Genomic DNA, 72,089 nt, shown 5'->3' on the forward strand with positions numbered 1-72,089 from the left:
CTGTTGACCGAACCAAGCTGAGCTGAGCTAGCCACTGGTTCAGTCGAGCCAAGTTGTCCCAAGCTCGACTTAATTAGACTCGTGTATAACTCCATGTCATTGTGAATAATCAATGGATTCATACACCAGTGAATGCGTTGTTTGGCTCACTTATCAACGTGTAAAATAAGTTTTCACGGGCTCATTCGGGACCATTCTCACAGACCGGGATTACGTACTCAGTAAACTCTATGGGACCACTGTGATTGATGTCTCCAATCCATGCCGTCTATCCATTTTATCAGCTCATTCCAGGGCATGAACACAAAAGTAAAGCATATCCAATGCTTAAGTGGACCCCACCAATGGAAACAGCGTGAATTGAATGCTAACGGTTTAAAACTTCTTAGGGCCCACAGAAGACCCCAGGAAGTTTTGGATCAATCTGATATTTGTATTTTGCTTTCATCCATGTCTGTGTGACTTCTGAACAGGTTGGATGACAGATAAAAATCACCACTGTTTCCCGTAGTGTGGTCCACTTTAGCTTTTGATATGCCTCAATTTTGCTCTCGTGTCCTAAAATGAGATGGAAAAACAGATGGACGGTGTGGATAAGACACAAACATCCACGGTGGGGCCATGGAGTTTACTCAGTACGGGATGGCGTTGTGAATTACTCAGTACTTAATCAACGTCATATTCTAACCGTCTACGTTTGTGTCGCGGGGTTGAGGGAAATCTTTCCGGGAAGTAGATTGTTTGAGATATTCACAACACACATGCCAATGTGGCCCCCCTGAAAGGTCCGTCCATCAATATATTAGCTCATTGTAAGCATGCCATGTCCCAGGAAATTCCTGACCGTTCAACAGGTGGGCCGTGCGTCCATGTTGGACGTGTATCGTTGGCCCTTTTACTTAGCCATCCATTTCTTTTTCCTACAAATTTTCCTGACAGATGATTGAACCAGTTCAATCATTTGAGTCAAGGAATTTTCACGGTGAGTCCAACCCGATGAACGGTCCGGATTTAAAATACGAGTGCCATAAGTAGCATATGTGCCGTGAAGATTTTCCTCGATCCCCTTCGCTTGAATCTCCCTTTTCTGTTGCAGTGTCTCTCATTTCTGCCCGACGAGTACTGCGGCCGGCAGGCCCCACTTTTGTGACGGTCTACGATATTGCATGAGGTGCAGGGGATATGTGTGTGACCACCACGGGTTCCTGCAGCGCTGTGGGGCCCACCGTGATATATGTTGAAAATCAGTGGTTTAAAAATAATAAAAAATGAAAATTCAAAATTTCGGGATTTTCCCGCCAAAATACTTTTTTGAATTTTTAAATTAAAAAGTGCGGTGTGTGTGCTTTGTCCCACATCGGAAATGCAAAGAATAGTTTTGTGGTTTATATGAGATGTTGAGAAGGGTATTCTTACTTGGAGCTTTTTGGAGGAGATGAAACACGGGTTGCGTGTTCCAGTGCGCACTGGAACACACGCACATGCGCTCGGGTTGGAGCACAGGCGAGGGCGTGGGCAGTGTGGCTGTAGTGGCACTAGATGGCGCACTTCGCTCCCTCGCGACCTTACGCGAACCGGCGCGAGACGGTGCGACCTTGGTGCGATAGGTCTGGTCAGAGCCTTAGGGCGGTGTGGATCTGAAATGTTGGAAATGAGCCTGGGTTTTATAGGTGCCTGAGAACGGTCGGATCTTAAATCAGAAACATCCAGCTGTTTCTTAAACGGATGGCTACCTTAAAAGCCACAACGGTCCGAAAACGGACGGGCCAGGATGATCCAACGGTCAGATCTACAGATCTAATGACAAGAAACGTTTGAGATTAATGGACAACGACCAGAAATGTTTTTCAAACGTTCTAGACCATTGAATACCACACAGCAACGAGTCTAAACCTAAGGCCTATATAAACTGGACCATTCCAGTCCGATTTCATCATCTCAATACACCATCTCTCCTATCAAATCAGATAAATATTGTTATCATCTCCATCGTCTAAGTCTGCCAGAATAAATTTACTGCGTTAAATTGTTCCATAGTGGACCTATCGTGATTGTTGCACGCTGGATCCAGATAAGACTTGTCTTATCCTGGAAGCAATTCGCCTATAACCCATCAGCAGTTGATAAGGGAGCGAATCACACTTTAAGGACAGCGTATTTTATACGTGATTCAGCCTAGTAATAATTTTTATTTTTCCTATTTTTTATTTTCGGTGTATCCAAAAGAAATTTTCTAACAATATATGTGTTATATCCCCTCCGCCCATTCCTTCACAAGCTTATTTTAGGAAACGATCCCAAACATGACTCAGATCCAAAGCTCAACTGCACCCACATGGAAACAGTGGGGATAAAGACGCCCACCGTTGAGATCTACCTAGGGCCACAGTGATTTTATATGCCATCTAAACCGTTTATAAAGTGACTCCAGCCCGGATGAAGCGAAAACGCAAATATTAGCTTCATCTATGCCTTCTCTCGTCCCTAACAAGCTTTTAATGATGAGCGTTCAATCAACCCTATTTCCTATGGTGTGGTCCACTTGAGCTTTTGATTTTCCTTATGTTCGGATAATGGTCTTAAGATAATCTGGAGAAAGAATGGACGGAGTGGATATAACATACATCATGCTGGGCCACACATAGCTTAGGGCTGTAGGAATCCCCCTACAGCCCCCGAATAATTCTTGGTATTCGCTTTGCATCCGACCGACTACTCAGAATCCAGCGTGCGGGCCCACTCACTGGGCCCCACATAAGGAGTGGTCTGATGATAGTAATCATCCACAGTGGAATATTTGCTAAGAAGTTCACAGTAGAAAAATTAGATCGAATGGATGATTTTAATCATTACCATCTGTAGTTGAATACGTGACAGTTTAAAGATTTTTTTTTCAATGGCTTAAAATCAAATGTAGAAATCAAAGGTCAAAATAATCAATGAAGAGTTATTATATTACTATAGTTTATAGAAATTAATGAAAATGAAATGAACGGTTTAAATTCTCGGAAATATCAGTAGGTGGGCCCCAGTGGGTGGCGCCACACACTAGATCCCGTGTATTCTGGTAGAGGCAAAACGAACAATAATTCCTTTGAATATCTCTCAAAATATCATTTCCGAGAAATTGCTCGTATCAGATGCACGTGTTCTCCTTCCCGTGGCACGTTTTCCTTGTGGCACAGGAAAAGGTTAAAAGTGTCATTTGGATGCTGGGCTGGGCTTGGTTGGTGGGCCACAAGATATTGTAAATGTACGATTGGTGGGCCGCGTGGGAATGCCGGCCTGTGGATCTGCTGTCATTTAATTCTCCTTTATCCGATTGCAAGGAGCGATGAGATCGGATTCAAGCCCAATTGGATTTTTGCATGGTGGGGCCCACCTTGGATGGCTACCCGTAGGTATCCGATGGAGTAGACCCCGTTTTATCGTGTCCATTAAAAATGGGTCTGATCTGATTCAGATCTAGTCCATCAATTGGACCTGGTTAAAATCAAGACGGGCCGCGTCTCGATCGAGCTATCATTAATAGTAATCTTTTATATATTAAATATTTATTAATTATTCTAACAAAGAGATGGGATTTTTCTAATCCATGCCCATGTAAAGAGAGCCCACTTACACACCATTCATGTATCAAAGTGGCACATGTGTGTACAATCTAATCCATCTATCAAATGGGTCCGTTCATGTAAATGCTATTGTTTATTGTTGATGCAGTTTTTCGATAGACTCTTCTTGGTTAGCCCTTCGGGGCCTGCACAGAGGAAAGTAATAGATAAAGGAGACTCTGACTTGTACAGGAGACCCTCCGATGCCTAAGTCAGTACCTTGGGTCTTTTGTAGGATGGAATCTTAAGGAAAAGAATCATCAGTCAAATATTAGAATGAGTATGTGTACCTTACATTGGCTGGGGATACCTCTATTTATAAGAAAAGAAAGACCATGCCATAAGGAGTCTTTTCCTGATATGTCATTCTGCACAGGTATACAGATTCGTTCAGGATCCTCTCGAGATTACCATCATCTAACGTTCTCAGGATCTTATTTGATCTCTCGAGGATCTTGAGAGAGATCTTCGAGTTGTTGGAGAGATTCTTGAACCGTTGATCCAAGAAAAAGTTGGGTGATAGAGGTGTTGGATATAGTAGGCGCAAGTAATATTGAGTTTTTCATCAGATTGTCATTTACGTTGTTTTAGGAGTTGTACCGAGCTATAATTGAGCTACGGCCGAGCTATGGGCGAGCTATGACAGAGCTATAGTTGAGATATGGCCGAGTTATAACCAACCTGTAAGTTAGGTCGGCAATGAGCCATTTGAGTGTCCTTACAGTAACATCCTTTTTAAGTGACCTTACAATTGCATCGGCTTCCTTAAAGATCGATTTGTTTTCGGCAATAGATGCCCTTTAAGGCTTGGATCCCATTGAATCCATGCTAGTTTGTAAAGTTGGTCCATTCCATAAATTGACTTATCAACTCATTTATTTTTTTCTCAGCATTTATCTCTAGCCCAACTGAAACCTAGTTAAAAAGATCTTCAAATCCAGTGGAATCTAAGTGTGGATGATCAAGAATGATAATACGAAGGAATAGAAGATGGACTCGAGAAGATCTGACTTGATTACTGGTTTACTGGTGCTGTAGGACTCGACCCGTTAACAACCCTTTCCATGGTGGGGCCCACCAAGATGGTGATCTACCATAGTCAAGGTTGGGTTAGCCCCATTCCCAGGGTGTGGGTCCCATGAGTTCTGAGCTACGCTTCAGGCCCAATAAAAATCATCTGGGCTTACAGTGGGTCTTGCTTGAAGGCCTGAAAGGAGATCTTGGCTCGACTTGAAAATTATAGGACCCGAATGTGGCTCTTCTAGTCGGATCTAGATCGGAGTCAAATGCCCGACCCAATTGCGCACCGGTTCCCTAATTTGCCGTCCGGGTACGGCCGGGACTTGGATCCGTATACGGTTCTGAACAAGTTCTAGTCGGGTCCACAGTGGACCCGACCCAATAGAACAATCTAATAAAAGTACGGAGAAGGAGAAAGTGAGGAGATATTCCTTCTGTGGACTACGTGCTTCTAAATATCGGGAGCGGGATCAGGTGTTACCCGGGCGACACCTTGGTGGGTGTTACTCCTTCAGTGGGGCCCACCTTAATTATTTATATTGTATCCACTCCGTCCATCCCTTTTAAAGGAACATTTTAGCTTGTTTTATTAAAAAATAAATATATTAAAATATCATGTGGACCACACCAAAGGAAAAAGTCTTGATGGAAACTTCCTAGGCCCACATTAATGATCATATTAATGTATAATTTCAATCCAACCCGTTTATGAGATCAATAATACCTGGATAAAAGAAAAAAATATAAATATTATGTTTTTTAAAAACATTTGTGGACCAAAAAAAGCTTTAAATGGTCATTCACCACTGTTTCCAGTGATGTAGTTCACATAAGATTTATATCTTATTAATTTTTGGTATAAGGTTTTAAATTCATATGTATAAACGTATGGACGTCGTGGATATGCAAAATATTGTCAATGTGGGCCCCATACGGTAAGGGAAACAGCAGCTAAGGTGTTACCCGAGTAGCACCTAATCCGCTCCCATAAATATCTCCTTCATGGGAAATTGATACTCTGGCAGACGACGATAATCCGTAAACATGTATTAAAAGCAATTATATGTGACATAGATAAAACCCTAAGTAAACCGTCAAAATAGTGGACCACAGTTCATCTAATGGTGAATTTGTTGTTTCCAACTCATCGTAAAAAATCAATAGGACGATCAAAACAGAAAATCATTGACCGGGAAAATTCAAAATGCTAATAGATGAAAGGATAAGATCATCCTATCGATATGATTTCTGGGTTGGGACATTAAGTTATATTTTCCTGATTTAGACGGTCATGATTTGAATTAAATGTACGGAAAATTCTTCCTTTTCAAAGTGCATGTGCACAAATCATTATAATCCGCCAGAGTATCAAACAACTTCTAATTCCAATATAAATCACGTTCTTTCTTCTACAAATCTCATCCAGCACCTCCCATGTAAAAGGATGATGAAGAAAATGAGGGAAGATGGCCCACCATCAAAGGCCCACCAATGCGCCACCGGTGAAATGAACGGTTCAGATCCGACCTCATCATGCCCGGTCGGGTTGCGACTATTAATACAAAGTTCGGGGCGGGAATCCAACGTCATCAACAAGTCCGTGTCCATACTGACCAAATCTGTGCATCCTAACCGTCGAATTCCATCATCTTTTCCAGAATCAAGCTTCCTTAAGGCATGTCAGCTATGCAAGAAGGAACTCACCCCTCTCGACGATGTGTACATGTACAGGTAAAGCTGAAAGAGAGACTACAGATTATAGTAAGCTCGTGTCTTCAGGTCCAACAAGTGGGCCATCTTTAAGTGATCTGGACCGTTGATTGGGCCTGATTTTTTAAGACTCATGCATTAAATAAAAAACGCCCCAGATTCGAAGGTCCTGGGTATGAAATATTTTGGATTCTTTTTTGGTTGAATGTGAATGGTTGTTTTTTTTTAAATTTTTTTTAAATTTAATTTATTTTTATTAACCCGTCCACCTATTAAACGGCTAGGATTCCTCCAATCTTGGGGATTTTTGGTGCACTGGTATTTTTCGTTGCTATATGTGTTGGGAGACCGTATCAGCTACAGTCAGCTAAAAGCCAACTTAGCATTCAGCTCTTCTTTTTTCTGCCGACGTCTCACATTTGTAGAACATCTGATCCGTGCAAAAGTTGCATCCAACTACGAATATCATATCTTTAAACACTAGGATGAACTATTTATTTAGTGGGCCACAAAAGTACGTTGAGTTGGACTATCGGCCATTCGCTTATTTCGATGGTGTGTTCTACCTGATGAGTGAAACGATATGATTTTTGTGTCAGGCGATCTTTGTAGTGGGACCCACATTTTTCATTGCTAGGATGTCCGGAAGATGTTACACATTGGAAGGAAAGCAGCAGGTGATTAGTTTTATCTATGTTTTAATAGAGAGCTTTGCTAAGCGTACACGCGGGTAATAATGCTCATGCGCACGCTACATGTGCCAGCATGGGACATAGATGCGTGATCCAATCCATTCATCAGATCGATCACCTTGTAAAGTACTTACATGTCATTAAATCCAAGCCATCCATCACCTTGATCCTGAAAATCAGTATGATTCAACACTCGTGTGGCCCACCTCGCAAAATTATAGCTGAAATCTCTCAATTCACGTTGTATGACCCACTTAAGTTTTTAAATGCTGTAATTTTGGGTAATTCATTCATCCTGATGAGGCAAATCATATGGTGGGCCACACCATATGGAACAGTTTGGATGGTGACTCCTACCATAGAAACCTTTCCAGAGCCACTGTGTTTTTGTTTTTGTTTTTTTTTTTCCATCCAACCCGTTCATCAGGTGGGCCCCACAACTGCGGCAAGGCGTCCCGAAAATCAGCCTGATCCAAAACTCAGGTGGACCACATAGAGTGGATTTAGAGGTTTAGGTGTGATTTTACATTGTGCTTTTGGCTTGGCCCACCTGAGTTTTGGGTCATGCTGATTTTTGTTACTTACCGTGAAAACGTGGTGGTGCAACTGATGGATGGAGTAGATGTTACTTATAAATCAAGGTGGGCCCCACCGAGCTTGGCCTTTGCACACACTTGTACAACGGGTGTTATAGAGGGATTCGGTCCCTAATGGACGGTCCAGATCGACAACTGGACTTTGCAAGTCTCCAAAAACTTGAAACTATTATCTCTGTGTTGTTGCAGGGGTGATCAGGGATTCTGCAGTGTGAAGTGTAGATGCAGGCAGATTTTCATAGATGAGATGAGAGAGATGGAGGCTTCTGCGAGGGGCCCACCGGCCCCACCTCTACGTAGCAATCGAGGCCGTCGAATGCCCAAATCCAATCGCTGTGGAGGAATCCTAGCCGTGGGTTAATACGAATTTTCCACACGAGAGATGCTCCCAAGCAACCCATCTATGCAAACTTCCAAATGTGGCCCTGTCTTTCACATGTGTAAGGCATCTGAGTCATGCAAGGGGTATATCCACACCGTCAAAATATGAGTGGACAGCCAATGGTTTGATAGAAAATGTAAGGTCTGGCCCATTATTGAGCAGATCAGCATAATCTTCATGATGTGGCTACGGCTCAGATGTCCTGCCACATCTTTATATCATGTATGATAAGAAAATAAATAGAAGGAAATTATGTATATTTCATCTATACACGTGGCATCTACCTGAGATCCAACGGTTAAAATTTTCGTAGCAACCTCTTCTTTTGTGGACCACCTATGAGATGGTTAGGATAACCTAAAGTGTTGCTCCACAGATTGATCATTTGTCTATGGAATGATCTAGTGGACCTCCCAAGTTGATCTTTATCCCTATCATGATTACTGCTGACAGTTCAGATTACTCATCTAGTGGGCCACCAAGATTGATCATCTGCCCATGATAATTACCACCAAGGATTCAGATTATCCAGCCAGTGGGCCTTCAGATTGATTGTTTGCCATGATTTCCAACGATTTAGATTAACCATCTGGTGGGCCTTCGTGACTGATTATTTGTCCATGGATTTATTTTCTCTCTTCCCTCGCATGGAGACCGAGGGATCCGTCTATATCCTAAGTTGCTATGTTGGTCTAAGGAAAATTTAAGAGAGCTTGGGAAGTTGTATGCTAATGTTATGGTCATTTGTATATAGAAATAATAAAATTTCAGTGGTCCAATAATATTAATCTAGCATTGATTAAATGAGATTTTTCCCTAACTACCTTTACGATGGAGAGGGAGGTGTTAGCTATTGGACCCGTATGTGGGCCCTCCTTCCCCAAACCGCCTTATCTTCTTTTTCATATATAAACTCAACTCTTTCTTATCCACTGGGTCCTTACTCTTGCTCAGGTGGTAGACTCTCAGGAGTTTCTGGTTAGGGTTTCGAGTACCCTAGGTGGTGAAATTCCACTAGCACGAGTGTGTAGGGTGTGTGTGCGTGTGTTAAAAAAAAATAAACTCTTTCTTATCCATGGTAATTGTTTATAAAAGTGATGAAGAGAAAATATAAACTGAAGAGAAAAACAATAACGATAATAAGAAGAGAGGAGGTTGGCTGGACTTATAGGTTGAGGAAGTGAAGAGACTCATTCCTCTCAAATGAGTAGTTGATTTAAAAGGACTGCTGATTCTTACTTAGATTCTTCACTTCGGTACTCTATTAATTTCGATTGTTGAGTGACTGTTATTGTGCATTTGGTGTGTCCAACCTTTCAATATTTATCATCATAAATGTTACATTTGCCACTACTAATTTTAAACTTTTTATTTTCCATATTTCATTTTTACTATCTAATTCAAGTACTTGACAAATATAAAAGGAAATGATTAGCCTAAGATGATATAAGTTAGATAAGTGTATTCAAGACATGACCTGAATATCTAATGTATGGACTGAAAGCCCAAAGCTTGTATAATGATGTGTTGAACAATCTGAAATAATCTTTAGTCCTCTAAATCTTACATATCTAGGTAACGTATGGACTGAAAGTCCAAAACTTGTATAATGATGTGTTGAACAATCTGAAATAATCTTTAGCCCTCTAAATCTTACATTTTATATATATATATATATATATATATATATATATATATATATATATATATATAAAACACTCCATTTCTTGGAGGAGTGTTTTATCCAATCTTGCACGATAAAAGACAAGGAGACCCTCTCTAAAAGATGGTTACAGGGTCCATGTAATCCATTTTAAAAGAAATGGTACAAACAATGTGAGTGGACAATTGACGTGACGTTACATAAACTCATGACTTGATGTGATGGGATTTGATAAGATAAGATTACATGTAGACGTAAGATTTATGGTTGTGCAAGACATGTTTGAAAGTTATTTGGGCAGTTATATACTGTTTCAAGACAATCTTGGATAATATCAGCTAGCCTTATGTGGCCAAATGAAATCCAACTAACTACAATTATTAAGAATTGCTGACAGCAGAGATGGAGACCATACAAATTTGCTTAGGCTAATTCATACTTGAGGTGGCCTACCAATCTCCAAAGTGATATGTAGCTTCATCACCAAGGATATCCCCAGTTACCCCTTCCTAGATTCTCCTCAGGCTCAAGATTAGAGCTGTACACAAGTAGCCTAAGCTCGGTAACTTCCACGACTTGGATCGAAAAAGCTTGACTCGACTTGGATTGAAATGTTGTTCAAACCGAGTCGAGCCATATTTTGGACGCTCGGAGTATTTTGAGTCGAGTTCGAGCTCGACTCGGTATTAAGCTCGACTCCACTCCACTTGACTTTAAGTTAGTATATAAATGATTTTTAAAAAACCCTATCCAATCGCCCAACCCTACCCAGTATGCCCAAACTAGCAACCCTACCCGTTCTCCTTTCCTTTCGCCCAAATTGTCCCATTTCTCCCTTCAAATCACCCAAATTGGTTGTCCGTCCAGCTACATTTCCTTCTTCCAGTGACTGTCCGGCGACATTTCTTTCTTCCAATGTCTGTTCGGACGAGCATTTCCTTCTTCCATCTTCTGTCTGGACGAGCTCCGCCCAATACTCTCCTCCTCGCGACATTCCCTCTTCCAGCGTCTGTCCAGACGAGCTTCTCTTCGAAAGTGAGTCATATCCTCCACTCTCTCCATTTTTTCCAGCCGTCCGAGTAGCGGAACTCATCTGACCAGCAACCACTGGCCGGGCTCGAACTCAACCGAGCCAAGCACGAGCTACTATTCCAAGCTCGAAGGCTGAACCAAGCCGAGCATGAGCTGAGACTCGAGCATTTCGAGTTGAGCACGAGTTGGGCAAAGCTCGACTTGGCTCGTGCACACCTCTAGTTAAGATGGCCTCCTGAATCTACCATCAGAGATATCTCTCCAATAGCATGGCTTCGTGGGACCCACCCCAATGTTCGTGTTTTATCTATATTTTATACATGTTTTTGTAACACCCTAGGTTTTCAGGGGCCATGTAGGAACCCGGCTTCCAAATTCTCGGGTGTCGCTTATATCCTAATTATGGTGATTTGTACATAAATCAGTTTAAATGAGCAATAAAGGAATCGGTTGGAACATAAACCATAACCACAACTAATCTACTGAAATAAATGCGACTAAGAAATACAAGTCTACAAGAATATCAAATGGGTCGCACAAGACGTCACCCAAAAAATCTATAAAATAAATATCTAAAAGAAATGGTGCACTAGATCCACAACTCAACAACCTATAAACAACCCGCACAGTCTACGGTGATCCACCCATAAGTTGGAAGTAGGAAAGCTCTTCTTCCCTATCCATGCTCACCTCGCTCGGCTCGTCGAGCTCCGCTTCACCTGTCACGCCCCAAACTCGGAAACCGGACTCACAGAATTTTCGATCACCGAATCCGGCGCCGACAGCCTCCGTAGAACCCCATTCTCGGCTCCTAGTGCCCATTCGTTAAGTTCCGATCCTGGGATGCTACGAGGAGGATTTTCAACATTTGTTTGATTCGTAATAAGCATAACCAAAGGTATAACCCACAAACAACAACTAAAAACTCCATCACATTTTTACTATGATAAAAAACTTTAAAAGTAAAATGAGCATAAAAGGAAATATAATGATAATAAACAAAAAGCTCCAAGATGATCTGCAAAACACTCCTGCATCAGCGCTGCTGCGCTCCAACGTCACTTGCACGCAACGGTCGTGCATAAGCTTATGGAAAGCTTAGAGGGCGGTGAAAGTGTATGCACAAGGTAGTAGTTATACAGTATCAGAGTAATACGGAATATGCTGATAAATCCATGAATGCTATTAGCCGTACCAAGGCCATGCGGTATAAGGCATGAATGATGTCGGCCGTATCAAGGCTATGCGGTGCGAAATGCAACTCAAGCATGCGAATCCTCATCTAAGTCCACATATCAATATAGCTCAACTCTGGAATATCACCGGGGTCTAGTACACTCCAAGCCAGATTGCCGCCCCATCGCGCACAATAGGGTGAGTGAAAAAGACCTCACTATCCGCCTGCTAATATCGGGCTCTGCTCGTCAATAGTGGACCCATTCCTCGAGCTGGTCAGACTCAGCCTAGCTTTGCCCCCTCCTCTCGGGTGGGTAAGGCCGCACCCTCTTTCAACCGACCACGACATAGTGGAAAGCGCAACCGTCTGGTAATCGGCACTCAGCGCTCATGCACCCACTCGGTCTAGACGTTGGAGCAACTTCTTGGTACCATAAGGGTTTAGGGACTTTCACCCATGGATATCTATAGCACCCCATGTAGAACAAGATTCCGGTATCCAATCCTGCCAACCACGATACGCCTGTGGAGGCTACGACCCTGATGTCGCTAGGACGTACAGTACCATATCACACAATGCGAATGCATGAATCACACTATCCAATCATGCAGCAATCCTGCGCATATTGTGCACTTATGTAGGGCAACACTGCTCATTCGGGAGCCCCTAAACAATCTGCCCAAAGGCATATGCTATGATCAGTCACTTCTCATATCAAGCATACATATGATGCGTATGATCATGAATCATGGACTATACTAAACATGTTATATGGTGATGGATGCTATTCATAACGAAGATGGGCCTAGACGGCCTACAAGTATAGGCCTAATAATGGGCCCTAGGGAGAATTATAATGCGGACATTTAACCAACATTATTTTTGCAATGTGGACGTTAAACCAACATTTGCCCCCAAGGCACGGCCATCATAAACATTATTACACAAACCATGGTAAAGTCACACATTGTAATGGACTTGTGTACATCCAATTGGGCCTCGACCCATGGGCCTTAATTACATCAAATGGGCCTCATAACATGGGCTTCATATATATCAAAGTGGGCCTCAACGGATGGGCCATAACTACATCAAGATAGGCCTAATCATATGGGCCGAGTCGGATGGGCCGAATCAAATGGGCCTCAGGCATATCAAATCGGGCCCACCCTCATATATTTATATATTTGAAATCCGACCCATTCACAAGTTAACATAGAGATAGCAGAAATGAAAACAATTATCAACTAAATTGGAAACTACTGCTGCCCTTAGAAGTTAAATGGTAGATGTCACGGTCCACTATTTAAATGGTGGGGTCCACTTGAACTTTAGATCTGATTCATCCTTTTTGCCCATGCTATAAAATGGTATCCCAAAATGTTTGGATGGTATGGATACAGCGTGTGCATCATGGTGAGCCCCACCGTTCAATCAATGAATGGTGTAAAATACATACATCAATGTGGAGCCTGTGGGCTTCCTGTCGTCCAAGGGACAACTATATACCTGTTACACGTGTTGTAGTTGCACTAGAAAGGTAGGGGTGGGTCCCACGTAGGGCCCACAAGTATGTATATATTATATAGTATAATATAATATAATATATACTATATAAAATATAAAATATCCACGTCCAGGCCCTGGACGGCCTGGACTGCTACATACTATATGCAATATATATAATATAATATATACTATATATATAATTATAATTATATATATATATATATAAATCTTGATCGTCCAAGCCCTGGACGGCCTGGCCAGCACACACATCAGGTGTAGCCCCACATGGGGCCCACCGTAATATTTATTTTCCATCCAAACCGCTGAGTGAGAACCCAAAAAAGGTTTAGCGGCAGCCACTCAATCCCACTGTTTCCTCACGTGTGGGCCACCTGAACTGTGGATGGAGCTGAGATTTGGAGGGGGCCCACTACTAGGAGTGGCCCACCTCATGAACGGGTTGGATGACAAATAAACATCAAGGTGGGGCCCACGGCTGGGGCCATGGGTCCGCGTGCTCGTCCGCCAGCCCGTCCATCAGCACAGGCAACGCCTGCTGCCTTTTCTGAGCTGCTGCTGATGTATATTTTTTTTATTTTTTTATTTTTTTTGTATTCTGGTCTTCCTGTGGTTTTTCACAGGTGGGGTCCACATCCAGAAGATCGAACCCAGCCATTGGATTCCATATCTCAAGACAGGCTATATGAGTCCAATATTGAGTATTTTTCGGTATATAAAAATATCAGGGAAGATTTCAACAGTGAAAACCACCATTTGCTATGGTATGGCTCGCCAGGACCTCAGGTTGACACCATTTTTCGGTTCAACGCCTAAAATGAGGTTGGGAAAGGAATGGACGGCGTGGATTGAAGACATACATCAAGATGAGGCTAAAATAAGTGGGCCACCCCATAAGCTTGGAAACAAGCTAACATTTGTGTCTTCCCTTTTTGTCCTGCGTCTAGGGACGCTGGACGGTTTGGCCGTGCACAAGCATTGAGGTGGGCCACCAAATGATGTATGGTGTGGGTACAACAGATTTAAAGTGGGCCCCTCTTATAAATGGCTTGGATAAAATACCTGCCTCATGGTGGGGTCTATTCAAGTGAGCCACACAACCATATCATGATCTCATAAAAGTAAATGAAATAGAGAGGGAGAGAGAGGGATAGAGAGTGGGACACGCGTGATGGAGGGACCCCGACACTATGGGCCCTCCCTTGCAACCAATCATATATCAAGTGGGTCTCATTACACATGGGCCCATTAAATCAAAATCCAACGGTGGAGATCCCTTCTCCACTAAAATAGACGATTTAGATGACCCTAGGTATACAAGAAAAATAAACATCATAATGGGGTCCATGGAGAATGGCCCCATCATGGAATGATCATGATGATCAAAGTGGGCCATCGGCCACATCTTAGGGTCCCAAGTGAGATCCAAACCATTGGTCGGTTGGCCTCACTTGGCCCATCTTAAAAACATTAAAACTACTCTATCAAAGCACCCATCGCTTGATCTTCTTGCTCCATTGGCTTCATTAGCTCCTTAGCTTCGATTCCAACGGAGGAGATGAGGTTTGGATGGTTGAGATGGGAGATGAAGGGGTAGGAAAGTGGGCCACCTTTGTTGCTTGAGAAAGCTTGAAGAGGCTCATATGTATGGTGCTCTCTTGCTTGGGAAAGTGAATTGAAAAATGAAGGAGAAAGAGAATTGTAAAGGGAGAGAGAGTGATGGGTGATGGAGTGATGGATGTGGTGAGTGATGGGTGTATGGGACTTTTTGAATTTTGTGGCAAATGGTGTAAGAAAAGTATAGGCTTTGTAAGAACTTTTTTTACTTTTGTGGTTGCTTGGGAATGGGTGAAAGGTGATGTGTACTTGACATGTTGAGATTGATGGATTGATGGATTGGTGTGACAAATCGTAGAGATTCTCTCAGAATTCGCACACGCGGTGTTTTCCTCGCACCGAACGCTGGCCCACATCTCCTAACCAAGGTATCACCTTGGCGCACGAGTTGCGGCATTGAAATCGCGGCGACGGCGCGGTCGCTATGGTTCAAGTTTCAGGTTGAGTCGACTCGGGTTGACGGCGTGTGAATCAAGGTCGCGCGCAAATACCGGTTAAAGGTCGAAGGTTGCTGAAATTTGACCAGGAAGACCGCAAAAGTCTATGGAACAGTACGGTCTATGATACGGGGCTTACATCACCTGCATCTAGTAAATGGTCTGGTTAGTGTTTTAAAATACCGTCTTAGAGTGGGAGTGAGTAGCTAACTCAGTGGGTGTCATCAACCATAAGTTACATCAAATATCAATTCCATAATGAATTTAATGAAAAAATACACATTTATAAATCACTAATTAGTTTTTGTTAACGCGTACGCATGAGTTGTGTATGATGTATGACCTCACCTACAATACTCCCTCAAGCGACTTCGTCTCACAGTCGTGCATGACCAACACTCTCTCATTGCGACCTCAACTGTCGAGTCGTCAAATCTTAACTAATGCGATAAATGAATAATGTTAGCCGAGTATTTACTTAATTCTGTTCATCCAACAGGTTGGAAAAACTGGTACACCTCGATGATATCAATGCATTCATCCATTTGTGAGGCTCGAATCCTCAACGGGTGAGGCCAGGACCCCGCAATCCTTGATCCCATCGGGGTCCCTACCCCCGATTGCAAGCACGTGGGGAGTGCTGGAAAGCGGGATCACTCGCGGTCGCTATGAGGAGGCTCGTCATGCCACATAGGCTGACAGCTCGAACATAGTGTCTCATTCCACCATACCCGGCTCATAAGACTTGGATCAGTTTCCAGCTATTGTCAGTAGGTGAGGGGTGTTTCAGGTTTTAAACAGGCATGAGCAAATATGGTTAACAAGCATGGTTGGTCAGTCGGTGGACTAGACTACCTAAGTTCAGGCGAACATGTAACGCACGACATCGGGTGTAAGCAACCCATGTACTCCTACTACTATCGCCCATTCGTGTCCGCCCAAATTAGTCATTTTGGTCACAGGGCGGTCCACCCTCAAATTCTCAGTTCCTGACCAACCTAGAGAATGGGTTGTATTCAATATCACTTTTAAGCAGCTAAAGATTCATCTTCAAGTACATATGGAATTATGCGTACAATACATTAAGCATAAAATTTTAAGATATTAAGATGAATGCTACTACTCTTAACAGCATAAGTTAATCATGTGTGCGTGTGGTGCCGAATTTTCTAAGAGGCAAATGATAATACATCACTCATAGTACAAAAATCCAACAAGAAATAAGGCAATCATACATGCAACAAAGAAGATCAAGCAAAAATCTAATGTGAAATAAACATGCAACACTAATTTCATCCCCAAACAAATTGAAGACCAATCAAACATCAATTTATCATCGCATGCGTGTTGGGTAGACCTAGCATGTAGGTTCCTAGCTAAATTTTCTCTAAATTATTCAATGCATATCAATCTAACATCTACAATAATTCAATTTATCGTAAAATTGGTACTTGGCCACCTGAGGATAATGGTCCGCACCTATAGGTCGCCGAGGGCTTGCGGAATCGTCTTAGGGGTGTTGGACTCGCGGGAGGGTTTGTCAAGGTGCTGAGTCAAATACACCCGCATGTTAGGATACATGTAGGGGCCTAGCTTACAAAACGCATATATAGAGAAGAATGGTGATTACCTGGGAATCTTGCTCTTGTGATGGTGGATGCAAGGTTCCTATGGTCAGGGATTTGGGCAAAGCACCCGTGCGTGTTGATCTTTTTAAGGAATGACCCTTGACAGAGCACCGGTGTTAATCTTTTTAGGGAATGACCCTCGGTAGAGCACCGATGTTGATCCTTTTAGGGAATGACCCTCGGCAGAGCACCTGGTGAATAAACTTTTAGGAAAAATACCCAGGGTAGAGCACCCATGTGTGTTGATGTTTTAGGAAATCGCCTAGGGCAGAGTACCCATGCTGATCCTTTCGGGAATGACCTTGGACAAAGCACCTGTATCGTGCCGATCTTTTCGGGAATGACCTTGTGCAAAGCACCCCATAAAAATAACATAATGGTCCTTTCAGAGAAGAGCACTCATAATATAATTAAAAGCATTTAATAATAATTAAATGAATTTATTCCACATGCATATTAGAAATCAAATAAATGCATTCTACATCACGTAAAACCAAAATCAAATGATTTAAATCAGCAATAAATAATTAATGAAATGAAAGTATATAATATTGTAGGCTTTTCAATCAGGAAAATCACCTACTTGGTGCATTGAGTGGAAGTTGAATGACATTGTTTGGACGTTGCAGATTAGAAATGGATCCAATGGACAATCAAGATTTTCCGATTTATAGGTTGGCTTGAAAACGAAAAGAGAAAGGAGGAAAAATCGGTGAGGTTTCAATCTACGTGGATTGCATTGTGGAAGCTTTCCAAATCTCTTACTGCAACGGAAGCTAGGTGGGTCCAACGAGATGTTTGTGAGAAATCCATTCCGTCCAGCTACTTTGCCAGGTCGTAATAATACATGATTCTAAAGGTAATACAGATTTGGAATTTAGGTGGGCCATAAGACTGGAAACAGTGGGGTTGAACGTTTGCCGTTAAAATCTTTTTGGGTTGATGGTGAGCGGTCTGGATTGTTTGGTGGATTCCGCCGATGAAGAATGGTAGAAGAAGAAAGAGGAGCGTTTGAATGGGAGAGGAAATTGGAGACTCTCTCCTGGTTCGACGGTAACGTGTGCCGCCATGCACGGCATGTTGCTCTAAATTTTATTTTTTTAATTTAATTTAATTTATATTATTTTGAGATACGTTGGCAAGTGGCCCCACACTAGATATCCGTGATGAATCCACACCGTTCATCTGATCCATAAGATTATGTTAGGATATGGGTCCAAAAATGAGACAATCCAAAACTTAGGTGGGCTTCATGGTGAAAAATATGTGGGTATAGATTTGTCCACCGTTGAAACTTACTAGGTTCACTGTATGGACGGTTTACATCAAAGGCAGGACAATTGAACCCTTGATGACATTTGGAGGGCTAGGTATGTTGAAGGACTAATACAGATGGGTTTGTGTGTGTGTGTGTATATATATATATATATGAATGGTTTGATTTAATGAACGGTTGGACCACATTGATTCAAGGTTGGATGTGAAGGGCTAGTTGGTCGATTTAAGTGAAAAGACCAATGATGATGGAAGGTTTACATTAAATGATGGGCAGTTTGCATGTGCTAATGAATGGACGGTTGGATTGTATTTAGATGGTCTTGGTAGCGTCTCATCTGGTCATGCACGTCTACATAACTTCCATTTTGCTGATATCATCATCCAAAGAAATACCAGTGATCTGTATTTCACGTTCCCACTCCTCCTAATTCCCAGTTACGTGCTCAACATCTCCCCTGTACCAGTGATTTGTACACGCTGCTCCTAACCAGTGGATGTGCGAAGGATATGGTGAAATGGGTGGATGGCTAAGATAGATGGGTTTGAATGGATGGCCTCGATGAATTGGATGAATGAGTTTGATGGAAGGATGTTATGTATGTCATATGATGATTGGTTGGATTAAATTATTGGGTGAAAGGCTGAATGGATGGTCATAATTAAATTAGACAGATGGACTGCTAAAATTTCAATGAATGACTTTTGCATGATGGTATTGTGCACATGTATGCTCACATCTGGGGTGGTACATGATAGGTAGTTGAGTGTATGAAGGATGACCATATGAGGCTGTACATGGCCCATTGGTTGTATAGTGTGATGAATATGTTGTTGATCCAGTGAGTATACCTTATTACTAATCTAATGCAAATGCTTTTGGCTAATCTAATGTGAATAGCTTTTACATGTCAAGCTTGGTATTTGATGCAAGGTTGGGATGGACAGATGTACAGCTTAGGTTGGGTGGGCATAACATGACCTTTGATGGACAGCTTGGATCATGATGGGTGCATATTTGAGAGTTGATTATTATTATTATTTTGTTTAAATGGTCCAGTGGTTGGGCAATTTGAATGGATGACTGCTAAATTGTGAGAGCCAATTTCATGGGCTAGATTGATAGTTTTAAGTAATTGGGACAGGATGAATAATTTGAATAGCTTATTCAAATTTACCCACATGAGTTGATGGTTTTGCCACTTATTAGTGGTTGTGACTTGACACATGTGAATTAATGGTCTTGCAGGGTGACTTCAGAGCTCAAAGAAAAGGTCATATGTGCATGGGTGTACACACACACACACACATGAAATCTAACTGTTCAAATTTGGCTAATTTAAAATATGAGCTAATGGTTGTTTTCGATTTTTATTTTATTTTTTAACAACAATCCAATTGTTAAGATCAATTTAATCTCAGTGCACAATCAATAGCTATTGTTAGCTAGATTTTGAATTAGTTAGTAATTAAACATATGGCCTTAAGTATAAATGTTGAGAAAGTACACTAAAAATAAACTTATATATATGTATTCTATGAAAATTATGTAATTATTAATGACGTTAATTAATAGTTCGCACTAAATAAAACGATCACACATATCAACGGTCATAATTTGCATGAGTTGATAGATGCATTTATGCATGGATGCGTGGATGTATGGATACATCTATATGTACATGCTTCAATGAAGACAAATGTACATACATGTATGTGCACGCATGTGTACCAAAATCCTAAGTAGTTATATATATTGCCATATAAATTTTTAATGATAAATATGAATCTTTTATTTTTTTTGAATATTTGTTTTTGATGCAGCCTACTCATGCCAAAATATAAATAAACTAATAAAACAGATGAACAGTATGATAAATATATGCATGCCACTGACAAAATCGTGTCCCACGATATCTCCAGTGACGGGTGCTGCAGGCAATTTGTTTTCATGGATCATGGACCAAATTTGATAAATTACTGATAACCTGTCTCTACGATGGTGAGAAGTCTCTCGAACAGAAAGCCACGTACGGAGACATTCTGATTTGAATACAGTGATTGTTTGCCACCCTTTTAAAAATGCTTTGACTCGTCAACTGCTGACATGTTATTCAGGTTAGTCAATCGGAACCGACTATGTATTAGCAGCTCTTTAGGAGAGTATTAGCTGAGACCCGGCCACACCCAATGTATGCATTATGTATCCATGTAGTACATCTGTTTTCTGGCATCAATGTAAGTTATTATCCTTAAAATGAAGCAGATACAATTACCATGTGGACCGTACCAAAAATAGACGAATAGCTGGCATGGATACTTAAGGGGCCTTTTGCACACGGTATTAGATGAGATTAGGTGCTATAGAATTGCATTTGGTTATATGCAAATTTCATCGAACGTTAGGAGAGGATGAAAATGGTTGGGATTAAGTAGAATGGAATTGCATTTGGTCTATGTTGAATTTCATGGATTTCAATATCCATTACACATATAGACCCTATGTTAATGCATACATTTATCTATACCATTCATTCATATACATCATTTATGCATGACATTTTAGTTACATATGTGTACAAGTGAGCAACATCAACATCCATTGTAAATTTAGTTCGTTGATTATATTTTCATATCTAGCTAAACAAAATTTTTCTTAATCCCGTGTTTTTTGTGACAAGAATTTTATTTCAAATGCGGGGTTGGATGCCAAAAATATCATGTCATGCCAATCATTTTGCAATATAGATGTTAATCCCATCTAATACAATTCAATAACATTTTAATCCACGGACCAAACAGGACCTTGATACATACATCAAAGTGTATGTACCCCACTGTGAGGGCCGCACCGTGGCTCACCTAATACGCTCTAACTCTCTCTAGATGGTTCAGATGCGAAGAAAGGAGCGGATCATTTGATGTTCACCATCAGATTTCCATATTCAATTTGGACCATTGGTTTTATTTTTAGCCGTTCATTTGATGGTTAGGAGAGACCCAGCACAATCTGTGGCCCATAGAAAGTGTGATGCACAATCTTTACTGCAGGGATTTAGGTACATGCATATGGCCCATTGGACGGTGGATCGTCCCCAAATCACCACGCCAAGAAAAAGGTACGCAAACTATCACGGTAGTCTAAGCCCAGGAAGGTAGACGCATCAGGACAGACACGTGCTGCACACGGTCCTGAGATCCTACGTCATCAAACAATTATGCCGTTCTGGCATAGACACGTGTCTGCAGTTGCTATCCACGTGGGAGTGAGCTTCTATATCGGCTACCAACGCGGAGGACCGGAATCCATACAACAACTGGTTTACCCAGAGGGTAATCACCCAACATCTTTGGGCCCACTACGCTCTATACGTGAAATCCAGTCCGTCCATCAGTTTATAAACCTTATTTTAACCGCACAAAAAATATATCTTCGTGGAAAATTTTCAGATGGGGCACACCATTGGAACAGTGTAAAATTGCATCTAAAACCTTTAATTTCAGGCCTTGCGTCCCGCCTGAGTTTTCGATCATCCAGTTTTTGGTATCTTCCTTTTATCCCGTTTATGCAAACCTTATGAATGGGTTTGATGGAATATAAACACACAAACCTACGGTTAACATCCATTACCCAATTTTCCCTTTGTCATGGCACACCTGAGATGAATATCTGGTTTATTTTGGTCACAGGATCTATCAGCAACTAACTCACCTGATGGACGGAGTAGATCTCACATGTACAACATGGGGCCCGGAATATCCTACGTGTTTTACGCGGTGCCAAAATAGGGTAGCGGAGGAGTACGGTCCGAGGGAGGCAGCGAAGAGCCGCAATGTCTACTCGCGAGAGTCGGCAAACTAATTCCAGTATTCCCACGCGCTAATCTGGCGAAATCGGATTCGGTACTGACCCCTCCAGTACCAAGGTCTCGGTACTGGTCGGTTCTGTTGGGCCACCATGATGTATGTGTTTTATCCATTCCGTCCATCCATTTTTCCAGATCATTTTAGGGAATAATCCAGAAATTGATGCCGATTAAAATCTCAGATGAACCACAATAGTGGAAACTGGTGATTGAACGCCACCATTAAAAACTTTGTAGGGCCCACTGTAATGTTTATTTTCTGTCCAACATATTTTTGATCAGGTCACATAGACAAGGATGGAGGAAAAATAAAAATATCAATTTGATCCAAAACTTTTGTGGCCCTAAGAAATTTTTAATGGTGAGTGTTAAATCACCACTTTTCCCGTTTTGTGTTCCACCTTAGATTTGAGCTGATAAGATAGATGGATAGCTTGGATAAAACACATACATCGTCGTGGGTCCACAGCACCGAGCAGTACCAACCTTGGTACTATTATTTTACTTAGCATTCTTTCTCTCTGGTCCATCCCACTCAATGGCTGGATGGTCTGTGGACAAAAAATGAGTTGCTTTGATCAGTCTATCTCAACCATCCATTCTGCTTTTAAATTCTGAGTTGATTTTGAGCATAACCAACAACATCGATTCAAGTCAAATTTACTATAATGACTCAGAATTTTGGTACACGTGCGTACACATACATGTATGTACAATTGCCTTCATTGGAGTATACACACATAGACCCATGCATACATCCACGCACCCATGCACACATGCATGTAACGGCTCATGTAAATTGTGACCGTTGATGTGTGATCGTTTTGCTTGGTGTGAACTATTAATTAATGTCATTAATGATTACATGATTTTGGTAGAATATATATAAGTTTATTTATAATGCACTCTCTTAACTCATATACTTAAGACCACGTGTTTAATTATTAACTAATCCAAATTTAACTAACATCAACTATTAACTGTACACTGAGATTAATCTAATCTTAACCACTAGATTATTGTTAAAAAATAAAATAAAAATCGAGAACAACCCTTTATTTTTGTGGGAACCAACCCCACCGTCCGCTTGTGTGTGGCTCACCTGAGTTTCGGATCAGCCTCATTTTTTGCCTTATATCTTCTCTTGGCCAGGTCGAGATGATGGACGGAGTAGATTTAAATTATTGTTAGTGGGACCCACCATATCTTAAAAAATAATAAAAATAATAAAAATAATAAAAAAGTTGTATCTTCCGCACGACTAAACCACTTTCTCCACTTTCCTTCCTTTTTGTGCGGTAATGGCCGCCGAACCTCCCACTAAATGAAACCGTCGCATAATTCTCACTCCTCCATTCTATTATGCATTCATTTATAAAAAGAAAAGAAAAAGAGAAAAAATGGAAAGAATCAATCAAATTTAAAAAAAAATTGAGTGAAAGAGAAAAAGAGCTCTGTAATTCAAGAGAGAGAGATTAAAGCGGGACCGGATCATCAGATTTTAAGGTAGGTGATCTTAATATGAAATTTATCATTTTCAGTTATTATTATATTTATTTAATCCAAATTTTCGTAGAAATATTATTTTTAGTAAAATTTTTTTTTTTATGTAGGGAATCTATTTATTTAGGAATTTCTAATTTATTTTTTTTTAAATATTTAATACTGAAATAATTTATATATAAATAAAATAAAATAAATTTACAGAATAAAATAAATAGTTTATTTAAGATTATTTTATTAATTTTTAAATGTTTTGCTAAGAAAAAAATTTATTAAATTAAATTTCAAATAAATTATAATATCCTACAATATTTTACAGTACAAACAGAATATATAATTAATTATGTAAAGTATTGATGATTCATTATGTAGAATTGTGGATATAAGTGATGTAAGATTGATAAGTATATATAAGTAAATATGATTATGAAAATAAAATAAAAATATATAATAATAATAACAAATTATAAATTATATAATTGTAATATGTAATCAGTATTAATATGATATATAATAATATATATAATAAAATATAATAAAATAAAAAAGTTTATAAGATCATTAAGGTATAGTAAAATATAAATATTATGTTTCATAATAATATAATTGTAGGTTAAAAAAAAAAAATGACAAAATATATAACATAATTAAAGTAAACATATTTAAGATAACATTATATTACATAATTAATACATAAGTATTTAATATTATTTATATGATTATGTTATAAGTAACAAAATAGAAAAGTTTTATTTGATAATATATAAAAGTTGTAATAAATATAATTTATTATTTAAAAAAATTATGTAAATGATGATATTAACAATTTAACATAAAAGTAATATAATAATTATATTAAATGTATCAAACAAAAGTAAATTTATTAATTTAGATAGTTAATTATAAAACAAGGTTAATCATACTGACATAATGTTGTAACAAATAATTTATATAATAATAATAGTATCCAAAGTCTAAATTAATATCTTCATTAACCTTATTCAATTTAGATTTAAAAATAATAATAATAATAAAATTCTGAATTTAGATTTAAATAATTAGATAAATAATAATAATAATAATAATAAATTTTAAATTATCAAATAATAATTTAATTACATTATTAATGTTATATTATAGAAATCAGTGTGATAATTTTTGTTCTGTAAAGATTAAAATCCAAATTTTAATTCTAAAATTTGAAGAGTTAATTAAATTAAATTTAAATAAATTTAAGTTTAAGAAAATTTTCAAAATTTTGGAATTGAAACTAAATTGATTAGATTTCTATATTTTGGAATTCTAGTGATTAATGTATATTTAAAACTTTATTAAATTAAAATTTTAATAAAGTATAATATTAGATTTTTAACTTAAAAAAAAAAAAAATCTTTTCCTTGTAGTTCAAAATTTTTGTTTAAATTAAAATTTAAATAATTTATCGATTAAACCTAAATATACATTCTCAATGAATTATCAAAGAGAAATTAAAATTTGTTATAAAATAATCAAGTTATTTCAATATATATGTGCGTGTATGTGTATTTGTTAAGTTTATGTGATAAAGAAAATAAAAATTTTAATTTTATAATTTAGTGAATAAAAATAATAAATATTTTTATGCTAATATTTAATATTATTTAAGTGAAAAAAATTAATTTAATTAAAGTTAGAATTTAAATAAAATTTCTTGTACATTACAAACCATTCATTAAATAGACCACTTAGGTGTTATTTTCTTTTGGTAGATGGTGTCCTGAAACTCAACTTCTCACGCATCTAGCGAGTGTAGACAGCAAGTTAATGCTATGTGCTGTGTCAGTGGGAGAAACTCGTTGAGAGCGTAAGCGTGGGTCAGGTTTAGCATGCGACGCTAAATAGGTCGTGGGCGTATGGTTTAGTCCAGAAATCGACGGTCCAAATATCAGGTGGGTGATTCTCCTCCATTTATAAACTTTCTGATTTTATGTATTTTAGAATATTTATTTATTTATTTGACATAATAACTTCAAATTAATATTGTCAAATTCTTTTATACCTAATATCTACTTTTCTAAATTTTAGCATATACTAAATCTGATTAACTTGTAGAGTTAGATTTTAATCTAACTTTTATTTCTGAAATTTGGTGTTAAGATTTATACCTTAAATCTGTGTTAAAGTAATTGATTTAAATTAATTGGTTTAAAATAATATTAATAATTTGATTCTAAATTTTGATTTTCTTTTTTAAAAAAAGGACAAAGAAAATAGCTTGATGTTTCAGTAAATTTCAGGAATTGAATTTTTACGGCATCGAATTTCTGCACATTTGTATAGAACTTACATTGTCGTATCGGGATTTAAATAATTAAATTATTTCGCTACTGATTTTGGAATAATTCATGACATGCATTTATCTCTACTAATTACGGAATTATGGAAAAAGAAAAAAAAATGAGGAATGATTGTGGTATTAGCAAGTAGGGCAATCGTGTCCATTGGGTGAAAGACCCTAAAGCCAGCAAGTAGGGTAATCATGTCCCTTGGGTGAGAGACCCTAAAGTTAACAAGTAGGGCAATCGTGTCCCTTGGGTGAAAGACCCTAGAACCCGTTGGATCCTTCGGAGTCTCCTTTGTGTACGGTGTATGAGTATAATTGTGTGTGCGAACATACGTCAGAGGTACAACTGGAGCAGTAGTTTGACTAGCTAGCGTATAAATGAATCCCTCACCATGAGGTACCGGTGTGTGGGCATTAATGCAACATGGCCATACACCTAGGTACAGTGTTGTAAGATGTGATGATTATTTAATTTTATTATTGAATTCATGATAGTGTGGCATTCAGTACGTCTTATGATTCCAACATCGCATTCATGTCATATGAAATATTTAATATTTTGATTCATGTTTTGGAATTTGAGAAAGTACTTTTATTATTTATTCGTTTGATATAAATGTAGAAATTTCATATTTGGTTGGATAAGATCCCACGAGCGGTTGTGCTCATACCCAAAATAACAGTGTTTCAGGTCTTGGAGTTTAGTCGAGGCGAAGCAGAATGAGGATCTAACCATCGGCTTAGTGGTAGCCATATCTGTATTTGTATTTTAAAAAAATAATAATAATAAATTGTATAGTAGGAACTAAGAAGTGAGTTTAGGCTGCAATAGTTAAAGGTTGTATTTGATGAATGTTGTTTATTGTAATGAGATTAATTAAGTGTAGTGGTGAATGTTTAATATTAAATCATGTCCTGAGATTCGGAGTTGGGTCTAGCCAACTCGGGTACCGAATTTCGGGGCGTGACATTTACTGTAGGACCTACTGATGATTTGAGTAGACATGAGCTAAGTTTGGCTTAATTCGTTGGTGCTCTCTTTAACCTCGCTCTCAATTTTATCGTTAGATTTTGGCTTATCCATGCTACCGTTAAGCTTGAGCTTGCCCTTCAACGTATTATTGGAGTTTTCAATCTCAATCTAACTTCAACATGACCTAATTTGATCCCAATATGTTTCAACTTACAAATCATATTTTAAAATTCCTGAATTTTAATTTTTGGATTTAATTTTTTTAATTTTCAAATATTTATATTAAAAAATTTTAAATATTTGATTTAAAAGCCCATTGCTCCTGAGAGAGAGAGAGAGAGAGAGAGAGAGAGAGAGAGAGAGAGATAAAATGAATCTGATGGGTTCAGGCCATACGGTTGAGATGTTGAGTCGATATTGGGGAAGTGAACGTGTGCGAAGGAAAAGAAGAAAGATTGAGAGTGGAGCTAGGGAAAGAAAAAAAAAAGAAGAAGAGGAGCTCGAGTAAATGTAATTGGTTGGATTTGTAAAGACAAATACATAAGACTGAACAAATTGAGCATGACTTTTGAGTTATATATATATGGCCGAGCGCATGGGAACTTCCCATGACGTCAAGTTGTGTGGGCCCCACTGTGATTTGTGTTGGACATCTACCCCATCTGTCAGATGCATCTTTCCATGGTGGGCCTAGGGCTTAAAAATCAAGTCAATCGTAAATTTGCGTGGGCCACACCACATACAAAAGTTGAAAGGGGTTACCCTCCATTAAAACATTCATAATCATTCGTTGGGCCCACTAAGATGTGGTTCACAAATCCAGCCCATCCATTATGTGTGTCCCACTTAGATGAGTGGAGGAACCAAGTTTCAAATGCATCCAAATTTCAGGTGGGCCCCACCAAGTTCTTTTATATGTTTTAGGCATGTCTTCACATGATTTTAGATGGTATGGCCCACCTGAGTTCCATATATTACTGATTGTTAGGATATCCCATAATTCAAAAGAAACCCATGAAATGTACGGTGTTGATGTTTGACACGCATTACAATAGGCCCATACAACTTGATCTCATGGGAAGCTCTCATGAGCTCGACCTAATAGAACCTTTTCCATATATATATATATATATATATATATATATATATATATATATATATATATATATATATATATATATATATATATATATACACACTAAACGGTCGAGCGTAAAAAAGTTCGTATGTAATACCTACGAACTTTTTTGAGAACCCATCATACGTGATGTAGATCCAAAATCTAAACCGTTCATGTGAAGCAGCACGAGAACCCATCATACGTGATGTAGATCCAAAATCTGAACTGTTCATGTGAAGCAGCACCTCGTAAAACCTCCCAGGACCAAGTTTTAGTTTGATCTAAAACTTTGATGGGCCATGAAAAATGAAAACAGTTTCCTCCCTTGATTTTCATTTCTCTTTGCTATGGCCCACCAGAATTTTATATCGGGGTGAAATTTTGCCACATAGGGTTTCATGGGATTCTGCATCACATGGACCGTTCAGATTAGACACCCATTACACGTGTGCAAAGGTGCGCAGGGGAGCATGACTCTATATATATATATATATATATATATATATATATATGAGCTGAGATAAGCTCAAGCTAATCAAGCCATCAGGATCAATTTGGGCAAGTTTTTCGAGCCAGCTTAACTTGTACTGTACCATGGATATGTCATAGAACCAAAACCATTGATCAATCTCGGAATCTGATTCATGTAATTCTGTTTAAAACCATCACCTGTTTTCCTCTCAGCCTGTTTAAGACCATCACCTGTTTTCCTCTCAGCCGTTCATTAACTGTCCCCTCAATCGTCCAATTACAAATCCGAGCTGGCTCGATCTTATGGCATATGATCCATCTAAATTCGGTTCACGATTTGAACGGCCCAATTTGATTTACTTCTATGCAGTCTATAATTTACGCGCACATGTGTATCAACCGTCAACTAGCCTGAGTATCAAGTTTTTCTCTTCATTGACCGTGTATTTAGTGCGGAACGATTCGCAGTCCCCAGGCAGGTCGAATTATCGATCCAGTCCATCCATTTATCAGGTTATGGCCCATTAAATGGATGGACCCGATTGATACATTAACATGCCACGTGTATAAAAATGGTCCTTGGATATGTTCTTCCTCCATCTTCATGGATCATCTACCGTGCTCACATCATGACTCAGTGAGTGAGTCAGTTCTAGCCACCACAGGTAGTGTCGAGTCAAGAACGAGTCAGACCAGGACCGAGTTTTCTCAATGATGGTCGAGTTTTCCAGGATCTCTCCTCGAAATCTCACCGAGTCAAGTTGGTTCAACCGAGTATTGAGTTGACTCAGCGAGTTTTAGGACTTTGAGCAGGCGTGAAAATCAAGGCACTTTACAACCCATCCCTCCACAGGCACTGTATCAGCTGGCATTGTAACAATGGACGGCTAAAAACAAAATGCCTGACATATGACCATTCCTGGCTGCTCTCGGCATCTGTTTTGTTGGGGAGTGTGGCACACATGGATGAGATAGGAACTGGATGAGATCTGAACCGTTAGTTTAATATTTCCAATGGTAAATGGACCATGGGCAGTAAAAGACAAAAATCAGCGATGGCTCACATTATTCCAAGAAAGGCCCATTTATTGAGTGGTTGGTATAGTCCAATCAAAGCAAAGTTTGGTTAGACGCTAAGCAACGGATGAGATCACATGATGCATGGTTTGGATCATCATACATATGTACCACGTGAATCTCATGAGGCAGGTAATCTCCTCTCTTTTTTAAGAGTCAGATAATCCACTCCGTGTATCTATTCATCTGTGGCCCATCTAGTTACTGGATCAGCCTGAAATTTAAGATCAGTGATATTCGTAGTGGGTCCCACATTTCTAATGGTACGGATTGATACTGTACATAAACGTAATTGATGGGGAAGATCGGCGTGCACTATAAGTTAGTGCAGTAGCATGCAGGCGATCACTAGATGACAGGTATCGAATGATTCGGTCCGGACAAGTGTCGCCATGATTACGTGCTCCTAAACGGCCGGTGGGCTACACACCAAATACACGTCACGTGTGAAGATCCGAGCTATAGACCACCAGAACTTGTGGTGGTACCGGGGGTCTGTGTAGCCCAGGTCCAATCTGCATCCGATCCACCCCATTGATCGTGTTCTCTCCCTCTTTGATCACCGTTGAAACCAAAATTCAGCATGATTCAAAATTAGGTGGGCCACAATTCCTAAAAAATGTAAAATCGTTCCTAAGACCTCTAAATTCACGTTTTGTGGCAGGGAATGGCCTGATGTTTGGTTTGTCCCTTCATTGTAGTAGGGCGTGACTGATGAATGTATTAGATTGAAGATAAACGACACGATGGGCTCCACAAACAGTGGAGAAGGTTTATTGGTTGGACGTCATCTCCCATTTTCCCTTGTAGTGGGGCCCACCTAACTTCGTTTTCGGGCTGAATTTTTGTAGTATGACATAACATCGAAGGCTTCATCTAATGGGCGGGATGGATCTAATTCAAAGTTAGCGTGGGCCCCACAGCAGTAGCATACGAGCGCGCACTCTACCGGAGTATTAAGGACACGTGCCTATCGCTAACAAAGTGCCTCTTGCCTGAAACGTGGTGAGATCTAAACCGTCCATCACGTGTGCAGCCTCCTTTTGACTTTGCGAACAGAAAATCACGCCGATCTTGAGATAAGGTAGGTCACGCCGCAGAGAAAAGTTGGAATAGGGATGCACACTGTTAGTTATATGAGATCCGATCCATTCATCTAACGCGACTCACCAGGATGAAGGCTCTCTTCGTAAACCGCGCTATTCCAAAACTCAAGCGAGACAACCGTCAGAATTTTACATTCTTCCCTGTGGTGTGGCCCCGATGAGACTTCGATCTCGCAATTTTTTTGGAATCAATGCGAAAAGCAGGGTAACTCACCTGATGAACGGATTGGATTTCATGCTACGGTCCCCTGCTAAGCAGGCACGCCCCCACGTACACACATGAGTTGGCTAGAGTTTTCGTATTGGTTTGGAGTTTGGACTCTCTGTCTCTAGCCAGTTTTCCATCAACGCCGTTTTCTTTCGCAGGAAGTCCTGCGTTGGGAATCTAAGTGGGACCCACCGTGATTTTTGTTAGAAATCCACCCCGTACATCCATTTTACGAGATAATTTCAGAGCATGCGACCAAAAATGAGCTGTATCCAAGACCCATATGGGCCACACGAGAGAGAACAGTGGATCACCGTTGAAACATTTACGTCGCTACAAAAGTTTTTTTTATCGGGGTAAGATTTTTGTTTTTCAGTTCATCTCAGTGGGAATGAACGGTTTGGATGTCATATAAACATCAAGGTGAATCCAGGAAGGTTTAAGCGGTAGGCATTTCTTTCACTAGCTTTTCCCACATGGGTACATCATTTTTGTCTCATTGCATGAAATGAGATAGAAAAACGGATGGACCGACTGTATTTCTAACAAACGTCACTGTCACATGTAGGTGAGACCCCGCCTCACCAAACAGTTGCCTCCCTTACTTACACTGGGCTTACCGTGGGGCCCACTTTGATGTATGTTTTATGTATCCACGCCGTCCATACGTTTTACAATATCATTTTATGCTAGTATACTAAAAATCAAGCAGATCCAATTTTCAGGTGGAGCAATGCCATAAGAAACAGTGGTGATTGACCGTCCTACCATTAATGTTTATTTAGTTTTTATTTACCATTTAATCTGTTTATAATGTCACATAAACCTGGATAAAGGGAAAAATCAAATATAAGCTTAATTCAAAAAGTTTCGTGGCCCATTAATGGTCAATCACCACTGTTTCTGATGATATGGTCCACCTGATAATTAGATCTTTTTCATTTTTTAAATAATACCCTAAAATGATCTTTAAAAACGGATGGACGGATTGGATACATAATACATACATCAAGGTGGGACCCACGGTAAGGGCCGCACCGTCTTGGGTGAGGTCTGATTTGCTCTCATTTGATTTGAAATGTGTCACGTAGAAATGCTCCAGTGCTCGTAGAGCAATATAAGTTACAGTGCTCCGTAGTTGTATTGGGGCACCTAGATAGTGCAATTAATTGATCTACACCGTCCATTAGGTCTAGCATATATTTCATAGACTACCATGTAAATATCACACTGAAATTACAATCCCAACCATCTGATCAACAATTTGATCCATCTATTAGCTGGGGTACGTCATGGATTGCTTACGATTACGAAGAATTACATTTTCTAGGCAATCCTAACTATCCCCTTGGATTGAAAAAATAACAGCTACAAATAATAATACCAAATAAGGATGGATCCCATCAGTTTTTATTATGCGTTTAAGTCTATTAAATGTGTTCTGGATTTAATGGACGGTTATCGATTAATTGGATTATTATAATGGCCCATTTCAACTAGGAGCGTTATTAACTCATGGTCCTCCGAGAGCACTGGAATATTTCTCTAGAGCTTATGCAGGACTGTACGTGTCGAGTTCGTTTCGCCTCCGTCTGGACGTATAATCCAGTGTGTGTCGCTGCTCACTGGGACCCACATGCTAAGCGCTCCAGCTATCGGTACGATCCACGTCATGGACTCTTTTCTATACGGGCTAGCCTAAGAAATTTATGCTAAACAGGTGATTGTAACCGTCGCTATCGGTAGATGAAAATTTTCAATGGCTCGCGTTCAACTCTAAAAATCGAAGGTTAGGATCATCACAGAACGGTGATTATGAAGCAGTAGTTTCCTTATAGTTCTATAGTAGTAAAGGGAATATGGACGGTTCAAATAACCAGATCATCTCATATCGTGGTTCCTAATGGATGGCGACGGACGCTGAATAGTAAATCGCGACAGAGGCAAGGGGGACTGATGCGTTTTAACTTAAGGACGCCTTGTACGTGTCCCCACATAATAGCAATTTCATTTCTGCAACGTGGAACATTCAATTCCCATCCCTGTTATTCAAGCGCTAAACGGAAACGCGTCACATTGACAAAGCTTGTGCAATTAAAATCGATCTTATCCGTTCAATCAATGTTATCATCAAACTTTTAAGTATCTCACTTCCATCTTCCATGTGGGCCCCCCAAGAAGTGAATTCTTAAGGGGAGTAAGAACAACCATCAATCTCCCATGCCAAACAGAGATGTCATACATACGTGAAGAATCCAATACATTCACAAGTTGATCCTAGCCTTTACCGTCCCTTATGCCTGAATTTCCTCAAGCATGATGGTCAAGAGGGTCACACGTATATGAAAAATGGTCTACTAGGAGAGTAACAATCTTTAAAAGGATTTATTTAGATTGAATGTCTTTTTCATTGTTGTTATCTCCTTCCGATACGTTGGAACGTTTCGGATCCATCATGATGAGGTTGTCCCCCTCAGGTTAGAGAAAATGTGGTGCGGTTCAGATGCCACAAACAGTGAAATCATCGTACTACTCGATCAGTTGAGTGAACAGTGTTCGACCAGTCGAAGGTCACTCGACTCAAAATTCAGTGAGCTTAGTGAACAATACTTGACCAATCGAGTGAATAGTGCTCGACCAATCGAGCTTATGCAGATTTGAGCCCGGATCTTGTGCGGACTGCAGAAATTGGAAGCGGTTTCACAAGAGGTGCGAATGGAGGTTTCCAAATCTATAAATATTGATGTCTAAGGTCTTTCTAGGCAATGTAAGATAGTTTCCTAAGGCTTTGCGAGGGTTTGTTAAAGGGTTTAGGGTTATCAAAGGTGTGAGAAAGAGAGAAAGAGAGAGAAGAGAGAGAGAAAGTTTGTAAAATAGAAATTATGCTCGTAGAGGTGATCTACTGTGCAATCAATATCTCAGCGCTTCTACGTCCTCGTAATCAGTGAAATTTTTTCGTTTTTCTTTTATTTTCTTATTGTTTATTTACTCATGCGCGAGTGAAGAAAGTTGTAACATTCTACTTCATAGTGAATTGTTGATCTAAATGAGGTCTCATAATTTTACCTCTTTGAGAGTTTTCTAAGTAAAAATTCCTTATGTCGTTTGATTTGTGCTTTAATTTATTTTATTAATTTATTATTCCATAATTTTGTTATTTTTGAGAAGCTACATACTAAGGTTTTGTGCAAAGCCCCCAGCGTATGAAACGTGCTACATTTCAGCAGCGTGAGCGTGATTTGCCCCATGTTTAGCGCTTGACGAAAGGTGCGTTTCGAATCAATATTCCTATTTCACACCGTTACAAAAACTCCTATTTTGAGGAAAAATCGATGGACTACCTCGGTCCATCTCACAACTCACGTTTCTTCTAAAAATGAGATTTCAGTCCAAAATTTTGATATTTCAATACCCTCTTCTCCTCCAAAAATCTTCCCACCTTTTGCAAGATTTTCAGCCCCAGAAGACTCTCTAAGCTAACATTTCCATCTTTTTCTACAAAAACCCATCTTCCCTTCAAACACAATAACTTAAAAATTGCGCATTTTAGCTAAATTCAGAACAATTTTCTTGAAAAAAATCTGTCTTTTTAGAACTTTAGCACCCTTCATTACTTCCATTTCAGCTTTTTTTGCAAAAGTCATCTTCCCTTTCTGTTGAAACAGCTCCGGGCTAGTTATTTTAGCTAAATTTCGATATACATTTTGAAGCAAAAATTTGGAAGTCTTTGAACGTTTAACGCCTTTCAAGGCTTCCATTTCAGTTTATTTTAGAAAACCCATCTCTTTTTTTTAAAGGAAATAACTCAAAACAACCCAATCTTACTAGCCTTTGAATCCTAACTATGAAAGTTATCAAACTAAGATCAGATCCCTTCAGGACTTCCATTTCTGCTTGTTTTAGAAAACCCATTTTCTTTTTCTAAGAAAAAAGCTCAAAACAACAAAATTTAGCCAATTTTCAATACCTATTTTCTTGAAAAAGAAGAAAAAAAAAAGTTCAATACTTGCATTCCAGACTGTTTTAGAAAAAAGCCCGTCCCCCATTTATAAGGAATAAATAAATAAAAATTCTAGCCTTTGAATCCTAGCCATGGAAGTTATGAAACCAACATCGGATGCTCTGAGAAACACCTGCAATTCTATGATCCATCACAGACCTCTTGAAATCCCCAAAGAAGCATTTGAAATAAGGGTCATATACATCAGAGCCGTCAGCTCCTCAGACATGCAGAAGACCTTGAAAATCAACTTCCCAGCAAGAGATCCCAAGACCTGCTTGCAGTTGAATGGATTGAAGATCGACCCAAGTGAGAAAATCTCAAGATCTCTAAACAGGCACCGGGCAGATGCATTGATGTCAGAATCCATCTATGTGAACACAGACAGGATCAAGTTCAGTGGGCCATCCCTCCCTTTTGAAGTGGGCCAGGTGGGGGGGTCAGCTGCCCTTGTTGCTGGGTTTGTGAGGAGGGTGGGAAATGATGGGAAAGGTGGGCCTGATGGTGGGGATTGGATGTGGGTGATGGAGTGTAGGGAGGGTGGGATTAAGGAGTTTAATGGAGGATTAGTGGATGTTTATTTTGCAGGGAGGAGTTTAGGGAGGCCTCTTCTTTTGAATGGGGTAGTGGAATTGAAGAGGAGATTGAAAGGTTTGGATTGCATTCCTGAAGGTGATGAAATGGCCATTGATAATTGCAAGGTCAGTTTTGTAATTTTAGTTTATGTAGTTTTTATTTTTATTTTTATTTTTTTGTGGTATATCTGATTTTTCGCATGCATTTTTTATATATTTGTCATTGGGTTTTAGGGTTATTTCTTGCCCCCCCCTTTTTTTTTCTCTATTTTTGGGGTTTTGTTTTTTGGGTTTTATTTAGTTACAATGTTGCACTACTCAAATTTTATTTTATTTTATATTTATTTTGGGTTTTATCTGCTTTTTGACATTCATTTGTGTTTTTACTGATTTTTTCAGGGTGACTTTGATTGCACTAAATTTAATTAAATATCGCAAAGTTTTTCACCCAATTAGACTGATTAATTATAATTATGAAATATCATGATATTTGAAGCAACCAAACACACCTTCAATTTTATTTATTTATCTATTTATTATATTCAGGACCTTTCATTTGTTAGATCTTTTTTGGGGTGGGGAGTGGGGATTTTAAATGCTGGAATCGAAAAAGAGATTGAAATGGTTAGGTTGCATGACTTTTAACCATCCATTTGATGGCCATTAGTCAGATGGTTAGGATTCAAGGATCATTATGATTTAGAGATATGCTCCATGCTCCATTTGCAACTTGCTTTGGATTCAGTGCCACGGTGGGGATGATGAGTCACCACCATATTCAAAATGCAGGTGTAGACCGATTCCATGTGTAATGCAACTTAAGTAGTGACCCCATGCCGGACCCCTGGCCGTTATTTTAAACTACATACCAAACCTGACCTGATCATCTATACCAAATCACATGAGCCAACATGACACCCTACAAGCTAGCCTGACTTGATCATCTATCAATTTTCAGCCACCAGATGACCATGGGCTTTATTGGACCATTAACCATTATTCCTTTCAAGTACTTGATGGCTGCCAGTCAGACAGCTAGGGCCATGGCTTCATCTCGACCATAGATAACATGAGTAGCTATGGATAATTTTCCCCACACAATTCATCAGTGGAAGAGTGGAAGAGTCGATAGCGTTAGGTTTTAAAACAAATTTGAATGTCTCTGCATCTTCAACTAGGGTAATTGTATCATTTTCTCTTTTATGTGTGTAAGTATCGCACTTCTCTCTCCTTCGTGTGTGGGGCCCGCCATGATGTTTGAGTGACATCCATTTCATACATCAATTTGGCATATCATGTTATAATATGATAAAAAGAAGATGCAAGCCTAAAATCCGAAAGGACCAAAACATTCGAAAGGACAGGGTATGAGACCCCACAATTGAAACTATCTTTGGGTCACTTTAATTCCTCTCTCTCCATTCAAGGGCACCATTTTCCTCTCTCTCTCTCTCTCTCTCTCTCTCTCTCACCCTCATCTCTTCATGTGCACTGCATGTGCCATGCTCGCTAGTTGAAATTTACGGGCAAACACTGCTTCGCAAGCAAGGCCCATGGTTTATACATTCATGTATAAGTACTGGCTATATGTTACAACCTAATAGATCAAGGATGAAACTAATTGCAATAATATTCAACGCACCGGATTGAAGTTTGGAGTCACGAAGAGAAAAGAATACAAGACTGTGAGCAAGTTCAACAATCCTTTAGTCTTAAACTAGAGATCACTTCTTCCTAGGAAAGTGAGCATTTTCTTGTGCACATGTGCAAAGTGTGCACGTGTGGGATGTGGAGCGATTGCAACACTTATCCTAGCACGCCTCATATGCATGGTTTTGAAATGTGGATGAGCCACATAAAACTTGTTTGTGTCGACTTTGACTCAGTCAAACCTAATCTAGTTCGACACCACGTGGCACCTGGACAATTCACTGCCAATTTACCCTCGACTTGGGTGAGTCATGACTCAACTTGAGATTGGACAAGCGCCGAATCCTAAAGTCTTTTGACCAACCATGCTCATATGTCCTTTTATGATCCTCTTCTCCTTACTTGGCCATTGGAGAACCAACCATGCTCATAGGTCCTTCTATGACCCCCTTTTCCTCATTTGGCCGTTGGAGCATGCATGTAATTCCTGGGCTAGTAATGTAGTTCAAAGAGTGTAGCCACACCCAATCAAATTAAAAGCGGACCCCAAATTACTAGGAGAAGGCCAAGATGACGACGGTGATGGTATGATATAATTTTTTTCTACGTGGGAGACCACTGTATATTTTTAGGTAATATTTTCAACATGACGGTCTACCTCGAGCTACTCCTTTCTAAAACTTTAGGATATTTTTCTTAAAATAATGTTTACCGCTATTCTTTTGCACTATTCTCTTGTAGGCTTTCCTTGTAAAATACTACCAACTTTTGGTACCATCTTTCATATACAATGGGACTACCTTTTGTATGTTTTTGCCCCAGTTGCTTAGAGACCTCTTAAACTTTGTTTTTGGGCATGTAGCCCTCGAAATTGACAATGAGGCATTTTTGTCCATTCAAATCTTTTCTATTAGTCCTCTCACTCCCCAAGCATAGGGTTGCGATGTAGTAATAAACTCGGTGAGACCAAGGTCGAATCCCAAGGGACTGAAACCTATACGTTATCTGAAACTAAGTAGAACTAGAACTAGACTAAGACGAAATCTAAATTTAATAAATTTAAAGAATAATGGTGAAATATTTATCTAAAATCTAGAATTCAAAGGTAAGGAACTAAGGTGTCAAGGATCCACTTGTAGCAATTGGGAAGTTACCTTGTTTTGATTCAGGGACACAACTGAAATCAGAGTCCTATCTTGTCCAGTTGGTAAGAAGAAATTTGTCAGATCTCTGAACTTCTCATGGATCTAATTATCAACATATAAGATTGATGAAGATTTGGAAGTGATTCCGTCACCTAACCATGCTCAGGAGATTATGACAAATAACAGCAATTTACCAATCTCACAGCCAATCATGAGAGAATTGTGAAAGTTTGGAAGGGTTCTATCACCCAACCATGCCCATGAGACGATGGTGAACAACAAGGCCTCCTAAGTTCACAATCTCATAATGAAAAGAACATACTTAAAGCTATTGCAGATCTACTGTAATTTGAGTCACAATAAACCATTAAAAACTAAAAGCATTCCTTAATAATCAAACTAGAATCCATAAGAGTTCAATGAAGCATGAATCAAAACAAAGCAACCATCTTAATTACGCTATAAGCTTCTCCTCTTAGCCTTAGCTAAGAGGTTTAGCTTAGCAACATGATTAAGCTAAATCCTTTAAACAAAAAGAAAATAAACAAAAAGAAAAAGAAAAACAACTCTACTCTCTCTCTCTCCTGTGCTTCACGTCCAGATGATCCCCCACACGTCATCTATTCTTCTCCTTTTATAGCGGATATTGTCGGTGGAGTGCTGGAGTCGGCGTGCGTGGAGAGATTTCATAGCAACAACCGGTTTACGCAGGTCCTGTTTACGCAGCCACAAAAAACAGCGCCGAAACTCCCACTTCCCTTGCTTTCTTTCCAAAGAAACAACGTCCCCTAGGACATTTTGGGATGGCCTACACGATGGACGGTTCAGTCGATGGTGGACCAAGACGATCCAGAACGTCCAGTTCTTCCTGACTGCAAAACAGAGCTAGCGCTTCTTGCGCTGGCTGTCGGTGGGGCCCACTCCTTCTGATGTCTACAAAATCCACTCCGTCCATTGGATTCAAGACGAAAAACCGTTTGGTCAGGCCGAGACCAGGTTGATTTCGGTGTGGCCCACAAGACTTTTCATTCCACCATCCATCTTGCGTTTAATCACGATCCACGTGCGTACATGTGCATAGGGAAAAAATGCCACCTAGGCGAGGTTGTGGCTACCCCACGGAAGTAATGGACTGTCCAGATCATTGTTCCAGCACTGAGTGAGGCCCACTAGTGAAACCTAATCGGACGGGGACCGTCCCTGATGTGTTTTGGAAACTTTTTAAAGAAGCATCGGTCAGCGCATGTTGACCGATTTCTTGATTTTTTGGTGCTCGTCCAGTGCATGTGTGTTGTGCACATAGACCATATAAAGTGGGTCCCATATTAATGTCAATGAAGAATCCTCTCCGTCCATTCTTTTCCTCATCCCATTTAACGCGTTGAGACCAAGATTGAAGCATATCCAGATATCAGGTGGGCCCAACATCAGGATTTAAGGGGCAGATCTGTCCGTTGGGCTTTTTCCACAGGGGCCCAATGGTTCAAATTTTACGTGTATAGTTAATTTATGGTCCTCAGGCTATTCATGAAGTTTTGAGTTAAATGGATGGTGGAAACCCTGTGATCTTGCATTCTGGCTGACTTTCAGGCCACTTGAGCTTCAGTTTCTTAATCTTTTCGGATTTTCGGCGTGTAAATCCGTCGATCTCGGTCCCCTGGGTCCGTCCCTTACCTTGGTGACTCATGAGCGTTAAATTCATGCTTTTAGCATCCTATTTCTATCCAAGCTCGTAAATACACCCTGCATCACAAACACGATTAAATCGGGCCATTAAACAGTACCATGTTCGTAAATTCAGGCAATAACTGGGGTCTGATATACAATATTGGACCCTCAACACCCGTGCAACAAGGCTATATAGTAATGACCTTCTGACATCCACTTTGTATATCTATTGAGCCGGCTTAAGTTAATATATCAGCTCAAAAATTAAATAGATATAAAACTCATACACCACAACATTTGAAAAAGTAGGGATGAGTCACCTACAGTTAAAACCATTCTGGGTAGGTTCCTTTTTCTCTCTATGTGGAGGCTGCATGTAGCTGCTTCCATTCCTTCCATGTTCTCTCTTCTCTCTCCACATGAGTTGCATGTGCCCTAGCCTAGTTCTAGTAACTAAGATTGGAGAAGAGAAGGTTGGATGCCCTAAAAAGAGGGGTATAGACCACGCGTCTCCCAAATAGTGGTCTATGATTGCATTATTGGCATTAGAGATGATGCAATCTCATAAGGTACTACGCTTTCTGCCAGCTTGTCATATATGTAGAAAATCCTATCCATACATATGGTGAACTGCATCATGATAATTACCTGGTATGAAAATCAGGATGATCCACTCATTGGATGGAATGCAACACTACACTAAGTTATACCATATGCTATCCATTGTTATTGACGTTGTGTTCCGCTCTATGTGATTGGCCTGATTTTCATGCCAGGTCATCGTCATGGTGTGACCCATCTTTTGTATGGATAGGATATTCTACATACGCGGCACATTGTCAAGAAAAACAACTGGTTGTATCATAACTTATGGTACAACCCATTGTATGTGATCATTCCCCTGATAGAGAAATGTAGTCTCACATGCGAAACATTTTAAAGGTTTAGAATCCCTAAGTGGATGACCCATATTGTTTTTTTTTTTTTCCCCTTTTCAGAATGTCAATATGCAGGTAGCTGCATATATAATTCCCTCCCTGAGGCACACATGGCAAGCATGTTTTAGTGATCAGGAATCTTGTTCTGGTGGGCCACTGTGTCAACAGGCCATATCACGAACCGCAGGGATTTTGGTCTGTGTTAGCCATCCAACGACCGGGCTGGAAAAAGAAAGCAGCCCACATTCAACCAGCAAAAGTCACAACAATTGGATGGTCGGAGTTGTCCGATAATTGCTACATTTCGCTTATAGCCATTCCAAATGGTGGCCCACTAGATCAACAGTCCAAATCACCATAAGGGATTTTCCATGTGTACCATGAGGTGGGGCCAACCTCCATATCAACAAGTTACAATCCTCTTTTGTTCTTAGCAGAACTTCTAGTGCCCATGAGCTGCTTCTTTGGTATGATATACACTACTTTCTTTGTTTTTTTTTTAGGTCAGAGAAGTTGGGACCATGGTTCAGTGATTTAAACTGTTGATATGATGGGACCCACCATGGATGCCCATGCACGAAACTTCCCACTTTAGAAGATCCTTAGACTTGGCCTTTTTTGGTTGAAGTGGACCATTGTTGTTATTTTCTTTGTTAACTGTCTATTTAATTTACTTTCCACAGATTGAAGGGTTCCATTTTCATTGGTTCATGGGCTATCTAGGGTGGGTCTGATCATATCAACTATTGGGATTAATGAAACTCGAGTTGAGCATTGTATAATACCCAAGTTGTTCCGTAACAAGTGGCCATAACTGTTATGATACGGCCGTAACGCTGTTATGGTCCATAGCTGTTACGGCGTCTTTTTTCATTTTTTTTTTGAAAAAAGTTTTCTGGACCATTACAAGGCTGTTATGGCTCGCTTTTTCTGTAATGACCATTATGGCTGTTTCTGCCCCTTAACGCATGGCGGTTACAACCGTTACCGTTATGTAACTGATTTTGAATACATCGATAATGCCTCTTGTTCTCATGTATTTGCATTGTGGATGTGATCAAGCAAAGTTATGTGATGCAATACATGGCCATAGAAATGGTACATCATGCACATCCACGCAGGTGCATGTGCATACAGATCATGGTCCCTGCTGTTGATGGGTTATAGCCAAATAATCAATGTGTTTGGATGATTATAACCGTTCCCTACTAGTGGACATTTGCTTGTTGAATTGGTATCCTTGACTAAATTTACTTTTAACCATCCATATCATGGCCTTGTTGGTGCCACTTGATGTGGGTTTAAAACTTAAGACCCCAGAATTTGGATGTTTTGAATAGTCTTGAAAACACAGGTCGAGTTAACTTTTGAGTGTTTTTTTTTTTCCCCGAGTCTTGAATGCGGAGACTCGAGTTTGTTTATAAATACCATGGAGGTTTACCGAGTTGAATCGATTAGGCTGATCTTTCTATAGCTTTTGTGAGATCCATCGAGTCAAGGTTGTCAAAAGGTTAAATCAATTTTTTTTTTTCTTTGCTTTTCATGAAATTTGGTTGAGTCAGCCTGCCAAGTTGATTCGAAGTTCTTTTGAGTTTTAGAACATGGATACAATTGTGTGATAGTTGAGAAACATGAAATTGCTTGTAACCTCTTACGTAATAGTTCAATGATAATAATCTGTCTTTTCAGATGTGAGATACAGTGAAAATTGAAAATTATTATTTCACATAATAAGGCTCACATCTGACAAGCACGCACAGTGCATTATCATTAGGTCAGGGACATGTCTCCTTGTAACCCTTTGTTACAAGCAATCAACATCTATAGTCGAGGTTCGATGACTCATCCAAATCAAAGTTGGACTCAGCTAAGTCCAAATTCCACTTCATATTGCAAGTCAGCATTGTAAATATGGGGTGAGTAACGACTCGGCGAGCACGGTAAATATGAGGCGACTTGATTTAAGTGGCCTGGTCTTATGCACGTGGTGATGGCTAAAAAAAAGTTACCATATCCATATTGTAGCTTACAATAGCTTCTTCATTTTTACAGGACACAGGAGAGAAAAAATCAAAGGAATTAGATGAAAATCCCCACCACGAGGAGGAAGAAGAGACGGAGATGTTCACTGGCCAGGACGAAGAAGAGGTCACATGGTTCAATGCAGGGGTCAGGGTAGGGATGGGCCTAGGCCTAGGGATGTGCTTAGGGATCGGAGTGGGGTTAGGGTTAGTAATTAGAACGTACCAAACAACAGCCGGAGCTTTTCGAAGGTTCATCTAACTATGACATGATCGTCCGACCAATATGTGGGCCCACGTTCTCGAAAATGGTCATTTGAGTGGCGTCTCTTTGTATAGAGAAATAAGCATAGACTCACTAATTGATACATGGGGCTTGCTTAGAATTTCGTCAAGTATGTAATGAAATCAACAGAGGAGATTGTAGCAAGGACCATTGGTCATGTGTACATGGGTTTTTCTAATGACTAATCTCTCTCAGGTGCGCCTTAAGATTATTATGTTGAATCTTCATTGTTGATGTATAGATGATCTATCAATTTCGCAATATAGAAATAACACTGAAGTCATGACCATGAGGCTACTGGTTGCGACTCGACTCACTGGTGGAATGTTTACAATGATCATGAATAAATTCAAATGGGTTATGGTGGATACAAGGGCTAGGGGGTGGGAATGGACCTTTTTCATCTAATCTCCTACCCAACCTGGCCTGAGAGTTTATAAAATTACTACTGAGTTATACAATACTCCAGTTCACATGTCGCTTGATATGCAGGTACTTAGAAATTGTACATGGGGCATATATTAACTTACATAAAATTAACTTGTTTGTGGAAATAGTACTATGGGATATTTTTCATTTTAAACCGTCCAATAAATATCCACCAATTTGATAATCTGGTAAGCAAATAAGCCTAATGTTTGTTTTATGATACATCTACACCAGGGTACTATAATTTGGATGGTTTAATTGGATTACTCACTTGTGCAATTTTTAAGCAAGTTCTAAGTTCCTGTGTATCATCCATCACAATATGCCAGAGCATCAAAGAATTTATGTATCACTGGAATCTTCCTAATCTAACTGTTGTTCAGTGGGCCATGCATGCACAAGGAAATAGACATCTATTCCACACAAGACATCTATTGCTCATTTCTACATATGGAAAATGGATCAAAGTCCACATAGGTCGGATATGATCCTATCCATCCAAAAAATTGCCTTTCAAGGCAACGGTAGCCATAAAAGACTATTAAAGTGTCCACCTTTTTTGGACCATTGGTATTTTTCATTTTTAATTTTCCAAGAAATGTACATCAATCTAATAGTCTCAAAAATCAAATAAACATAAATTTCTCTATGACTATGATGCATTGAATTTGATCATTGAAGCTGCATGGCCGTAGATCTAAAAATATCTTTAAGGCTGTCCATGTTTTTTATACAACCGCTTCCTACTCGATGATTGATCAAGCCAACATGCTAGCCAGGACCATTCATCAATGGCTTAGATTTCAAGTTGGGCCCATCCCTCAGGATGTTTAGTCTCCAAGCCCTGCCTTCAAGGGCGGGCCACTCAAGCCAGCCGGGGTTGCCCGCCCATTACCACCTTTGCTTGTAAGAGAAGTGTTCGCCTGTGTATCATCCAATACACTTTAACAGAGTATCAAAGTTTTTATCTTCTTCTTCTTTTTTTAATCTTTTTTTTTTTAAAAAAAAAAATTAGTTTTAAAAACCTGAAAATGATGTAGATGCCGTTGGATCGCAAACCTTTTCTAGTTTGTAATAGGGTCGAGCCATCTCTTCACCGTAAGCACATGTATGGGTGATATTTCAATCGAGACCGTCCATCTAGACGGCCCGGTTCATTAAATGGCACTAATTGAAAATGATACCTATCTGACAATCCTATCCCTTAGCTTTCATCGTTTCCAATAACTCAACGTAGATGGTATTCCATCCACAGTAAGGCCCACTATATGGAAGGTCTTGATTGGCAGATCATCCTGCCACGTGTGCTGCTGTCACGAACCTTATTTTTGGACAATATTGATCCAAGAGCCAGCAGATCCACTACTATTTCAACGGTCTATGTTTGCATTCGCCTCATAGATGGAGGCGAGACGCAGCACGTGTGGGAAATCCCAGCCTTTCATCACGCAATCCCCACTCTGAAGATGCAGTGCCTTGAAAAGCAGGCCCGTAAGATCATCAGGTAGGCCACCAGTGTCCAAAACCAAGAAACGATTAGAGAGATTGATCAACGCTCAGAATTCAATGTCCAAACCGTGGCTCACATTACTATCAGACCGTCTTGAATTTTCATAAATAGCAACTAACCACTCTTGATACGCCCGATGAACGGCTCCAAATATCACACACGTGTGCCTTGTTGACACGAGCAATGCGAGTGCACTTGCATTTCTTGCATCAGAACCCTATACTTCCTCCGCCTGTAACAGATACCTGTATCTAGGGTTTCAAGTCAGCCTTCCGAAAGAAAAAGCTCGAAATGAAATAATCCCCCCCAAAAAGAAAGGAAAATCTCAAATGGTGGTAAGAAAAAATCATTTGTCGATCTTTTATTCAACTTTAGGTGCGATTTTTTCTAATTTTTAATTCACTATTTTTGAATTATTTTTCAGTTTCTCGTTGCAAACGAGCATTCCCATTTCTATCGTCTTTTTCGGATTTTCAACACAAGCGTCTGCACCCAAGCTTTCATCTTTGGATTCAATCAGATTCTCTCGAGAATTTTCTGTGAGAATTCTCACATCCAAACGGGAAAAAGGTAGGATCTTTCTTCTCTTCAATATCTCGTGATTTTTTTTGGTAATGCATTTTCGAATTATTTTGATTTTAAATTTTTTATTGGGTTTTTTTTTTAATTTCCTGATTTCTGATTTTGGTTTTTTTTTTTGGTAATATTTTCATTTTTCTGAAATGGGTTTTCTTTTAAATTTTGATTTTTGGTGAATTCCCCTTTTTTTGGGATGTGCAATTGACTTTGGTTGCAAAGGTGTGGATACGAAGGATTTCATTTTTTTTAATTTTTAATTTTTTTTCGGTTAGAAAATGTTAGTAGTGTGCGATTGGGTGCTCGATGGAATCAAATTGCAATGGCTAATTTAAATAAAGAGTGAATGAATGAAGTGGAAATGGCGCTTATTCTAATTCACATTGACTACCAAATGCGTTTTAGTTTGACTTGAAGTAATGGTAATGGGGATTTGGGTTCTGGTTGATCACGATGAATGGCGTGGGGCTATTGCCGGCTAAACCTGCATTTGGTCATTTCCTCTTTAGTGAATCAGGTAATTGCAACAGATTCAATGGAGCATCCAAATACACGTTTATGTTTCAAGTGCAACTTAAAATGAACACAATCACAATTTGAAAATGGTTATTCTCTGTATATTACTGTGCTTCAAGTTAGTTATTGTGATAAAAATCAATACTACCTCTGAAGGCAGTTTTGTTTTCTCAATTTTTCATTGTTTCCATTTCTGTTTTTTTTTTTTGGATGATTTTCTTATTTACTTTATGGATTTTCTTTAATTGTAATTTTTTTGTGAATCTGATCGGGAGTATTTTTAAATGCATTTTCATGATTCCTGATTTGGGTTACCTGGTTTCTGATTTGTGTTTCATTTTAGTTTCAATTTCTTGGGATCGCTGATTTGGGTTTCTTTAAATGGCATCTGTCATGATTTTTTCTTTGCTTTTTAATTGTAATTTGTTTCATCTCTGTTTTTTTTTTTTTTTCATGGGTTGTGATATTTGATATGTTCTTTTCCCTGAATTGGCTTCTGTAGGAATGGTGACATCTCGAGTTCTGTGCTTGAAAATCCGATGGTGAATGTTGAGGAACCTTACCAGATTAGAACCCAAGATTTTTTTTTGAAAAGGAAGGATGATTATAAGGACAATAGAGATCCGCAGGCTGTTTTCAATGCATTGGATGCTATGCTGAGGGCCACTTTAGAGCATTTGAAGAAGATAAGGTCGGCTCTTGGATTTAGTTGTCATGCATTCGCCATGTTTGCATACATTCTACAATTGCTTTGCATGCTTTCTACAATTGCTTTACAATGAATTCCTGATTGGGCATATCATTTCCTTGGTTGTATGAATCAATTGGTTAAAGTACTTAAAACATCCAAACAACCACGAGTCATGCTCTCTTTGAGAAAAGTTGATATTGAAACTGTTCAAGTTAGGGCCTGTTTGAACAATGGGAAAAGAAAAGAAAACCGTAATGATTATCCAATGGTGATTTCCCAAGATTTCTCATGAGCATGGATTCCCGTGGATTCCATTTTGGGGTGCTTGTTTGGATAACAAGCGGTAATCCAAGTAAAGCTCTTGTGTTTTGTGCATGAGAATTTTACTATGTTGTTTGGGTAATGATTGCATTTTGAAATCCAATCTTTCCTTTGCCATTTTCAACATGGTTACACGTCCCGTCATAGGAAAAGTCATCCTTTCTCTCTTCTTTTCTTTTCTTTTCTTTTCCACAATCCAAACAGGCCCTTACTTTAATTCAGGTTTCATATGGACTCAAGGTGTGGAACAAAAAAGGTTCTAGTCTTCCCGTAAAACCTAGGATACCCAGATGTTTGTGTGTGCCAAGCCCAATGTAGCAACATGGCATCAAGTGGTAACAGCTGCAGACTCCACTAGGATTGTTGTATGATAGAGTTTAAATATGTCCTTCTATGTTGGGTTCATCAACTCTCAACAATCTTTTCATGGTAGCAGCATGTTGGAGTGGGATATCCATGTCCTGGATTTTGGAGATATGGAGTTATGTCCCACACCCTGTATGCATGTTTGTATCCAGGTTATCTGCGTATAGTATCTTGAAAGCCAAAAGGTTAATTCAGCCCCCTTCTGAATGGTTTTTGTTTCTTGTTGGGTCGAATTACATGCTTCACAGATGGGCCAATTATCTCTGTCTTTAGCTGATATATAGGCAACATCATTTTGCTCATATATACATGATTTTCTCTCTTAAAAAATGGTCAAAATCAATGCTCATAATTGGATGAATTTTGTGATGATTTTTCTAGGCCTGGTTCCTTCACGATGTTCTTGAAGAGATGAGAAATGCACTTTGGACAGTCATTTTTATGCTTGTACATCTTCTTTACTGAGCCTGAATCAGATAATTTCACTGTATTTCAGCGTTAGGAGTGCAACTCAGGCAGTTTGGGTCGGTTTGAGGGTCAACCTGAGCCTGACCTGACATCAAGAGGACCCAACCCGACCCTGATTCCAATCCAGGGTGATCAACTCGAACCCAACCTGAATTCCTCTATACTCAACCCTAAACTAGGGGTGCAACTCGGGCAGGTTGGGTCGGGTTGAGGGTCAACCTGAGCTTAAGAAGACCCAACCTGCAGCCTGACTAACACGAGTTCCAACCCGAACCCAACCCCACCCAAATATGTGTGATTATTCCCAACCTGACCTAACTCGACTTGAATTTGCTCGACCTTAACCCATCCCGATTCAACTCGGTTGGTGTTTTGCAACCCAAAACCAACACGAGGACCTTGGCAGCCCGACCCAACCTGACCCCAACTCAGGTTGGGCAAACTAGGGGTGTTTTTCACCCAAGTTGCAGCCCCACCCTAAACTGACCCAACCTGACCCAAATTCATGTGATTATTCCCAACCCAACCTAACCCCACCTGAATTTGTTGAACCCGAACCAAACCAGATTTCAAATGGGATTGGAATTTTTGAACCCTAACCCGACTTGAGGACCCTGACAACCCAACCCATACTCAGGTTGGGTCAGCATGGTTTGTGTCAACCCAAACCCATGCTGCAACCCTATCCCGCATGAAGCATCTGATTTGTGACTTCGATATAGGATTTGTTGTTTTGTTTTGTTTTGTTTTTTGTTTTTTTAACGTACTAGTGATATGATATATTTCCGTCCCTATTGATGTTACGAATGTGATGTAATGCTATGGTATCCTTTATCCTCAATTCCAAGTTTCTCCAATCCGGTTCCCTCAAAATTGTGCAGGGAAAGCATAGTGATGACTGGGACATATAGCTTGGCCACCGCTAATCCTGGCTTTATGGAGTGCAGTTCCGAATCCAACTTAGCTAAACAAGCTGCCCTGATTAAGATGTTGTGCGTGGAAGGAAAGGTAGGAGTAGCCGTCCAGCTTCGGAATGAGATGCTACAACAATGTGTCATTCCAGATGTGTTTACGTACAACTACCTTATGAATGGACTATGCAAGATGGGTGACCTGCCAAAGGCAAACTGGCTTTTGAAAGAGATGCTTGAAGTGGGTGTATTGCCGAATTGCATTACGTATAATACTCTGATTGACGGATATTGCCGTTGCAATAATGTTGATGAAGCTCTCAATCTTGTTTTTTCGATGGTTAAAACTGGCATTAGACCCACCAAAGTAACTTGTAATATACTCGTTCATGCCCTTTGCAACAGGGGTCTATTGGATGATGCGAGGAAACTTCTCACAGAAATATTAGAAGAGCATGAGGCCACGAATCTGATCACTTCAACCATACTCATTGATGGGTGTTGTAGGAATGGGGATATGGTTCAGGCACTTGAATTTTGGGATGAGATGTCGAGGAAAGGTATTGAAATTGATGTTACTGCATACAATGTCATCATCAATGGATTCTGTTTGGCTCGGGATATGAAGCTTGCATATGGGTATTTCTGTGAAATGTCAAAAAGAGGCTTTCTTCCGGATGTAGTCACATATAACACTCTTATAAATGGGTTTTGTAAAGAAGGAAGATTCGACGAAGCTTGCAATATCTTCACGAAGATGTCTGCTATGGGTGTTGTAGCCGATCAGATTTCATACAAAATGCTTATTCAGAGTCTCTGTCTGCAGGGTTACATCCTTGAAGCTACTGATATTCTACATAAAATGTTAGAGGAGTCAATGGTCCCTGAGCCTCTTATTTGGAATGTTGTGATCAATGGGTATGGAAGGTATGGAGATTTACACAATGCTTGCTGGTTTCGAGATCAGATGACAGCATTGGGTGTGATGCCAAATGTCTATACTTACAATGCATTAATTCATGCGTACGTGAAGGTAGGGAATTTTGTCGATGCCCTATCGGTAAAGCAGGAGATGCTTTCAAACGGGTTTTCTCCAGATGTTGTTACCTATAACTTGTTGATAGGTGGTGTGTGTAATTTTGGTCATATTCAGTTTGCACTTGAATTGCATGATGAAATGCTGAAAAGAGGCTATCAACCCGACATCTTCACCTATACCGAGTTGATTCGAGGTCTTTGCATGAAGGGGAAATTGGAGGAAGCTGAAGAGCTTCTTGGGAAGATGCAAAGATCGGGCTTGCTTATTGACCATGTACCATTTCAGATACTCATTAAGAAGTATTGCAAGAGGAGAGAGCCAATAAAGGCATTTGAGCTCTATGAGGAAATGGTGGGGATGGGGCTTGTAAGCCGTCCTTCTACTTATTACGCTCTAATCTCAGAATTGAGGAAGGGAGGATTTACACAAGAAGCTATTCGAGTTTGTGACCATTGGGATGAATTGGTCATGTAGACGGTTTTTTTTTTTCCCTTCCACAGCGGCCTATTTTTGCTGTTGCCATTCTATATACGTGGGACCCACATTTGTTTGCCACAGCATGCATTGACATGACTGTGACCCTTTTTCTTGCTCCTTGAGAGTCCTTGCTTGCACAAGCACGGATTTATGTGTGAGTTTCCTGACCCCAAAAGACGGAGCAGGTCTAGCATAGTCACCTGCAGGAATGCCCATGTGTCATAGAAAGAAAATGGGGTTTGCAATCCACTAGTGGGGATGTTGACAGTGGCAGGTTCGGGCAGCGTTCCAGAAAATTCGTGCTAAAAAAACGTGAGTGTATTTGCAAATGTAGGGTTCTTATACCTATTGCTGTTGCAGTTTGAGTCATTTGGTGTTATGTTTTTCGATTTGAAAATGGACCCTATCACCATTTGGGATGTTTTTTGTGCATATTTGCAGTCGTGAGCCCTTTGCAAGAGATATCGTTGATGGCTCTCACGGGAATGCTGGCAAAAGAACTGATGTTAATCCTGAACTGCCATGACTGAAAATTTTGAGGTAAATTACCTTGTGTTAATCCGGTAATGGTCTTTCAAATTAGAGGAATGCTACTTGAAGTTGCTAAATCCAGGACGCACTGCACGTGCTCCACAGTTAATATACACACCTTAGCTGAAAACTCAGGCCTTTCCAGTCAAGAGGTGGGTCACATGTGTATGAGAGAAATGGATGTTTAAGTCTGGTCATGTCTACTTGTAGTCGCCAAACCATGATGCCCCGCATGTGATGTCTGGCTTTGGTGACTGCAGATGGATGATTGCAAGTAGGCAGTTGTCTTGTATTAAAAAAATGCATGTGTATTTCAGTTAGATTCCTTGTTTAATTTGTGAATATATTTCCATTGGCAGATTCTGTTTGCTGTACTTGATGCAATGCTGTCTCTAATCGAAGTGGAAAGTGTCTTTTGCTTACCAAATTGCGATTCAAGGTAAATGCTCCTCTTTCAATAGCTCATTGCGGAACAGGTTGGTCAACACAATCTTTTCTGATTAGGGTCATTAAAAGAAGCATTGTGCAATGCTAGGGCGGATTGTTCAGTACCACTTGGGTTTCCAACTTTGTACAAGTAGCACAAGTATGGCCCATGGTTCAGTGAACTAAACAATTGATATTATGGGTCCTACTCTTGATGGCCCATGCACTGAAAATCCCCTAGATTGGAAAAATCCTAATCCTTCGATGGCTGTTGAGCAGATAATTCTTAACAAAGTAAATACAGCAACAGTTTGCATCCAACCCAAAAGGGCCAAATATTATGTAGCTTCGATTGTCCAATTTCAGTGAATTTTGGCGCATGGGCCACTGTCCACAATGAGGTCCACTTACACGAGGTTTGGATTGCTGAAACATTGGCCCCACTTATACAAGGTGAGAACATGAATTTAACTGTACAGCCTTTCAGCCAAGAATTGTATCATACCTATTGAAGAAAAAAAAATATGAAAATTTCCAATTCAAGTGGGATTCTATTTCTGTGCATAAACAATTATTATTTTTTGTTTGACCGGTAACTACAGACATGTCAATAGATGTGGTGGTAATCACATCACAAAATTAAGGAAAGCAGAAAAAGGGTTCACTATCAGCACTTTACAGTGGGTTAGACTTGCGAGCAACCGTGACAGCAATATGATATGGGTGGCCCCTGTTGTACAAATGCAATCAGGACACACCTTATTTTAGTTTCTGACCTGTCTCCCTATATCATTCCTCATATGTAAAGACAGCGTCATATGTTACAAGGAGGATTGGCAAGCCCAGAGACCCGACTCAAGTTGGAGTCAAACAAGTCAGGATGAGTTGCCGAGTTTGAAACCATGGTCTATGATGACAAAGTGTCCTAGTGCTGCCATTGGAAAGTGCTACATGAATGTATTCATAAAGTTCCCTTTCATCTATTTTCAATTTATTTATTTTTCCGTAAGGGCTTGTTCGATTACAAGGATTCCTTAGGAAAAGAGCATTTTTCCTTGATTTGACATTTTCTGCTGTTCGATTTCCAAAGAGAACTATGAATTCCACAAAGCAATTATTAGCATTATCCATAGTTGCAATTCTCTAGCACATGATACAAGGTGACCATTGTCTGAAGAATCGGAGATTTTCACTTATGAAACGAACTGACCCCTAAAAGGGAATCCATATGTCAGTAGTGCTGATGGAAATAATGATTAAATAATTATTATAGCTATCTATTTCTACATTGGATTCCTCAAAATCGAACAAGCCTGAAATCTATTGTTAAGTAGAAGATTTCTCAACACTCCTAGGCATCCATCTCCCCTCCGTTTTGTTGTTTCTGAGTCTGAAGTCATAGTTCTTTATAGGCACCGTGGCCCATGTGACAAACAATAGCAAGTCCTCTTGTTCTTCTGCTGGGCTCCTTTGATGACAAAATAGCCAAGTTCATTCGCTTGTTCACCTCGGCTAGCAATGAAATTTTGATTTCACCAGGAAATTCATGGTCAAATCTTTTTATAATTTCTCCAAATGTGGATGAGGGTGTTGGGTAGAGTTCGATGGTACCATGGCCTGCCAAGAGTTTTAGCTTTTGGTTGGGGGGTGAGGATAAAATCATTGCGATAGATAACATAAGGAGATGAAACAGAATTATCAACAACAGATGCATCATCTGCTTGAGAAATGAGAACATTCTGTGGCCATCATTTATTCACTCTACCTATCGTAGGAGTGGATGATCTAAACCTTTCAGAGGGTCTGGATTATTGTTTGATGCATTTTAGCCGTCAACACCTATGGTTGGGATATTTGGAGCCGGGTGCTATGTTGGTTTGAATGGAAGTGGGTGATCCCAAGCATTTGCAGTGTTCTTTCCTGCTTGGAAAAAAAGTGGTCTGCTGGGAAGGAAACGTTGAACCCGGTAACAATTCCCGATGCTGGCATGCCTACAGTCTATTCCGAAGGAACTTAGTAACAATTCCTGATTCAGCATCTGGTCAGAATCATCAGGGGTGGCATTTCCTGAGGATTAAGGTAAGTGGGATTGAGTGGACTTCCAATTTGGATGCACCCAATTGAATAATGAATATTCATCTTGGATTCTGAGTCTTCGACTCCGTGAACTTGCTCTATTTTTCAAACAAGGATTCAATTGGACTTCAGTTATATTGATAGAGCAATTGAAAACTTGTCATTTTGCTTCTAAATTTTCAGGAGACTGTTCATCAGTTCCGTGGGCCATGCCACACAGTTCGATGGAGAAGGCAATTGAGGCATGGCTTGACTTATGATAGTGGAATACATCTTCGATTTGTAACAATGCTGCGGATCTTGATTGAAACTTTCTGGTAATTATTTCTTCTTGATCAGTGCTACTTTAATTAATCATTCCATGTGTTTTGAAAAGTTTCCTCATAAAGGGAAATGATCACATACGATCCTGATCCTATCTCTGAACTTTCACATCCAACCCTTTATTTTCCACCAACTTGTCACATTTGTGGGTATCCAAGCCATGCAAGAAGTGGGCCATATTGTGACAATCGCCTTTATCCGCTCATCAGGGAGCCAATATTGAAATCAATGGACAGCCGATGGTACGATTCAACATACAGGTGGGGCCCATCCAATGAGCAGATCAACCTGATTTCCATGCCAATTGATCTTCATGGTGGTGCCCACCTTTTGGAAGGATAAAATTTCCCACACATGCGACACATTGGTGGGAAGAAAAGGTGTGGATGTGAAGTGCATGTACACGGGTTGTATCGGGATCATTTTCTCCTTCATAAATTGGTGCGCCAAACATTTTGGTGGGCATCATTTGTATTTCAGCCTTCCATTATAGCTAAACAAGGTTTGACTTGGATTACATTGACATTTTAATGAAGGGAAAATGCTAGATTGGAGCTGTCCATCAGGTGGGCCTTATCTTATTTGTGTGATGGCCTATCAGAATCAGCCCATTCAACAGATCAGGTGGGCCATATGTGTATCTTGAATGGATATGTATTTGGTTTACTTTTCCTTTATTTTCCATTTTCTGTGTAGTGTTGCACCTGAAGAGGTCAGTTATCATCTCAGTCCCAGATCATTCGAACATAAATTTCCTACAACCCCTGTTACAGGAAGCCCGTGTAACCAAAAGCTTTGTGGGGCCCACCAGGATCTCTGTTTATATCTGTGCTGTCCATCAGTTGCACCAGCTCATGTTAAGGCCTGAGCTTAATAATCATGCATATGCAAAAAACAGTGAGATTGAACACCTACCATTGAAACTGCTTGGGGACCATAGAAGTCTTGGTTCAGGCTGATATTTGTGTTTTCCCTTCATCCTAGTTGGAATGACCTTATGAACAGGTTGGATAGCATATAAACATCACAGTGGGTCCCACTGAGGTTTCAATGGTGTGCATATCCATCACCACAATCTCCCACAGTGCGGCCTACTTGAGTTTTGGATCTGCATCATATTTAGGTTCATATCCTACATGAGCTTGCAAAGCCAATGGATGGAGTTGATGTCACGTGAACATTGTGACAGGCTCCATAGAGCTTTTGGTAATACTGGCTCTTGTAACAGGGTCGCAGGAAATTCATGTTAGGATCGTTTCTTTGTTTAGGTGATTGTTGTTGGCCCCACATTTCCAAATGCTCTCTCCAACAAAACTCTGGCATGTGCAATCAAAGGCGACATATCACCCGCCACTCTCAAGGACCGGACACATAGCAGATGGAGGGAGGGAGGGAGGGAGGGAGGTCCGGGTCAACTTATCTAGACTCGGTTCCATATCCAGGCAAGTCGGCCCGAGTCACACCCCATCTATTGACTTGAATGAGTCTGCACCCAATTCAAACGGGTCTTAAAACTATGCTTGCAGGTTACAATCAGCTGTTGGTGATTGGTAATTCATTACTAAAAAATACAAAAGAAGAGGAATTGTGCCCACAACTTTGATTTTATGTCCAACAAAGTTTACCTTGGCAGGAGAATCTAAACCTTTCAATTTGCCACTTTCAGATGCATGGTGGCTCGCGGGGGCATTTGAAGATGTACGGTGGCACGTGGCATATGCCCACATGGTCATTTTGGAACATTTGGCACATTCAGGAGCTTGAAGGTGGGATGTGGCACGCACTTGTGGAGTACTTGAAAATTGAGGGTTGAATTTACGTTTTACATTAGTAATTGTAGAAATATGTGGCACAAGTGTCACTTATACCATACATGCCTACAAAAAGTTGGTACTTGTTCTTGTACCTTTGGAAATATAGGCCAACACCCACCTTAAATGTGGATTGCCTTATCTAGATAATTTAATCTCTACCATATATAAAGATAAGACAATTTTACCTATGTAATTAGTTTTTAAATGAGGTAAGGCTTTTCTTTATTTGAAGACAAGGGAGTAGTTTTAAAGAAAATGGTATTTAGGAATTTAGAAATGTATGATTGGTTTCTATTAGGAGAATTGTTTCTACTTTAGTATAGTAAGATTGTTGATACATGGGCACATGAATCTAATGAAATTAATTGAATTGTAGAAATTGTGAGTTTAAGTTCAGATGGATTTTAATTAAAGACTTGTTTGAATTTGCTAAGAAAAATCAAGGAAAATTGTGTTTTTTGAAAACTACTCTAAAACAATGAGAAACGAAATGTTGTTTCCTTTGATTGTTTTTCAAAAAGAAATTTTTTTTTGGAAGTTTTTCTTCATTTTTAAATTTGTTTTTGTCCTTTGGGGGAAAAGAGTCTTTCATGAAAATTTTGCTTAAAAAGTAAGGGAATAGGTGTAAAGATAGACTATGGCATGTCTTACATTCTCATACATGATACATTGGCACTAGTGGGATATTGGTATGCGTGGATGCTTGAAGGTGAACGGTGGAACATGTTACACTTGTGGCATATGTAAAGTGCTAACAAATGAATGGCAACATGTCTGACAAGAGGACATGTGACATGTTTGCACATGTGAGGTGCTTGAAGACAAGAGTAGCACAATGGCCCATTGTATAGTACTTTAAAATGGATTATGGCACATTGGTCCATATGTGGAGCACTTGAAAGTGGTTGGTAAATGTTACATATGAAGCACTTAAAAGATGGATTGCAGCTAGATGGCACATGTGACTCAATAACACATGCAACATGTGCCACGTGTAGAACATTTGAAGATGAGGTAAACAAGTGGTAGATTGAGTGAAGATAACCTCGGTTCAACATAGAGGTCTTAGTATCGATTCCCTGGTGGGGGTGGCTAACAGTGGAGTATGTACACACAGGGTGTGTACTAACAAGCTAACCTTAAAAAAAGAAGAAAAAAAAAAAAAAGGAAAAGGAAAAAAGATGAGGGATGATGACATGTGTCATAGTGATATGTATGACACTTTAAGATGGATGGTGGTACCATACATGTGGTGCATCGGTACATGCGGGGCAGTTAAAGAAGGACAGTTACACATAGAAGATGGGTAGTGACACAAGTAGTTACCATATGGGGGCACTTTATAGACACGGTATTTTTTATTTTTTATTTTTCTTCTTCCGTTTTCTTTAATTTTTTGAAAATGGTGTTTCTTAAATCTGGAGAAGAAAATGAAATTATAGTCGTTCTTCAGAAATACGTAGAGAATTGGAAATGACGATTTCAAGAAATATGTAACAATAAATAATGAAATAGCCTTTTTCATGGAGAACGTTTCTTGAATTTATATTTCACTTAATCTAAATACGCCTTAAAGAATGATCAATTTTATTTTCTAAATGGATCATTGGTGGATATTTAACGATGACCAAATAAAATTCTATAAAATAATAAATAAATGCTTATTAATTAGATATTAGAATTGTTAAATTAATTTAAAATTTAGAAAATAAACTATCTAATATTATTCCCAATTGGGCAGTCTACTTAAATTCCAAGTGGCCGAGTATCAACCTTCACACTTTTTTAGATTAACAAATAGCTATCTTTTACAGCTTTTACTGTCTTACGCTACCGGAGTTCAACTTTTTGATGGCCAAACAAGCTTATAAGGTCTACAGATAGGCTATAATAATTTTCGTTTAACACCATCTTAAAAGTGGTAGTGACTCATTTCTCTTCACATGTTGCATTAATATGCATCTATCCAAACCATTGAAATTGTGGGTCCCATTCTAAATGGAGCATGCATCTAAAGTCACACCGACCAAACAATCATAACCGTCTAATTAATGGCTATCACATAGGTGGAAAGTAAATAGTGAGTGGTCCAATATCGAAGGGCAAAATCAGATGGTTGATATTAACTTCTCAGCGATAATCAGGACAACGTAGTAGGATATCAAACAACCTTTCAGTAACCAGCCAGCTATCCAGACTCTTGAAATTGTGGGTCCCATGGTAGATGGAGCATGACTTTAAAATCACACTGATCAAGCAATCTTAACCATCTAATTAATGGCTATTACATAGTGGTCAAGACAATATTAAGACCGTCCAAATTCGAAGGGCAAAATCAGATGGTTAATATGAACTTTCCAGCACAGTTTTTTTGGTTAGGATCCGTCCTCAGCTGGGCTAGCTATTTGGATGGTATGGATTTGTGCACACCTATATAATGTGTACGTTTGAAGAATTACCACCATATTTTTAAAATGGTGGAAAACTATCATCATAGGACGATCACATTACAATGGAGTTAGGAATTTTCTAAAGAGCTTTTTCCGACTGTATGCCTCACTTCCAAGTCACCGTCCTTTCTCCTGCCATACACTATTACCCTTCAGTATAGGCTCATTTTTACCGGACCAAAATGCCCCTCTTTATATCTTTTATTATTATTATTTTTTTTCACATGCACATACGCCCCTACACACTCACGCCGTAGTGGGTTTTCACCACCTATGGACACTCGAAACCCTCGACCGGGTGTTGAATCTCCCGAGAGTCTATCACCCGAGCAAGAGCAAGGATCCAGCTTTCACCCCTCTTTGTAATTTGCATTCCTTTCACACGGCAGTACTACTGCCGGTGGCGGCAGTGCCACCCGGACTGTCAGCGGGTGGGAGCACTACCGCCGGCGGTACTACCGCCGTGAAATCAGTTGTTAGGATTGTTCTGTCAATCTGATTTTTGTTACGTGGCTTAGCACGGTGGGTTCCACAATTTAGGGCACGTGTGCAATTTCTCGGTGCACCTATATCAAGCATCATATCGTACCTGAGTATTATATAACTCCCTAAACTCATTACGTTTGATCAATGTCCATTGGTGACCATCAATTGGACGGTTAGCATTTATCCATTCACATTCTTTTTATGTTTACGATGCATTCAAAGCAGGCCCCACGGCATTTGGATGGTTTTGATTGATGGTGAGATGGCTACCTTATTAACTGTACGAGAGATGATATGTAGAGCCAGGAGTACCGGAATATGGTAAAGCCATGTTGCTGGGGAACGGATTGGCTACTCCCCCTGACACCAGCCCCGTGGCTGGTGGTCGGAGCTCTGTGGGCCCCACCATGATGTACATGTTTCATCCATTCCGTTAATCCATTTTAATAGATCATTTTATGGCTCTATATAGAAAATGATAGGAATATAAATCTTAGGTGGGCCACACCAGAGGACAAAAATAATGAATGGATATTCACAATTAAAATCCTCCTAAGGCCCCGTGTAATGTTTATTTGACATCCAATCTGTTGATTTGGTCATAAAGACCCAGATGAAGGGAAAAAATAAATATCAACTTGATCCAAAACTTTTATGGCCCCCAAAACGTTTTTAATGGTCAAAATTCATTCAACACTACTTCCTGTAATGTGGTCCACTTGAGATTGAGATATACTTCATTTTTTTTATCATACCATAAAATGATATATAAAAATAGATGGACAGCATGGATGACACACATACATCATGGTGGGCCCCACAGAGCACCGACCACCAGCCAATGGCTGGTGTCAGGGGGAGTAGCCAATCCGTTCCCATGTTGTTGCATTACATGTGGAAAGGTTACCTTTCAATCAATAGTGTAGATCTAGAGGGACCCACCATGGATGGAAATTAATTCAACATAGATGGGATGATCTTAGTCGTCTAAATAGTGACTTTCAAATGGCCGGTCAGAAATGAAAATAGTTAATGGTCAACGTTAAGTGATTCATATGATCTTCTTATTGTTATGGGCGGCTTGCGTTTCAATTTTTTCATGTATTAGATAATCCTGCCCCCTCACAATACTAATCATCAACCTTTTTTGTTTTTTACCATGCCTTTTTGAAGGCCACTGAATGGATGGCTAGGAACATCCTAGCCATTGAAGCACTTCTAATCAATGGTGAATTTGGCGAATGGACGGTCGCGAATAATGAAATAGCCATCTACATTAACAGAGATGACTTTAATATATTTTATTTTATGTATGCCCACCTTATCATCTCCTTTAAAAATAACATGGTACTTTTTAGTAATTTGTTATTGATGGGCATGAACATCATCATCCTGCGCAAATACTCATTTTTGGTTTCCAATGGTCTAATAATATTGAAATGAGTAAAATTCACCGCGAAGTGAATGCAATTTCCTGTGAAGTGAGTGAACTTGACTCCGAAGTGAATGAAATTCACGGTGAAGTTAGTGAACTTCATCGCGAAGAGAATGAAATTCACCGTAAAAACCATGAAATGAATAAAATTCACCGTGAAGTGAGTGAACTTGACCATGAAGTGAGTGAAAATTCATTGCAAAGTGAATAAACTTGACCACGAAGTTATTTAAACTTAATCGGGAAGTGAATGAAATTCACCGCGAAGTGAGTGAAATTCACCACGAAGTAAATAAATTTGACTATGAAGTGAGTGAACTTCACCACAAAATGAATGTACTTGATTGCGAAGTGAGTGAACTTCACGGCGAAGTGAATGAAATCCATTGCGAAGTAAGTGAACTTCACCATAAAGTGAGTGAACTTAACTGCAAAGTGATTCAAATTCACCACAAAGTAAATGAAATTCACCGTGAAATGAGTGAATTTGACCGCGAAGTAAATGAAATTCATCACGAAGTGAGTGAAATTCATCATGAAGTGAGTGAACTTGACTGCAAAATGAATAAAATTCACCACGAAGTGAATAAAATTTACCACGAAGTGAATGAAATTCACCGCAAAGTGAGTGATCTTGACTGCGAAGTGAATGAAATTCACCGCGAAGTGAGTGAACTTGACCGCGAAATGAATGAAATTTATCGCGAAGTTAGTGAAATTCATTGCGAAGTGAGTGAACTTGACCTCGAAGTGAGCGAAATTCACCGAGAAGTCACTTCAATTCATTGCAAAGTTAGTTAAATTAACCGTACTAATATACAAACAAATCACCATTTACAATAAAATCACTATTTACAAATAAATTAATTAACAATTCACAAGCATATCTTCATTCACCCTGAATTTTATACAAGACATCATTTACAACAATTTACAACATTTCTCAAAATTTCTCCATTCCTCTCATGCCTAAGCCAAATATCATTTATTGTGAAGACTTAAGCAATCATAAGCTATTGACTTCCTAAAGATGAGAGCGGATTTTTGCAAGTCTGTTCCTAACAAAATTTGACTACTGCACAAAATGTCAATATATTTCATGACAAATATGACATACTTATATCTGTTCGTCTGATTTGGTATGGAAATATCTTATCTAAAGATCCAATCCTTCTCATTCAACGCAGACGTATCTCATGTGGCATGAAATATAATAGGCAAGCCCTCCTTTATCAGCTCAATCTATTCCCTATATCAACTGACTGCTCTCGAATATAAACTATCGAGAATAACAATCTCTCGTTCTTGATGGTGAATGACCATCAGGTATCAATGACTATTGTCGTGGTTCATTGGTACGTATGCCTGTCAATGTTTGACAAGATAAAATATCATTAGAGAATTGATATAAATGATAAGTAAATGAAATTGACCGCGAAATGAATAAAATTAACTGCGAACTAAGTCAACTTGATCACGAACATCGTGAAATTGACGGATAACTGAATGAACTTCACCGCGAAGTGAATGAAATTCTTGGTCAAAATGTCAATTTCCCAAGTTATGTGTTATATATTTGCTTGAGAACATCATAAAATTAACCGTGAATTAAGTAAAATTGGCAGTGAACTGAGTAAGATTGACCGTGAACTGAGTAAGATTAACCACGAACTGATTCAAATTGATCGTGAACATTGTGAAATTTATCGTGAAATTGATCGACGACAAAGTGAAATTGGCCGATAACTACTTGAAATTGATATCTTCAACTAAGTTAAATTGATCGTGAACTAAGCTAAATTGACCACGAACATCGTGAAATTGATTGCAAACTTAGTGAAATTGACTGTGAACATCGTGAAAATAACCGATAACTAAGTGAAATTGACTAAGAATCCACTTAAGTTAGTGAAATTGACCACGAACTGAGTTAAATTGACCGTGAATTGAGTTAAATTAACTGATAAGTGTCTAAAATTGATCGAGAATTCTCTCATGAAGTTGTCGGTCAGTTTTCGAAAGTTCTCGGTTAACACAATGTCAATTTTAAGTAGTTATCGGTCAATTTGACTCAGTTCTTGGTAAATTTCACACAGTTCTCAGTTAAGATGTCAATTTCAAGCAGTCTTCGATTAGTTTCACTTAGGCCGCAGTTAATTTAACTAAGTTTGTGATCAATTTCAGTCAATCCTCAATCTATTTCACTTAGTATTCATTCAAAGAAGAGAAGAGAGAGGAAATTAAAAAATGAAGATTTTTCTACTAGAATAGGTAATCATAAAGAAAAAAAATCAGAAAATTGATATTTTTCTACTAAGGTACACAATCACAAAGAAAATTGAAGAAATCAGAAAATAAAGATTTCACTGCTAAAGTTAGACCACATTAAAAAAATAACAACTTTTATAAATTATGTTGATAATAAGGCAGGAGCATGTTCTTTCAGCAAAACTAATCCCGTATAGACAGGTCACTGTTTAGTAAAGCAAGCTTGGAGGTCCAAAGAAATGTTGGTCGCTTAAAGGTGAGGCATCCAATTGGGAAAGTCTCTTTCAAAGTTCTTTCACTTCCATGGTATGTGGAGCATTTGTCTCCCTTTATACAGCATGGGGGAGTATCTATCTTATGCGTCGCGTATTGCATATCCAGACGGTCCAGATCATGGGCCCCAATTTGGATGCACGGTAGGCTAGAAAATCTCGAGGTTGGTAATCGTTAATCATCCAACTTCCGGTAAAATTAGAGCAGTTACATGATACTCCGCCTACCTATGAGGCTTGATACGCAGGTACTTGGAAATTATAAACGTGGCATATATTAACTCAAATAAACCGACTAGATTGTGCAGCCCACTCCAGCCAAGGTCATGGTACAAAGACTAGGTTGGTTGAATAATTCTAATCTCTGATTCGTGGAAACCTGTTTGTGCAACTTTGACCGTTGGATTATTCTTTTTCAATTTTAACCGTCCAATAAATGCCCGCCAAACTGATAGTCAAATATGACCGTTGGATTATCCATTAAGAACGGAGCCATGATTTGGATCGTCTTGATTGTGACACGTAAATATGCCAGGCAAGTTCTTAGAGCTTGATCATGAGATATTAATGCAGTCCTTTCGCAACTGGAAGCGGATTGGCTGGGGTACCTCACACCAGCTATATACCTGCTGTATTCACGTCAGCATGTTCTGTGGGACTGATCATGAGATATTTGTTATATCCAAACCGTCCATTCATTTGGAGAGATTATATTAAGGCTTTAGAAGAAAAATAAGAGAGATATAAATATCAAGTGGATCACACTTCAAATAGCAGTGGGGGATTGAACCTCTACCATTGAAATCCATTTTGGGGTCACAGAAGTTTTGGATCAATATGAAATTTGTTTTTCCACTTCATCCAAGTCTTTGTGACCTTATGAACGGATTGGATGGAAAATAAATGTTATAGTGGGCACTAATTTTTTTTTTAATGGTGAAAATCATTATCTCCGCTACTATTTATGGTGTGGTCCAAATGATTTTTGGATATGATTCAGTTTTTGCATAATACTCATCTCTAAAACTAGATGAAAGGTGTAGATATAATAAATACATTACTATGGGGCCCATGTAACTTTGATCTCCTTTGAACCGTTCGTACAACTCGGAGCTGGAGGAGCGTCAGCGGTCGTCTTCGCACGACACGTACCTGCAGCAGCTATATAGCTGGTGTGGGGTACACCAGCGAATCCGCTTCCCTTCACAACTCATGTGGGGGGCATTTTCGGCGGAGGAATTATTCGATGAGAAAAACTTTGACACTCTGCGAGAGTGTGCTGGATGATACGCAGGCACTTAGAAATTACTTAAAAAGTGTAAATATTCTGTACAAATAATTCAAATCAAACTGTCCAAATAATGAGTCTCAGTTCAGATGTATCATCGTAAGTGAAGATTGGCGGATTTGGGGCCATTGACTGGACGGTTAAAAATGAAAAAAAAATAAATCTAATGATCCAGATTTAAGAACAACTTGTTTGCGGATCAGAGGTTAGGATGGTTCAAGAAATTTGATTTTAGGACTGCGAAATAACGGCAGTGGGTTCCATAAATTTCGTCCAGTATGCCACGTGTACAATTTGTAGGAGCCCGCGTATCAAGCGTCATACACTGCTAGAGTATCATAAATCCCCCAGGCATTCGCCCCTTTTCCATTTCCCATACTGGATGTTCTTTTCAGTCATCTACTTTCAGGCCACCGTTCAGATGGTTATGATTTTCGGGCCTTTATTTTCACAACCCCCATCTAAGGTGGTTTTCATCAGATCAACGGTTCAGATGACCGAGATGGGCCCTACTTGCTAAATCTCACGGCTCTAGGATACTTCCAATACCGTGAGGAGGATCATTTAAAGCCGTCCCTTTTAGGAGCGAAATTAGGTGTGACCCGGGTAACACATTCGTGGGAGTTGGCGTGGGGCTCACCTTGATGTATGTGTTTTATATCCACACCGTCCATCAGTTTTTCCATATTGTTTTAAGAGATGGTCCCAAAAATAAAGCATGTCCATATCTCAGGTGGACCACAGAATAGGAAACAATGTTCATTGAACGTCCACCGTTAGGAGCTTCCTGAGACCCACCTTAATATTTATTTACCGTCCAAACCGTTGATGAGGTCACACGGACTTTGATGAAGGGAAAATATAAATATCATCTTGATCCAAAACTTTTGTGGCCCAAGAAGTTTTTAATGGTGGGATTTCATTCCCTTGTGTGTGGTCCACTTGAGATTTGAATATGCTTCGTTTTTTGGACTACATCCTCAAATGAGCTGGAAAAATTCATGGACGGCGTGGATATAAGATTTTAGCCGAGTCACACCTAATCTTCTCCCCTCCCTTCCCTCTTTCTGTCCCACTCCTTTTTATTAATTAATATATTTATAGAATCCCTGACACCGATTGGACGGTCTAGATCGTCCGGTCACAGCAACATCGGCGGATCATAACTAACGACCTACTTCCGGCCTTTTTCCAGCTCCGTTAGCTGGTGAGTACGGACCCAAGACCAACCAGCCCTCTTTTCCTAAAATCGAACGGTACTCGCGCGAGTGAGATGTAGAAGGTTTCACGAATCACACGCGCCAACCTGGAAACTATCAAGAGATCTGATCCATCCATTTTGGTGGGACATAGTTTCTAAGTATAAATATCGATTAAAAGCCCTAAAAACCATCAAATGGGCCGTATATAACGATAAATATTATCTCTTGAAAAATTCTGCTAATATTCTCATTTTTTCCTAAGTCAAAAGAAATCATAGGTTTATTTTGGACGAAACTACATGATGAACGGTCCCGATCTTAAATACGAGTTTGAAGTTGTCACTTGCGTGGCAACTCTCTTAATCATTTCATTCCCGCGAGTCTCTTTTTCCGGTTTTAATACAATTTTTACTCTATAAAACGAGATGAAATTTACAGCAACAGAGAGCGAAAGGTATGGTCCAATGCTCGGGCGGGAGATCATGCAGTTCAGTTCATGTTTTCAATTTGTCCAAGGAAGTCCCATTTCTCAGTAATCCAAACCGTTGATTTTGTGGGGCTCACCAATGTATTGTCTATATATCCTAAATCTCACGGATGAAGAATCCTGCACCTTTCAGGAGGTGACTAGTAAAATGAACGGTTAGGAATGAAGTGCAACAACCGTTACATATCCAACCAACAAAATTCCAACCTGGGCCTTTTTAGGTGCATGGGCCACTGAGTCCATCGGCTTTTTTGGACCACTGATAATCTATGGGCCCCACTTATTAAAAAACTAAAATCCTAATCGTACTGTGAATCTCTCGGCCCGAGCACCGTAAGTTCATAACCTGAGAGAATCTTATAGAAAGATCTTAAAAAATTAAAGGCATTAACTCCAGTGTTAGTTACGCACCATTTAAAATGGTGATGAATCTCCAAACATGCACTGTGAAGACGGTATAGTTGTACGGAAATCCCAACCGTCCAAATCGACGATCTAACTGTGATGGAGAATGACAAAAAAATTGCAGTGAGAAGACTACATCAACCATCCATTTTCTTACTTTGAATTAGGGTCACTTATTATTTTACTTAGTCATTAATCGTACGGTTAGGATCACTTGATCGGACTTATTTTAGAGGTATGCTCCATCCAAGACATGCCAAGACATGCTTCACAACTTGGACGGTCTGGATAGATGTGCGTAAGTGGGAAATGTGAGAAAGATGAGTCACCACCACTTTTGAACATGGTGCAAACTAACACAGGAGTTACGTAAGAAATCTAGAGAGAGTTTCAAGCAATGAGGGGAAAAAAAAGAAAAAACAAAAGAAGAAAATCAAACGAACAGCAGTCATGAAATCGAATCGCGTTAGGAAACGAAAAAAAGCTAAAAAAAAGAAGAAAAAAAAAAATCCAAAACAGCGACCAACCAAAATCAAGAAAACCCAATTTTGAAATCGAAAAATTTCGAAATCCCCGCACCATAAAAATCCAACCTTTTCGAATCTCAAAAGAGACTCTCTCTCTCTCTCTCTCTCTCTCTCTCTCTCGATTGTGTTTTGTTTGGTTTTGACTTGGACGCGTTTGGGTAGGCACTGACACATGCGCGGAATTGAATTTCGATTTTAATTTGGATTTTTTTTTAATTATTATATATAGAAGTGTCCTTTCGTTTTATGTGATTTTTCAAGGAGGGTGGGGTGTTTTTTTAGGGTTTCTTTCTTTTCTTTCCATCCATCTCTTTCTACACTGCTTTATTAAGTCCTCTCTCTCTCTCTCTCTCTCTCTCTCTCGCTCGCTCGTTCTCTCTTTTTTAGGGATTTTGGGGGCCTTGGATGGGTGGTTTTCTCATCTGGGTCGTTGATTTTTCGTGGTTTTGGCATCTGGGTCGTTGATTTTTGTAGGTTTTGGCATCTGGGTCGTTGGTTTTTGTAGGTTTTGGCATTTGGGTGGGCGGTTTTGTTTGGTTTTGGCATCTGGGTCAGTGGGTTTTCGTGGTTTTGGAATCTGGGGTGTTGATTTTTCTGGGATTTGTGATGTGGGTCGGCGGTTTTTCGTGGTTTTCTTAGCTAGGTCGTTGATTTTCTGAGGATTTCTCGTGTTGGGGGTTTCGCCTTCCTTTCGTGTGGGACGGTGGTTTTTGCTGATTTCGTGATCTGTTTTGGTGGGGTTTTCTCGATTTGGGGGGATTTTTTGGGGTTGGATTTGGAAACAGAGGAGACGGTTTTGTTGGGTTTTTTCTCTTTGGCTTGGTGGGTTCTAGATTTGTGAGATTGGGTTGGAAAGGCTGATTTCGGGTTTGATTTAGTTTCTGACGCTGTGGTTTGATTTTGGGTTGGAAAGGGCCATATTTTTAATGGGGTTTTGATTTTGTGTTGAGGACGGCAGCCTTGGAGAAATTTTCATTTCCCTGCAGCTGTGGTTTCAGTGTCATGTGTAATTTATAAACAATGTTTCATGCCCAAGTTCCTCCGCGACAGACTTGCTGTCTCCTAGCGGTTTTCTGCAGAAAGGTTGCTGATAATCAGAAGCTGAAGGTTGGGGATGGTCGGCCATTGTATCCCTTTCCGGAGCTCGTTTCTTCAGGCCGCCTCGAGGTTTTTCTAATTCTACTCTGAAGTTTTCTTGTTTCACAAAATTGTGTTTGTTGTTTTTCTGTTGAATTGTGTGGGTTTCAACTCCAGAATTTCCCCTTTTTGTTCAACCACAGGTTCAAACTCTTACAAATCCGACGACTGATGAATTTAAGCATGCTTTGGAATCGTCGGAGCCAAATTTTGTGTACTTACAAGGAGAGCAGCTTCTAAATGAGGAAGAGATTGGGCCTCTGATGTGGGGGGACGTCGACTTGTCTTCTGTGGAAGCTATAAGTGGGCTTTTTGGTTCCACATTGCCAACCACAGTAAGCCATTTACCGTCTTTAAGTGTGCTATAAGAATACGAATTCACCTTTCCATTGTTTGAATTGCAATTCACTCTATTAAGAACTGTGTTGTTGTTTGAATTGCAATTCACTCCATTAAGAACTGCAATTGTCACTGTGTTTGAATTGCTATTCTCTCCTTTGAAAACTTCCTTTGATGTGATTGATACTTTGTGGAATGTTTTCTGCTTGTCAAAATTGCCGAATGCTGTTAGTTCCTTTGTTTCTACGACTAAACATTCTTACGTTCTTCTTGTCATTGATTACACAAAGATTGCAAAATGGAGATTTCTTCTAGCATTTTATTTGGAAAACAGATTCACATACGTACAAAGAAGTTACAACTTATACATCCTGAATCAGATGCCACTGATATATAATCTACAACTCTCAAAGTTCTCTTCAAATTCACATACAAAGAACATGTAAGTGACAGCACTCTGAAGCACTTGAACATTTGAAGGATAGTCCCAATTTTCTTGGATAGATCAGACTTCTGTCACCGAAAAATGAGTGTTCAACACAGCCAAAGTGCAATGTCATGGTCGGTCATGTACCATGTATAGGAGTGGGATTGACAAACTACAAGTGACTTATTCCCATAATGCATGAACAGCATTTAGTGGACTTTATGATTTCAAAAAATGCTTGGCAGTCTCCAAGGGAGGAATGAGGATGTCAATCGTCTCGTGGCCCAAAGAAGAACATTGGAGGAGTCTCAATGATCCATTTCGTGATTGCTTCCCTCTTCTGTTCCCTATATTTAGTCACTGGCCACTATTTATTGACAAGCACTTGGTGATGCTAGATGAATTAGCAAGATGTTTTTCTTTTGGCATGGTGGTGATGTGGGCCATAAGGGGTGGAAGTTGTGGCGGCGTGATCTTCTTTGCAGTTTCTAGGCATCCGGGCAGAAATAAATGATGGATGCTTTTGTAAGCGATGCTTGGCTAGAGGGCTGTCTTTAATAGGGCAAAAAATGGATTTTATAGCATGTGCTGGTTGTATTATGTCTTTTAAGACTGGTGCTTTGTTCCACTAGGCTGTTCGGCCTTGTTTGTTTTCTTTTTGGTGTAGACACGCATTTTAATAAAAGAGCATTCTTTGAGTTGTTCCTTTCTCACTGATGACCGCAAGATCATGGAATTTATGGTTTTTCTGTTGAATTTTTCTTCATACGTCCAAAAATTTCTCTTCTTTAATGAGGTCCACAGTAGTGCATGTGGGGAGATTCTCCATACTTTTTGATAGGCTGATAAGTACTGTTGGCGATGGGTTTCATTCCCTTTGTTTGAATAGAGTCTGGAATATGCATCAACTCATGGTTATTACAAAGGTATTGTGAAATTTGGGTGCAGGTTTATTTGGAGACTCCAAATGGCGAAAAATTGGCAGAGGCACTTCACTCAAAGGTTGTTATTATTCTTTTAATCTCTTTTTCCTTTCTAAAAGGGCATGCTCCAGTGGTACCTGTACCACCGTAAGCTATGGTGGTACTGGGTAGATTTGGGGCCCACATGATGCATGCATAAAATAGAACCCACCCATCGGATTAGTCACTGCATGTTACTCTAAGGTTCCTAAAATCAATCTGATCTGTGAAACAGGTGGGCCACACCACAGGGAAGAACAAGTTGGGAGGGAATGCCCACCTTTGATTTTCATGGAGGGCCCACTGTGTTCTGTATATGAAATCCATGCCGTTTCGATCCTTCACCTGATCTGCATGAAGGTGTCGAGTTAAAAATCTGGCTGTTTCGATATTCATGTGGGCCCCGTTTAAATTAAGCATGTGAATACCCTCTCACATGTTCCCATGTAAATTAGCATTGGTCAGGCTGATGTTTGACACCCGGTGGTCCTATAAGGTGAGGCATCTGCTTAAAGGGTTAGTGGCCTTCATACAGCTTGTGGGCCCTGCATCTGCTTGCTACCTTCATATGAGCTTAGGGTAGTACCAGTGTCACTTGAACGGCATCTCCTTCTAAAAATCCATTTTTTTAGGGTATTGTATTTTATGTTTCTCATCTTTTAAAAAACATGCCGGGTCGATTTTTTTTTTTTTTTTTGTCCTATTGGCAGGGAGTTCCTTATGTTATATATTGGAAGAATGCATTTTCATGTTACGCAGCTTGCCATTTTCGCCAAGCATTGTTGTCAGTTGTTCAGAGGTATTGTTATTCACTTTTTCCCCCCCTGTTAGCAAAGAAAACTGACCTCTCATGATCTCATGGTCGGCTATTCTGTGGTTGGGCAGCTCATGCAGCCATACATGGGATGCATTTCAACTTGCGCATGCATCATTTAGGCTCTACTGTGTGCGAAACAACCATGTCTCGCCATCCAACTGTCAAAAAGTTAGTGGTAAGCTTGGGCCCCGCCTGCTTGGGGAGCCTCCAAAGATTAATATTGTGCCACCTGAGAATGAAGTGGAGGAGGAAGAAGAAGGCTCACCGAATGCTCCGGCAATAAAAATATATGATGATGATGTGAGCATGAGATTTCTTGTTTGTGGAGAGCCATGCACCTTGGTAAGTAGGCACCTTTTTTTTTCTTCATCATCTTTTTTTTTTCCTCGTTGTTATGTTATTCTTCTTTCTTGTTGTTTGTCGGCCCCTAAACAGATTTTTTGCTAAGCCTACGTGTCCCTTTACTAAGCAGCTACATGTGCCAACACGGCATGTTTTGGGACATACAGGCTGTTCATTAGGTTTGCCCATCATTTAGATGAGGTAGCCCAAGAATCATGCTGAACTACTTATCAGGTGGTTCACCTGTGTATGAAAATTATGAAATGGTTTAAAAGACAAAAAAAAAACCTTCCAATTCAACATACCCATGTGGCCTTTGTTTTTTTTTTTTATTGGGGGGGGGGTGCATACGTGAGATGTGTGGCCTTGGAAAAACTCACTTAGTTGCTCTCTAGTAAATGGGTGAGTCATTATCTAGATTCATGCTTAATAAAATGACTTCTTTCCAGGATGCATGCTTGTTGGGTTCTTTGGAAGATGGCCTCAATGCTCTCTTGAACATTGAAGTAAGTATCATGATGTTTGGCGTGCCCGTGCTTAATGTCCATTACTTCTTCTTTTTTGTCTTGTTCAGTTCATATACATTCCTCTTTAAAGTACCTTTTAATAAATAACCTCTCTACATTCTTTTGCCAATTTATCTTTACTAGCCATAAAGAGATTATTATCCCATGACTTTACATCCCTCAGGTTGCCTTAGAAATGGATTCCAGCCGTTCATCACAATTGGTTATATTTAGGGCTGTCAACGGTTTGGGCCCAGTGTTGGTCTTGGCCCTGATTTTGAACTGTTTCGGGCCAGGCTGTCGAGCCGGGCCTATCAAATTCTGAATTTTTAGGCCCGAGCCTGACCCATTGACACTCCTAGTTATATTACAAGTGGTGCGCTCTAGTGGTATAAGCACCACCATAAGCTACGGTGGTACCAGGCAGATGCTGTACCTATGTGCTACATTCATAAAGTCTAACAAGTACATAATATGCATCAAGGCATGTTCCCTCCATGACCCTAAAATCAGAGTGATCCATGAATCAGGTGGACCGCACAACAAGGAACACATTGAGAGGGAATATCCACACATCATTTTTGTAGAGGGCTCACTGTGCAGTGTGCTGTTCAAAACTTCATCTGATCTGGATTAGGCTGAAAAACAGATTGTTTTAAATTCAGATGGGCCCCGGTGTAAATCAAGGCTGGGTGTTCCTTCTCACATTGTTCACCATTTTGTGGCCTACTTAAAGAGTGTTGGATCAGGATAATTTTTAGCACCTGAGAGTATAATATGAGATGACACATCTGATGGATGGATTGGATGGTCTTCATCCATCATGTGGGCCCCGCATCTGCCTGGTACCACCTGAGCCCAGCCTATATTAAAAATGTCCTATTTGATTTTTCATCTTTGCAAAGCAAAGCTGCAAGTTTTTGCTGTTTTGACTTACCTTGTGCTGTTTCTCCAGATACGGGGGAGT

General features: G+C 39.6%; 4 protein-coding genes across 15 annotated transcripts in view; all 4 read left to right on the top strand.

Annotated features, from left to right (window-relative positions):
* Positions 1 to 6,031: 6,031 nt before the first annotated feature.
* LOC131251778 (FCS-Like Zinc finger 17-like) lies at positions 6,032 to 8,281 on the top strand. Its single transcript, XM_058252718.1, has 2 exons — positions 6,032 to 6,362; positions 7,819 to 8,281. The coding sequence occupies exons 1-2, from the start codon at positions 6,076 to 6,078 to the stop codon at positions 7,988 to 7,990; spliced, it is 459 nt and encodes a 152-aa protein (XP_058108701.1). The 5' UTR covers positions 6,032 to 6,075; the 3' UTR covers positions 7,991 to 8,281.
* A 26,070-nt stretch (positions 8,282 to 34,351) lies between these two features.
* Positions 34,352 to 43,511, top strand: LOC131251782 (uncharacterized protein At1g01500-like). 2 transcript variants are annotated; one of them, XM_058252733.1, is made up of 2 exons: positions 34,352 to 35,715; positions 42,765 to 43,036. In XM_058252733.1, the coding sequence occupies exons 1-2, from the start codon at positions 35,107 to 35,109 to the stop codon at positions 42,897 to 42,899; spliced, it is 744 nt and encodes a 247-aa protein (XP_058108716.1). In that variant the 5' UTR covers positions 34,352 to 35,106; the 3' UTR covers positions 42,900 to 43,036. The 2 variants fall into 2 exon arrangements, with proteins under 2 accessions (XP_058108716.1, XP_058108715.1); XM_058252732.1 differs by lacking the exon at positions 42,765 to 43,036 and adding an exon at positions 43,043 to 43,511 and having other exon boundaries at positions 35,024 to 35,715.
* Positions 43,512 to 44,813: 1,302 nt separating this feature from the next.
* Positions 44,814 to 56,117, top strand: LOC131251780 (pentatricopeptide repeat-containing protein At5g24830-like). Of its 10 annotated transcripts, none has more exons than XM_058252727.1 (10): positions 44,818 to 45,571; positions 45,661 to 45,806; positions 46,831 to 47,019; positions 49,056 to 50,913; positions 51,043 to 51,141; positions 51,492 to 51,571; positions 51,838 to 52,011; positions 53,818 to 53,951; positions 54,495 to 54,582; positions 55,625 to 56,117. In XM_058252727.1, the coding sequence occupies exons 1-4, from the start codon at positions 45,566 to 45,568 to the stop codon at positions 50,596 to 50,598; spliced, it is 1,884 nt and encodes a 627-aa protein (XP_058108710.1). In that variant the 5' UTR covers positions 44,818 to 45,565; the 3' UTR covers positions 50,599 to 50,913; positions 51,043 to 51,141; positions 51,492 to 51,571; positions 51,838 to 52,011; positions 53,818 to 53,951; positions 54,495 to 54,582; positions 55,625 to 56,117. The 10 variants fall into 10 exon arrangements, with proteins under 10 accessions (XP_058108714.1, XP_058108710.1, XP_058108709.1 ...); XM_058252726.1 differs by having other exon boundaries at positions 51,925 to 52,011; XM_058252724.1 differs by lacking the exon at positions 51,838 to 52,011 and having other exon boundaries at positions 49,056 to 50,931.
* Positions 56,118 to 66,479: 10,362 nt separating this feature from the next.
* Positions 66,480 to 72,089, top strand: part of LOC131251779 (AT-rich interactive domain-containing protein 4) — a 12,657-nt gene continuing 7,047 nt past the window's right edge. Inside the window, exons 1-8 of one of the 2 annotated variants that reach the window (XM_058252721.1) lie at positions 66,480 to 67,066; positions 67,098 to 67,759; positions 67,873 to 68,064; positions 69,444 to 69,497; positions 70,168 to 70,256; positions 70,343 to 70,616; positions 71,066 to 71,122; positions 72,078 to 72,089. The exon at positions 72,078 to 72,089 is cut by the window's right edge and continues 20 nt beyond it. In XM_058252721.1, the coding sequence (XP_058108704.1) occupies positions 67,613 to 67,759; positions 67,873 to 68,064; positions 69,444 to 69,497; positions 70,168 to 70,256; positions 70,343 to 70,616; positions 71,066 to 71,122; positions 72,078 to 72,089 (825 nt within the window). In that variant the 5' untranslated portion in view covers positions 66,480 to 67,066; positions 67,098 to 67,612. Of the gene's footprint in view, positions 67,760 to 67,872; positions 68,065 to 69,443; positions 69,498 to 70,167; positions 70,257 to 70,342; positions 70,617 to 71,065; positions 71,123 to 72,077 lie in introns of both variants that reach the window. The other variant, XM_058252720.1, reaches the window with a different exon arrangement.

The sequence above is a fragment of the Magnolia sinica genome, chromosome 7, assembly GCF_029962835.1.
Source record: "Magnolia sinica isolate HGM2019 chromosome 7, MsV1, whole genome shotgun sequence".
Taxonomy (NCBI): Eukaryota; Viridiplantae; Streptophyta; class Magnoliopsida; order Magnoliales; family Magnoliaceae; genus Magnolia; species Magnolia sinica.

Coding starts and splice junctions, on each gene's coding strand:
- LOC131251778 (XM_058252718.1), top strand. CDS start 6,076: ATGATGAAGAAAATGAGGGAAGATGGCCCACCATCAAAGGCCCACCAA. Junction 6,363..7,818: donor GACGATGTGTACATGTACAG/GTAAAGCTGAAA, acceptor GTGTTGTTGCAG/GGGTGATCAGGGATTCTGCA.
- LOC131251782 (XM_058252732.1), top strand. CDS start 35,107: ATGGAAGTTATGAAACCAACATCGGATGCTCTGAGAAACACCTGCAAT. Junction 35,716..43,042: donor TGGCCATTGATAATTGCAAG/GTCAGTTTTGTA, acceptor TCATTTTTACAG/GACACAGGAGAGAAAAAATC.
- LOC131251780 (XM_058252724.1), top strand. Junction 45,807..46,830: donor CACATCCAAACGGGAAAAAG/GTAGGATCTTTC, acceptor TGGCTTCTGTAG/GAATGGTGACATCTCGAGTT. Junction 47,020..49,055: donor GAGCATTTGAAGAAGATAAG/GTCGGCTCTTGG, acceptor AAAATTGTGCAG/GGAAAGCATAGTGATGACTG.